Raw genomic sequence first — 72089 nt, forward strand, 5'->3', positions numbered from 1 at the left:
GCACCTCTCCAATTACAAGAAAAACCAATCTAGTTGGCCAAACCAAAACGATAATTCGAAGAGAAATAAAAATATAGCAAACCATGTGTCGGTGTCAAAACTGGCGGGTCTCGGGTAGGGGGTCCCGAACTGTGCGTTTACACAGCCCTTGGGAATAGGCGAGTTTTAGGGCGAGTGGGGAGGCGTTCGATATTCGCTGCCTTTATTAGGGGATAAGGATTCCCCCTTCTTCTCCCACGCCTTCTCTCTTCCTCTGCCCTTCCACTCTCGAGCTCCAGCGCCCAAGTTCTCATCTTCTTCCCACTCAAGATAGCACTCAACCATGTCCGGATCCGGAGGCCAAGGCAAGTGGATGGTCTCCTCTGTCAAGGAGAAGGACATTACCGAGCTTCGGGCGGCGGGGTACTTGGCGAAGGAAATCGCCCACCGTCTTCCAGCCCAAGGGCAAGTCATCCCCACGCTGAAGCCCAACGAGAGGGTGGTATTCATACCTCATTTCCTCCGCAGGCTAGGGTTTCCACTCCACCCTTTCGTCCGCGGGCTGATGTACTATTACGGGATAGACTTCCATGATCTATCCCCGAACTCCTTCCTCAACATCTTGGCGTTCATCGTCGTGTGTGAGGCCTTCCTTCGCACCCAACCCCACTTCGGGCTGTGGTTCAAGGTCTTCAATGTGAAGCCGAAGGTGGTGGATGGCCAGCACGCGGAGTGAGGAGGTGCCGAAAGGCACTTTCGTGGAGACTATCAAGGAATGGCAGAAAACAATGGTTCTACATCACAGAACCCCGCAGCGCAAACTGGGCCGCTGTTGCCGAATTCAACTCCGACGCTCCATTGCAGCTCACCTCCTGGGTTGAAAAGAGCCCAAAATGGTGTTCGCCAAATGAGCTAATAGCGTTGCAGATGCACGTTCAAAGTATGGTGGACAAGGATATCAAGCTTGTCGATATAATCCAGGTGATGCTAGTTCGCCGGATTCTCCCGTGCCAAAGCTGAAGCCGCCCTCTATGGGAGTTCAATCTGAAGAAGCACCATACCCTGAAGAGGCTCTTCAAAACATCTCATGAAGACGCCTGGAAGTTGCTCTTCAAGGGCAACGAGACACCACCGGCCATAGATTTGGACCGCGGGCATGACATCAATCACCTCGCCAACGAGGTAGGTTATTTTTAACGCATCCCTACTTGCTTGTTTCAAGGATGATATCTAAGCTATTATTATCATTGCTTCTTCGGGACTGGATGGAGAGGGCGAAGCAGATCCGGTGTCTGGCTCTGCTGCCTGAAGAGCCGGTCATTCCGTGCTTAGCGAAGATGCTGGTGTCGGCGCCCTATACGGCGCCAGCGAAGAAGGCCACGGGGAAGTCCAAGGGGGTCCGGAGTGGCCCCCACTACAAGGGCGCTTCGAATGCAACGTCCGAAGACAAGACCCGTTCCTCCGTCGCTGAAGATGACGACAATGAGGAGGAGGAGAGCGATTCTCCCTCTGATGGGGGGAGGAAGAAGAGGGCGGCCTCCACAATTCTGGAGGCAGAGGCGCCCAAGAAGGGGAAAGGCCTGCTCGCTGGCAGCTCCGCATGGGATGTTGAAAGCACTCCGGAGCGACGCCCCCGCACTAAGCTTCGGGCTGCATCGTAAGTGCTAAGACTCGCACATGCCCATAACCTCTCCTCTTTGTCGTATTGACATGATTAATTATGCTATTGCAGTCCGACCCATGACAGCTGCCAGCGATCCTCATCAAGAGGCTTGTTGGACTCAAAGGAGATGGCCAGCGAGACACCGCCGGCCGCTTACTCTCCCGAGGCCAAGGGAGACGTCGAGGTGCTGTCCGGAAGGACCTTCCCAGGCCAGGGAGAGGTTCAGGAGGCCATCAAGGTGGCGCCGGAGGGCGATACCTCGGCCGCCGGACACATGGGGGAACAAGCCCCCATGGAGACTGACGATGGGGGGCGTACTCGATTCGGCCTCCCTCTGAGCACGGATCCGGAGACCCATACGGCCCCGGAGTCCAGCAAGCAGCCTCCATCAAGAGAAGGAGGCGCGCCCGTCCCACCGGCGACCTCTATCCAACTAGAGGCGCCGGATAATCTGTTGGAAGCGCTACGAGGCACTTCCATTGTGGAAGAACACTGTATCCTTATGGGTACGGTGATTGAGAAGGTTCAGCCCGTCAAGAGCGACTGACCGAAGCCTGCAGCGGCTTGCTGACAGGTTTTGAGGTAAGCGGCGTTTCACCGAGAAAATCTCCACATAGACAGTAGCCGCTGAGACACTGTCTGGTGTTCGGAAAGACAAGCCGGACAGAGGATCAATTAAATTCTGCAGGAAACTAACCAAGTGTGTCTGATGTGAATAAGCAGGCGTCGCTACTGGCCGCGACTTCTCATACTGCCGAAGTCTCCGGACTAAAGCAGAAGCTGGAGCCGGCCGAAGAAGAGCTTGGCCAGGCGAGGAAGCAGCTGGAAGATCAGCAAGGTATGCAATGGCTCGGTATATATTCGGAAAGAACAAATGATGTATAATGACCGTAGTGTCATTATATGTGTAGGGGCGATGACCGCGGTCGAGGCCCTGAAAACGGCCCTGGCCGAAGCCAAGGAAAGAGCCGTCAAGGAGCAGGCCGCTTGCAAGAAGTTGAAGGCTCTAGGACGCGGTCTAGCAATAGCTCTAGGACGCGGTCTAGCAATAGTTCTAGGACGAGGTCTAGCAATAGCTCTAGGATGCGGTGAAGAAGTACGAGACCCTGGAGGGCGATGTTTTGGCTCAAGAGACCGAACTCTCCAAGGCTCGTCAAAGCGTGGAAGCGGCCCGGGTTAAAGCCCAGGGTGCCCTCCAGGAGATTCAAGAGGCCAGGAAGATCGCGGCGGGTAAGGCGTTTAGTATGCAAAGCAAATATATAAAGAAGAAGTATTTCTTACTAACCCGGACTCGGAGTTCTCCAGGAGATTTTGCAGATCTACCGCGCAGTGTGTCCGATGTCGGGGAGTTCTTCCGAGCCGAAGAAGGGAGCTCAATGGAGAAATTGTTCTGGTCGTAGTATCTTGCGCCAGAGCATCCCGTGCCCTTCACCGATCAGCTGAAACAGTTGCTGGAGCTGCATAAGTTGGACGAGCTAGCCATGAAGGATTTTATTATCTGGCTATGGCCAGCCGAAGCTATGCTCGGCAGCTACTTCGGGCTCGTGAAGCGGCTGGTGAACGCATGTCCTTGGCTGGATGTCGTCAAGCGATCGGCCTGCATTGAAGGTGCACGCATGACCTTCGCCCCCTACAAGATGTTGTGGGCGAAGATGGACGTCGTCGAGCTGACCAAGGGGCCGCCCGAGGGCAAGGAGCACCGCGCACCCGATCGCTATTTTGCAGATGTCCTAGAGGGGTCTCGCATTGTAGCAACACAGTGTGCGCAGGACACTATCTTTGAATGAATGTATTCAAGTTCCTTCTACCTTGTATGATAGAACAAAGCGGGTTTTCAATATAATGCTTGTTATGTTTTTAATTTTTTCCTTCTATGCGGTCGTGTTATGTGAAATCTAAGGGTTTTACAATCGTCGGCTTCTGCCCCCATGTAGGTAGTACGGAGGTGTTCGGGATGGAATCTAAACAATCTTGATCCAATTATATGGTCCTTGAAGGAGTTGTTTAGCACAATGAACTAGGCAATAATACTATGCGGCGTTAACACCCTCACTTAGTCATAGGAGTTAGACAATAAAAACATGGGCGCAGCCCCTAGTATCCAAGCTAGAGTGCTTCAAGCGTCTAATCGGGAAGTACCGGTCCTTCGTGTGATGCGGAAGAAATCTCCAATGATTTGCAACCTCCAAATAGCTGACCGGCTCTCGCCGCATCATGACAGTCAGTTTTCGGCTTTCTCTACTGAGGTGCTCCTTTGGGTAAACCAAGGCACAATCGTAGTAGTTCTCCCTTTACTACCTTAGCTGATATAGCGGAACGTAAGGTAGCAAGCACAGGAGCCGGGCAACCCAACTATTGACCAAAGAATGATTCAGAGCCAATGCATATAATGCTAAATTTGGGGTGTCGAACTATACTTGTAAAAAGTGTTCGGACTTTTGTTGCCATAGTGTGGGGTGCTATGAAGCCCCTAGCAAATTGAAACGCACCCGAGTGTACAGGTGTTACCTGATAGAATTACCAGAAAGGAAAAGACAAAAATAAAGAAAAAGAAGAACCAGTGGTAAGCTAGAGCCGTGAAAATTTGGGCCGCAAACTGTTTCTATTATAATTTCACTGGTGTGTTAAAGCGCATTTATACAAGTAGCGCAATAAGCAGAAATGCTATTTACTATGCCTTCACCAAGAGAGAGCTGCGTATGGGTCCTGAAGATAGGTAAAGGGATCGTTAAAGAGACCACCTAAGAGTTTTCTAGTACGTCCATGCTTCTTGTTGTCTTGGTGTTTTTATCCTTCGAAAAGGGTCGATGGTCAAGCCGCCAGAAAAGGCCTGTAAAAAAAGGAAAAATAAAAGAAAAAAGGGAAATAGTGAAAGTATGAGTGACCAGGACAGTCGAGCCGTTTTGCGGATCGCAAGCTGATTATGTGTCCATCCGGGTCCATGGTATTTTTAGTGCGTAATTATGTATGCGCAGCACGATGGCCGCCACTTGGTCAGGACGGGGACGGAGGCCAAATTGCTAGTCAGGCTCCTGACGAGCTAAGCTGCCTTCTGTGGAATGGTTCGGACTCTCTTGACAGTGTCCGAGGGATCGGCCGCCGAATTGAGGTTCTGCTTGATAAGGCCGCCATGTACCTCTACCGCTAAGGCAGCAGTGTGATCCTCGATGTGGAGGGAGCGTTCCGTATTTCCATTTACTGTTATGACGCCGCGCGGTCCAGGCATCTTAAGCTTGAGATAAGCGTGGTGTGGCACCGCATTGAACCGAGCAAATGTGGTTCACCCAAGCTGTGCATGGTAGCCGCTGCGAAAGGGGATGATATCGAAGATTAACTCCTCACTTCGGAAGTTGTCCGGAGATCCGAAGACAACCTCTAGTGTGATTGAGCCCATGCAGCGGGCCTCTACACCCGGTATGACTCCTTTAAAGGTAGTCTTTATGGGCTTGATCCGCGATGGGTTAATGCCCATTTTGCGCGTTATATCCTGATAGAGCAAGTCGAGGCTACTGCCACCGTCCATCAGGACTCGTGTCAAGTGGAACCCATCAATTATTGGGTCCAGGACCAGTGCGGCTGAACCACCATGACGGATACTGGTCGGATGATCCTGGCGATCAAAAGTGATCGGGCATGACGACCCTGGATTGAATTTTGGGCGACTGGCTCTATCGCGTAGATGTCCCTGAGCGCGCGCTTGCGCTCCCTCTTGGGGATATGGGCGGCGTATATCATGTTCACCGTTTTTACCTAAGGGGGAAACTTCTTCTGTCCCCCTGTGTTTGGCTGCAGGGGCTCCTCGTCATCGTCCTCGCTCTACGATCCCTTTTCCTTGTTCTTGGCATTTAACTTGCCGGCTTGCTTAAAAACCCAGCAATCTCTATTGGTATGTGCTACGTCTTGAGCTTGCGTTGGTTTTCCCTGAAGAGGAAGGGATGATGCAGCAGAGTAGCGTAAGTATTTCCCTCAGTTTTTGAGAACCAAGGTATCAATCCAGTAGGAGGCCACGCTCAAGTCCCTCGTACCTGCACAAAGCGATAGCTACTCGCAACCAACGCGATTAGGGGTTGTCAATCCCTTCACCGTCACTTACGAGAGTGAGATCTGATAGATATAATATTTTTGGTATAAAGATGCAAAGTAAAAAGTAAAAGCAAAGTAAAAAAGAAAAGCAAGATTAAAGTGATGGAGATTGATATGATGAGAATAGACCCGGGGGCCATAGGTTTCACTAGTGGCTTCTCTCAAGAGGATAAGTATTCTACGGTGGGTGAACAAATTACTGTTGAGCAATTGACAGAATTGAGCATAGTTATGAGAATATCTAGGCATGATCATGTATATAGGCATCACGTCCATGATAAGTAGATCGAAACGATTGTGCATCTACTACTATTACTCCACTCATCGACCGCTATCCAGCATGCATCTAGAGTATTAAGTTAAAAACGTGCCTTGCTGCCCCTTCTATCACTAGGTAAGGACACCGCAAGATCGAACCCAAAGCTAAGCACTTCTCCCATGGCAAGAACTACCAATCTAGTTGGCCAAACCAAACGGATAATTCGAAGAGACTTGCAAAGATAACCAATCATACATAAAAGAATTCAGAGAAGATTCAAATATTATTCATAGATAGACTTGATCATAAACCCACAATTCATCGGTCTCAACAAACACACCGCAAAAAGAAGATTACATCGAATAGATCTCCACAAGAGAGGGAGAGAACTTTGTATTGAGATTCAAAGAGAGAGAAGAAGCCGTCTAGCTACTAACTATGGACCCGAAGGTCTGAGGTAAACTACTCACACTTCATCGGAGAGGCTATGATGATGTAGAAGCCCTCCGTGATGACGGCCCTCTTCCGGCGGAGCTCCGGGACAGGCCCCAAGATGGGATCTCGTGGATACAGAAAGTTGCGGCAGTGGAATTAGGTTTTTGGCTCCTGTTCTGATCGTTTGGGGGTACGTGTGTATATATAGGAGGAAGAAGTACGTCGGAGGAGCAACGTGGGGCCCACGAGGCAGGGGGCGCGCCCTAGGGGGGGCGCCCCCCACCCTCGTGACCGCCTCTTTTGTTCCTTGGAGCAGGGTCCAAGTCTCCTGGATCACGTTCGGTGAGAAAATCACGTTCCCGAAGATTTTATGCCGTTTGGACTCCGTTTGATATTCCGTTTCTTCGAAATACTGAAATAGGCAAAAAACAGCAATTCTGGGCTGGGCCTCCGGTTAATAGGTTAGTCCCAAAAATAATATAGAAGTGGAAAATAAAGCCCAATATAGTCCAAAATAGTATATAATATAGCATGGAGCAATCAAAAATTATAGATACGTTGGAGACGTATCAGGCATCCCCAAGCTTAGTTCCTGCTCGTCCTCGAGTAGGTAAATGATAAAAAGAGAATTTTTGATGCGGAGTGCTACTTGGCATAATTTCAATGCAAATCTTCTTAATTGTGGTATGAATATTCCGATTTGAAAGATTCAAGAGAAAAGTTTATATTGACATAAAAAATAATAATACTTCAAGCATACTAACAAAGCAATTATGTCTTCTCAAAATAACATGGCCAAAGAAAGTTATCCCTACAAAATCATATAGTCTGGCTATGCTCCATCTTCACCACACAAAGTATTTAAATCATGCACAACCCCGATGACAAGCCAAGCAATTGTTTCATACTCTAACTTTCTCAAAACTTTTTCAATCTTCACGCAATACATGAGCGTGAGCCATGGATATAGCACTATAGGTGGAATAGAATGGTGGTTGTGGAGAAGACAAAAAGGAGAAGATAGTCTCACATCAACTAGGCGTATCAACGGGCTATGGAGATGCCCATCAATAGATATCAATGTGAGTGAGTAGGGATTGCCATGCAACGGATGCACTAGAGCTATAAGTATATGAAAGCTCAAAAAGAAACTAAGTGGGTGTGCATCCAACTTGCTTGCTCATGAAGACCTAGGGCAGTTTGAGGAAGCCCATCATTGGAATATACAAGCCAAGTTCTAAAATGTAAAATTCCCACTAGTATATGAAAGTGATAACATATGAGACTCTCTATATGAAGAACATGGTGCTACTTTGAAGCAAAAGTGTGGTAAGAGGATAGTAACATTGTCCCTTCTCTCTTTTTCTCTCATTTTTTTATTATTTATTTGGGCCTTTTCTCTTTTTTTATGGCCTCTTTTTATTTGGGCTTCTTTGGCCTCTTTTATTTATTTTCCGTCCGGAGTCTCATCCCGACTTATGGGGGAATCATAGTCTCCATCATTCTTTCCTCACTTGGGACATTGCTCTAATAATGATGATCATCACACTTTTATTTTTCTTGCAACTCAACAATTACAACTCGATACTTAGAAAAAAATATGACTCTATGTGAATGCATCTGGCGGTGTACCGGGATATGCAATATGACAATGATGGAGTGTCATGGTGAACTAGATGGTGGAAAGTTGCATGGCAATATATCTCGGAATAGCTATGGAAATGCCATAATAGGTAGGTATGGTAGGTGTTTTGAGGAAGGTATATGGTAGGTGTATGATACCGGCGAAAGGTGCACGGTATTAGAGAGGCTAGCAAAGGTGGAAGGGTGAGAGTGCGTATAATACATGGACTCAACATTAGCCATAAAGAACTCATATACTTATTGAAAAAATCTAGAAATTATCAAAGCAAAGTATTACATGCATGCTCCTAGGGGGATAGATTGGTAGGAAAAGACCATCGCTCGTCCCCGACCGCCACTCATAAGGAAGACAATCAATAAATAAATCATGCTCCGACTTCATCACATAACAGTTCACCATACATGCATGCTACGGGAATCACAAACTTTAACACAAGTATTCTTTAAATTCACAACTACTCAACTAGCATGACTTTAATATTATCACCTCCATATCTCAAAACAATTATCATGCTTCAATCTTTTCTTAGTATTCAACACACTCAAAAGAAAGTTTCACAAATCTTGAATACCAAGCATATTATTATTAAGAAAATTACCATGCTATTAAGAGACTCTCAAAATAATTTCAGTGAAGCATGAGAGATCAATAGTTTCTTTAAAACAAATCCACCACCGTGCTCTAAAAGATCTAAGTGAAGCACATAGAGCAAAATTACTTAGCTCAAAAGATATAAGTGAAGCACATAGAGCAAAACTAATTAGCTCAAAAGATATAAGTGAAGCACATAGAGTATTCTATCAAATTTTAATTCATGTATGGCTCTCTTTAAAGGTGTGTGCAGCAAGGATGATTGTGGAATACTAAGACACAAAGACACAAATAATACAAGACGCTCCAAGAAAAACACATATCATGTTGGTGAATAAAAATATAGCTCCAAGTAAATTACCGATGGAAGTGGACGAAAGAGGGGATGCGTTCCGGGGCATCCCCAAGCTTTGACTTTTTGGTTTCCTTGGATTATCTTGGGGGTGCCATGGGCATCCCCAATCTTATTCTCTTGCCACTCCTTGTTCCATGATCCATCAAAAGAATTCACCCAAAACTTGAAAACTTCACAACACAAAACTCAAAATAGAAAACTCGTGAGCTCCGTTAGCGAAAGAAAACAAAAGACCACTTCAAGGTACTGTAATGAACTCATTATTTATTTATATTTGTGTTAAACCTACTGTATTCCAACTTCTCTATGGATTATAAACTATTTTACTAGCCATAGATTCATCAAAATAAGCAAACAACACACGAAAAACAGAATCTGTCAAAAACAGAACAGTCTGTACTAATCTGTAACTAGCGCAAGATATGGAACCACAAAAATTCTAAAATAAATTTCTGGACGTGAGTAATTTATCTATTAATCATCTTCAAAAAGAATTAACTAAATAGCACTCTTCAAATAAAAATTACAGCAGTTCTCGTGAGCGCTAAAGTTTCTGTTTTTTACAGCAAGTTCAACAAGACTTTCCCCAAGTCTTCCCAACGGTTCTACTTGGCACAAACACTAATTAAACACAAAAAGCACAAAAAAAAACAGAGGCTAAATAATTTACTTATTAATAAGCAGGAGAAAAAAGTAAGGAATAAAAATAAAATTGGGTTGCCTCCCAACAAGCGCTATCGTTTAATGCCCCTAGCTAGGCATAAAAGCGAGGATAGATCTAGGTATTGCCATCTTTGGTAGGCAATCCATAAATGGCTCTCACGATAGTTTCATATGGTAATTTTATTTTATTTCTTGGAAATTTTTCCATGCCCTTTTTAATGGAAATTGAAATCTAATATTCCCTTCCTTCATATCAATAATCGCACCAACCGTTCTAAGGAAAGGTCTACCAAGAATAATAGGGCAAGAAGGATTGCAATCTATATCAAGAACAATGAAATCTACGGGCACATAATTCCTATTTGCAACAATAACAACATCATTAATCCTTCCCATAGGTTTCTTAATAGTGAATCCTCAAGATGCAAGTTTAGAGAGCAATCATCAAAATTACGGAAATCTAGCAAATCACACAAAGTCTTGGGAATAGTAAAGACACTAGCACCCAAATCACACAAAGCATAAAACTCATGATCTTTAATTTTAATTTTAATAGTTGGTTCCCACTCATCATAGATTTTTCTAGGGATATAAACTTTCAACTCAAGTTTTTCTTCATAAGATTGCATCAAGGCATCAACAATATGTTCGGTAAAGGCTTTATTTTGACTATATGCATGTGGAAAATTTAGCACGGATTGCAACAAGGAAATACAATCAATTAAAGAGCAACTTTAATAATTAAATTCCTTATAATCCAATATACTGGGTTTAGCAACATCTAGATTTTTATTTCTTTCAATCCCACTTTCATCAATTTCATCATTAAGATCTAAACACTCTGAATTTTTAGAACGCCTTCTAGGTAAAGGAAGATCATATTCAGTTTCATCAAGATTCATATTGCAAAATAAATATTTAATAGGGGACACATCAATAACTTTTATATCTTCATCTTGATTTTCATAGGAATTGGAGGAACACGCTTTAATAAAGGCATCTTTGGAAGCACGCATCCTAGCGGTTCTTTCCTTGCACTCATCAATGGAAATTCTCATGGCTTTGAGAGACTCATTGATATAATGCTTATGAGGAATAGATCTAAGCTTTAAAGAATCAACTTCAAGAGAAATTCTATCAACGTTTCTAGCCAAATCATCAACTTTAAGCAATTTCTCCTCAAGCAAGGCATTGAAATTCTTTTGTGAATTCATAAACTCTTTAACACTATTCTCAAATTCATAGGGCATATTATTATAATTTCCATAAGAGTTGTTGTAGGAATTCCCATAATTATTAGAAGGATTACTAGGATATGGCATAGGATTAAAATTCCCTCTATAAGCGTTGTTACCAAAATTATTCCTACCAACAAAATTCACATCCATAGATTCATTGTTATTCTCAATCAAAGTAGACAAAGGCATATCATTAGGATCAGAAGAAACACTCTTAGTAGCAAATAATTTCATAAGTTCATCCATCTTTCCACTCAAAACATTAATTTCTTCTATCGCATGCACTTTTTTATTAGAAGATCTTTCAGTATGCCATTGAGAATAATTAACCATAATATTATCTAGGAGTTTAGTAGCATCTCCTAAAGTGATTTCCATAAAAGTGTCTCCCGCGGCCGAATCTAAAAGATTTCTAGAAGCAAAATTCAATCCGGCGTAAGATTTTTGTATAATCATCCACAAATTCAAACCATGAGTAGGGCAATTACGTATCATTAATTTCATTCTCTCCCAATCTTGTGCAACATGTTCATGATCAAGTTGTTTAAAATTCATAATATCGTTTCTAAGAGAGATGATCTTAGCGGGAGGAAAATACTTAGAGATAAAAGCATCTTTGCACTTGTTCCATGAATCAATACTATTCTTAGGCAAAGACGAAAACCAAGCTTTAGCATGATCTCTAAGAGAAAAAGGAAATAGCTTCAATTTAATGACATCATTATTGACATCTTTTTTCTTTTGCATATCACATAAATCAACGAAGCTATTCAGATGAGTATCGGCATCTTCACTAGGAAGGTCGGCGAATTGATCTTTCATAACAAGATTCAACAAAGCAGTATTAATTTCACAAGATTCAGCATCGGTAAGAGGAGCAATCGGAGTGCTAAGGAAATCATTATTATTGGTATTGGTGAAGTCACACAAGTTAGTATTATCTTGAGCCATCGCGACAAACTAGCAATCTAACACACGAGCAAACAAAAGGCAAGCGGGCAAAAAGAGGCAAATAGGGAGGGAGGATAGAGAGAGAGAGGGCGAATAAAACGGCAAGGGTGAATTGGGGGGAGAGGAAAACGAGAGGCAAATGGCAAATAATGTAATGCGAGAGATAGGAATTGTGATGGGTACTTGGTATGTTGACTTTTTGCGTAGACTCCCTGGCAACGGCGCTAGAAATCCTTCTTGCTATGTCTTGAGCTTGCGTTGGTTTTCCCCGAAGAGGAAGGGATGATGCAGCAGAGTAGCATAAGTATTTCCCTCAGTTTTTGAGAACCAAGGTATCAATCCAGTAGGAGGCCACGCTCAAGTCCCGCGTACATGCACAAAGCGATAGCTACTCGCAACCAACGCAATTAGGGGTTGTTAATCCCTTCATAGTCACTTACGAGAGTGAGATCTGATAGATATAATATTTTTTGTATAAAGATGCAAAGTAAAAAGTAAAAGCAAAGTAAAAAAAGCAAAGCAAGATTAAAGTGATGGAGATTGATATGATGAGAATAGACCCGGGGGCCATAGGTTTCACTAGTGGCTTCTCTCAAGAGCATAAGTATTCTATGGTGGGTGAACAAATTACTGTTGAGCAATTGACAGAATTGAGCATAGTTATGAGAATATCTAGGCATGATCATGTATATAGGCATCACATCTGTGACAAGTAGACCGAAACGATTCTGCATCTACTACTATTACTCCACTCATCGACCGCTATCCAGCATGCATCTAGAGGATTAAGTTAAAAACAGAGTAACTCCTTAAGCAAGATGACATGATGTAGAGGGATAGTTTCATGCAATATGATAAAAAACCCATCTTGTTATCCTCGATGGCAACAATACAATACGTGCCTTGCTGCCCCTTTTGTCACTGGAAAAGGACACCGCAAGATCGAACCCAAAGCTAAGCACTTCTCCCATGGCAAGAACAACCAATCTAGTAGGCCAAACCAAACTGATAATTCGAAGAGACTTGCAAAGATAACCAATCATACATAAAAGAATTCAGAGAAGATTCAAATATTATTCATAGATAGACCTGATCATAAACCCACAATTCATCGATCTCAACAAACACACCGCAAAAAGAAGATTACATCGAATAGATCTCCACGAGAGAGGGGGAGAACTTTGTATTGAGATTCAAAGAGAGAGAAGAAGCCATCTAGCTACTAACTATGGACCCGAAGGTCTAAGGTAAACTACTCACACTTCATCGGAGGGGCTATGATGATGTAGAAGCCCTCCGTGATGACGGCCCTCTTCCGACGGAGCTCCGGAACAGGCCCCAAGATGGGATCTCATGGATACAGAAAGTTGCGGCGGTGGAATTAGGTTTTTGGCTCCTGTTCTGATCGTTTGGGGGTACGTGTGTATATATAGGAGGAAGAAGTACGTCAGAGGAGCAACGAGGGGCCCACGAGGCAGGGGGCGCGCCCCCCACCCTCGTGACCGCCTCTTTTGTTCCTTGGAGCAAGGTCCTAGTCTCCTGGATCACGTTCGGTGAGAAAATCACGTTCCCAAAGATTTTATTCCGTTTGGACTCCGTTTGATATTCCGTTTCTTCGAAACACTGAAATAGGAAAAAAAAACAGAAATTCTGGGCTGGGCCTCCGGTTAATAGGTTAGTCCCAAAAATAATATAAAAGTGGAAAATAAAGCCCAATATAGTCCAAAACAGTAGATAATATAGCATGGAGCAATCAAAAATTATAGATACATTGGAGACGTATGCGTATGGTTGGCTGGTTTGTCTAGGGTGCCATGGATTTGGCACGGACGGTCGAGTATGCAGTCCAGGCTGGATGGTCCCTGATTGTTTCTCTTGTACGGTTTCTTCCGCTGGCTGGACTTGGAGCCGCTGAATCCGGCGTTGACTGTAGTGTCGTCGGTATTATTACCATTGCTTCGGCGTTTGTGTCTGTTACGTCGGAGCTTGTCATTGCTATTTTTGGCCTCATAGCGGCCTGCGTCGCTGGCCGTATTTTTATTACGAGCCAACCAGCTATCCTCACCTGCACAAAAGCGGGTCATAAGTGCCGTGAGGGCTGCCATAGATTTCGGCTTTTCTTGGCCGAGGTGGCGGGCGAGCCATTCATCGCGGATGCTAGTTTAAGGGCCGCTAGAGCTTCGGCATCCGGACAGTCGACGATCTAGTTCTTTTCGGTTAGGAACCTAGTCCAAAATTTCCTGGCTGACTCTCCAGGTTGTTGGACTATGTGGCTTAAGTCATCGGCGTCTGGTGGACGGACATATGTACCTTGGAAGTTGTCGAGGAAGGCTTCTTTCAAGTCCTCCCAGCTGCCGATAGAGTTTTCAGGCAGGCCGTTTAACCAGTGCCGAGCTGGCCCTTTGAGCTTTAGTGGGAGGTATTTGATAGCGTGGAGGTCATCTCCACGGGCCATGTGGATATGGAGAATAAAATCCTCGATCCATACCGCGGGATCGGTTGTTCCGTCGTATGATTCAATGTTAACGGGTTTGAACCCTGCGCGGAATTCGTGATCCATTACTTCATCGGTGAAGCAAAGAGGGTGTGTGGCGCCTCTATATCGGTCCGCGTCGTGACGTAGCTCTGATGGAGTCTGTCTGCGGTTGTAGGCTCGGGTGTGACTAGGTTTGTCACGTCCGAATAGGTAGCCATCATCACGTGTCGAGGAACGTCCTTGCGTTTCGTAAATCGATTAGGTATATCCTGCTCTACTATCCAGGGTCTGCCGGAGGTCGTGTCTATGACCCCGAACTGTTTTGTCTCTGCTTTTTCGTGGCAGCGGGGCGGGCTGCTGTTCGGCTTGAGTTGCCACTCTATCCCGACCACGAGGTGGTCGGTCCACTGCACTGTCCCGACCGCGTAGTGTTCGATCGGCCGCATTACGTGAGGGAAGTATGGGCTCCGACGCTTCTTCATCGAACTGAGGTAGCAACCTTTGCTTTGGGTAACTCTTGGCTGGGCGTCTGAGGTCGTATTCTTCGGCTGCCAGAATGTCAGTCTACCTGTCGACGAGCAGATCTTGGTCAGCTTGAAGCTGCTGCTGCTTCCTTTTCAGGCTCCTTGCGGTGGCTATTAGCTGGCGCTTGAAGCGCTCCTTGCGGTGGCTATTAGCTGCTGCTATTCAAAGGATATGTTTGAATGGTTTTGTGCTTCCTTGTCTTCAACCACCATTGTGTAGAGTCTTGGTGATGTAGATATTGCTCAAGATGTGAGTGAGTCGCAATCTCATGGAATTAGATTCAACCAAGCACCTACATGGGTTAAACAACATGCAAGGTGCAAATATATCCAAGACATAAGATAGTTATCATAAGAGATACATCATGGATTAGTCATAAGCTCATGTCTTGCATGTATCCAATGGAGTTTCTACTCCAAATTCGAGGCATCAATGATGTTCAATTCTCCTCTCAACCTGCAAAACACTTTCTCATCAAGCGGTTTAGTGAATATATCCGCCAATTGCTTATCGGTGCGAAGATGCTTAAGATTGATGTCACCCTTAGCAACATGATCTCGAATGAAATGATGACGAACTTCAATATGCTTAGTTCGAGAATGTTGTACAGGATTATGACCAATTTTGATAGCACTTTCATTGTCACAAAGCAGTGGAACATGTTTCACATAAATCCCATAATCTTTAAGAGTTTGAGTCATCCAAAGTAATTGAGCGCAACATGAACCAGCGGCAATGTATTCAGCTTCGGCGGTGGATAAGGATACCGAGTTTTGTTTCTTGGAAGACCAAGACACAAGAGATCTACTAAGAAATTGACAAGTACCCGAAGTGGACTTTCTATCAACCTTGTCTCCGGCATAATCCGAGTCGGAATAGCCAACAAGATCAAAAGAAGACCTCTTAGGATACCAAATGCCAAAAATTGGTGTATGGATTAAATATCTCACTACCCTTTTCACAGCCTTAAGATGACAATCTTTAGGAGCAGCTTGATATCGTGCACACATGCATACACTTAGCATAATATCGGGACGTGAAGCACATAGGTATAACAATGAACCAATCATAGAGCGATAAACCTTTTGATCAACTGGTTCACCATCTTTGGTTAAATCATTATGTCCACTAGTAGGCATGGGTGTAGACATACCTTTGCATTCTTGCATATTGAACTTCTTGAATAAGTCCTTGGTGTACTTTGTTTGAGAGACAAATGTACCTTCCTTAGTTTGCTTGATTTGCAATCCAAGAAAGAATTTGAGTTCACTCATCATAGACATCTCAAACTTCTCTGACATTAGCTTTCCAAACTTTTCACTAAAGAGAGGGTTAGTTGAACCAAATATGATGTCATCAACATAAATTTGGCATACAAAAAGTTCTCCATTAACCCTTTTAGTAAAAAGAGTAGAGTCAATTTTACCAATTTCAAAACCACTTGTAGTAAGGAACTTGGTCAAGCATTTATACCATGCTCTAGGAGCTTGTTTAAGACCATAAAGAGCTTTGTGAAGTTTGTAAACATGATTTGGTTTCTTAGGATTGACAAAGCCGGGAGGTTGTTTGACATAAACCTCCTCCTCTATTTCTCCATTTAGAAAAGCACTCTTAATGTCCATTTGGTACAAGGTGATATTATGGTGATTAGCATAGGCAAGTAAGATGCGAATGGACTCAAGTCTAGCAACGGGAGCATACGTCTCACCATAGTCCATACCTTCGACTTGTGTGTATCCTTGGGCGACGAGACGTGCTTTGTTGCGGACCACTTGTCCATCTTCATCTTGCTTGTTGCGAAACACCCATTTGGTACCAATGATGTTGTGGTTGTTGTCGGGCTTCTCAACCAATGTCCAAACTTGGTTTCTCTCAAAATTATGTAGCTCTTCATGCATAGCGTTTATCCAATCCGGATCTTCCAATGCTTCTTCAACCTTCATTGGTTCAATGCTAGAGATGAATGAACAGTTTTCACAAAAGTTAGCTAAACGAGTTTTTGAGCGAGTGATTCTCCCGGTTTGTATATCATTGAGGATTTGCTCGACGGGATGATCTTTGGCAATTCTTGCTCAAACTCGTGAGAGCTTTTGCTTGGGTCTTCGTTGAACATCTTCTTCATCTTGTTCTTCTTCTTGGCCTTCTTCATTGTTGACGTCGTCGTTCTCTTGTCGTGGTGGAGAAGGAGGTTGTTGATGTTCGTCTTGATGTATTTCCTCGTTTTCTTCATCTTGATGTGTCCCACTTGTGGATGCTTCCGTGTCGATTCTTGGTTCACCTTGTCGTGAAGTAGAAGCTTCCACTTGGACGGATGAAGTACTCTCCTTCACCTCCGTTGGACGAATTTTGCCAATGGACAAGTCTCGAATTGCTTCTGAAGGGTCTTTGTCTCCTACATCAATTGGCAATTGCTCTACTTGCGAGCCATTAGATTCATCAAACTTCACATCTACCGTCTCTTCAACCTTTCGGGTGAAATTGTTGTAGACACGGTAAGTGTGAGAGTTTGATCCATAACCAAGTAGAAAACCTTCATGAGATTTAGGAGCAAACTTTGAACGACGATGCTTATCAAGAATGTAGCACTTTGAGCTGAATACTCGAAAGTATCCAACTTGGGGTTTGTTACCGGTGAGGAGCTCGTATGCCGTCTTGTTGAGTAGCTTGTGAAGATATAAGCGATTTGTTGCGTGACAAGCTGTCTCGACTGCTTCTGCCCAAAAGTGCTTTGGCGTCTTGTATTCATCAAGCATCGTTCTTGCCATTTCGATGAGCGTCCGGTTCTTCCTCTCAACAACTCCATTTTGTTGAGGTGTGTATGTGGCCGAGAACTCGTGTGAAATCCCTTCTTCGTCAAGAAAGGTGTCCACATTTGCGTTCTTGAACTCCGTTCCGTTGTCACTCCGAACCTTCTTGATCTTCACATCAAACTGATTTTGGGCTTTCCTAGCGAAGTTTCTGAAGATCTTCTGGACCTGCGACTTGTCATTAAGAAAGAACACCCACGTAAATCTTGAAAAATCATCAACTATAACTAGACCAAAGGAATTTCCACCGAGACTCTTGTAGGCATTGGGACCAAAAAGATCCATGTGAAGCAGCTCGAGTGGCCTCCTTGTGGTCATGATGTTCTTCACGGGATGTCTTCCTCCAACCTGTTTACCTGCTTGACAAGCACTGCAAAGTCTATCCTTATCAAATATGACATCGTTAACTCCAAGGATATGGTTTCCTTTAATAAGCTTGTCAAGGTTTCTCATGCCAACGTGACCTAGTCATCTATGCCACAACCAACCTTTTGAGGATTTAGCAACAAAGCAAGTTTTAGGTTGCGCCTTTTTAGAGAAATCGACAATGTAAAGATCACCTCTACGCATACCCGTAAAGACCATTTTATGATTGTCTCGACGAAATACTTGGCAATCTACCTCAGTAAATAGGACATTCAAACCGAAATCAGCAAGTCTAGATACTGAAAGTAAGTTGTAGCCAAGAGATTCAACGAGCATGACATTTTGAATGGAACTATCATGTGAGATGGCCACCTTACCAAGGCCAACCACTTTACCCTTTGAATTATCACCAAAGGTGACATATTTTCGAGGGCCGTTGTTTTCAGCAAGCTCACGAAACATCTCTTCATCTCCGGTCATATGATCAGTACATCCACTATCAAGAACCCATTCCTTTCCTCCTGATTCATATCCCCGAAGATTTGCCATAAGACCAAAATGTCTCATTGCATCATCGAGATCGAAGTCACTATCATCATCATCATAATATTCATGTTCATCATGATCTTGTGATTCATCATTTCCTAGAGAGGGTAATTCATCAGACAAATGATCATCAAAGTGGTCACTTTTATGAATTCTTATGGCTTTGAGTATGATATCATTAATGATTCCAACATCTCCTTTAGCATGCTTAAGATTGGCAAGTTCAAGAAGACATTTACCAAAACTAGGATCACTAGAGTTCATCTTACTCAAGGCAATAGATTTATGGAGAATTTCATCCAAAGTTTTCAAGGAATTATTGGGAAATCGTTCCTCAAGAAATTTCCATATAGTATAGGCACAATTTTGAGTAGGCAAACTAGCAATCAAATTTTTGGGCAATCCTCTAATGATGAGCTCAATAGTTCTAAGATTGCGAATCATGTCAATATCTTCATCTAGGGTAGGATGCAAGGGATCAATATGGGGTGCACAAGGGCTAGCAATATACTTGTTCAAATGATATTGATTGAAGATTACAAGCATCTCATTTTTCCACTCATGAAAATACTTTCCATCACTCTATGTCTAAGACTCCCTAGAGTAGACACATCCATCTTCCTCCAATGGTGATTAAACCAAGGCAATGGAGACCAAAGCTCTGATAACACTTGTAGGATCTAGAAGTAGATGTGTCTAGAGGGGGGTGATTAGACACATAGTGATAAAGTTGCAATTTTTAAGCTTTTTCGGTTTAAGTGGAGTTTAGGCACAATTTCAACACACACAATACATATCAAGCAAGCATGCAAAGAGTATATGAGCAGCGGAATGTAAAGCATGCAACTTGCAAGAATGTAAAGGGAAAGGTTTGGAGAGATCAAACGCAATTGGAGACACGGATGTTTTTCCCGTGGTTCGGATAGGTGGTGCTATCCTACATCCATGTTGATGGAGACTTCAACCCTTGAAGGGTAACGGTTGCGCGAGTCCACACAGGGCTCCACCCAAGGGTAACGGTTGCGCGAGTCCACACAGGGCTCCACCCACTAAGGGTCCATGAAGAAGCAACCACCCACAAAGGGTCCACGAAGAAGCAACCTTGTCTATCCCACCATGGCCATCGCCCACGAAGGACTTGCCTCACTAGCAGTAGATCTTCACGAAGTAGGCGATCTCCTTGCCCTTACAAACTCCTTGGTTCAACTCCACAATCTTGTCGGAGGCTTCCAAGTGACACCTAGCCAATCTAGGAGACACCACTCTCCAAGAAGTAACAAATGGTGTGTAGGTAATGAACTCCTTGCTCTTGTGCTTCAAATGATAGTCTCCCCAACACTCAACTCTCTCTCATAGGATTTGGATTTGGTGGAAAGAAGATTTGAGTGGAAAGCAACTTGGGAAGGCTAGAGATCAAGATTCATATGGTAGGAATGGAATGTCTTGGTCTCAACACATGAGTAGGTGGTTCTCTCTCAGAACATATGAGTTGGAATGGTGTGTGTGTTCTGATGGCTCTCTCATCGAATGAGAAGGAGGTGGAGGGGTATATATAGCCTCCACACAAAATCCAACCGTTACACGGTTTTCCAATCTCGGTGGGACCGAATCAGAAAACTCGGTCTGACCGAAATAGTAAACCTAGTGACCGTTAGGAATTTCGGTGGGACTGACATGCAACTCGGTAGGACCGATTCGATTAGGGTTTGGGCATAACGTAATCTCGGTGAGACCGATTACACAAACTTGGTGAGACCGAATTTGGTAATTAGCTAACCAGAGAGTTGGTCAGGCAAACTCGGTGGGACCGATTTGCTCTTTCGGTGAGACCGAGTGGAACTCGGTGAGACCGAAAAGTTACAAAGAGGAAACACTGAGTTTACATTGCAATCTCGGTGGGACCGATTCGCTCTTTCGGTGAGACCGAAAAGTTACGAAAGGGAAACAGAGAGTTTGCAACCCCATCTCGGTGAGACCGAGATCCTTATCGGTAGGACCGAATTGCTAGGGTTTGGCAGTGGCTAATGACAAGTGAAACTCGGTGGCGCCGGATAGGAAGAATCGGTAGGACCGAGTTTGGCTTAGGATTTAGGTCATATGTGGATATGGGAAAGTAGTTGAGGATTTTGGAGCATATCATTAAGCACATGAAGCAAGAGGCTCATTAAGCAACACCTCATCCCTCCTTGATAGTATTGGCTTTTCCTATGGACTCAATGTGATCTTGGATCACTAAAATGTAAAATGAAGAGTCTTGAGCTTGAAGCTTTAGCCAATCCTTTGTCCTTAGCATCTAAGGAGTTCCCACAACCTTTAGTCCATGCCACTCCATTGTTGAACTTATCTGAAACATGCTAGATAGAAATGTTAGTGCAACAAGAGATATGTTGTCATCAATTATCAAAACCACCTAGGGAGCACTTGTGCTTTCACTTCCACGCCAAGGAGAGTCCCATACGGACACTGGTGCAGTCTTCGGTCTTCGTATCTTCACAGCCCATCAGTCCGGCTCATGGCTAACAGACCGGACGCCCGAGGACCCCTTAGTCCAGGACTCCCTCACCATGCATATAAGAATTCAGAGAAGATTCAAATAATATTCATAGATAATCTGATCATAAATCCACAATTCATAGGATCTCGACAAACACACCGCAAAAGAAGATTACGTCGGATAGATCTCCAAGAACATCAAGGAGAACATGGTATTGAGGATCAAAGAGAGAGAAGAAGCCATCTAGCTACTTGTTATGAACCAGTAGGTCTGTGGTAAACTACTCACGCTTCATCAGAAGGGCAATAGAGTTGATGTAGAAGCCCTCCGTGATCAAATCCCCCTCCGGCAGGGTGCCGAAAAAGGTCCCAAGAAGGGATCTCACGAATACAGAAGGTTACGATGGTGGAAAAGTATTTTTGTGGACACTTCTGTCGATATTGTGAATTTATAAAGCTAAGAGGGAGGTCGGTGGACTCCCGAGGGGCCCACAAGCTAGGGCACACCCCCTAGGGTGCGCCCTAAGGGCTTGTGGTGCCCTCGGGACTCTCCTGACTTCATCTCCAAGTTCTGTGGGTGTCTTATGGTCCAAGAATAATCATTGCGAAAGGTTTATTTCGTTTGGACTCTGTTTGATATTCCTTTTCTATAAAACTCACAAACAAGGAAAAAACAGAAACTGGCATTGGGCTCTGGGTTAATAAGTTAGTCCCAAAAATAATATAAAATAGCATGTTAGTGCATATAAAACAGCCAAAACAGATGATATAATAGAATGGAACAATCAAAAATTATAGATACGTTGGAGACGTATCAAGCATCCCCAAGCTTAATTCCTGCTCGTCCTCGAGTAGGTAAATGATAAAAACAGAATTTTTGATGTGGAATGCTACCTAACATATTTATCCATGTAATTTTATTTATTGTGGCATGCATATTCAGATTCATAAGATTCAAAACAAAAGTTTAATATTGACATAAAAACAATAATACTTCAAGCATACTAATAAAATAATTGTGTCTTCTCAAAATAACATGGAGAAATAAAGTTATCCCTACAAAATCATATAGTCTAGCTATGCTACATCTTCATCACACAAAGTATTAAATTATGCACAACCCCAATGACAAGCCAAGCAATTGGTTCATACTTTTGATGTTCTCAAACCTTTTCAACTTTCACGCAATACATGAGCATGAGCCATGGATATAGCACTATGGGTGGAATAGAATATGGTGGTTGTGGAGAAGATAAAAAGAACGAGATAGTCTCACATCAACTACGCGTATTAACGAGCTATGGAGATTCCCATCAATAGATATCAATGTGAGTGAGTAGGGATTGTCATGCAACGGATGCACTAGAGATATAAGTTTATGAAAGCTCAAAAGGAAACTAAGTGGGTGTGCATCCAACTCGCTTGCTCGCGAAGACCTAGGGCAATTTGAGGAAGCCTATCTTTGGAATATACAAGCCAAGTTCTATAATGAAAAATTCCCACTAGTATATGAAAGTGACAACATAGGAGACTCTCTATCATTTAGATCATGGTGCTACTTTGAAGCGCACAAGTATGGAAAAAGGATAGTAGCATTGACCCTTCTCTCTTTTCTCTCATTTTTTTCTCTTTTTGGTGGGCTTATTTGGCCTCTTTTATCTTGTGAAGTCCGGAAACTCATCCCAACTTGTGAGGGAATCATAGCTTCCTTCATCCTTTACTCACATGGGACAATACTCTAATAATGATGGTCATCACACTTTTTTTACTTACAACTCAAGAATTACAACTCGATACTTAGAACAAAATATGACTCTATATAAATGCCTCTAGTGGTGTGCCGGGATGTGCAATGATCCAGCGTAGTAAATGACATCAAAAACGGACAAGCCAGGAAAACACCATGCTAGCTATGTTACGATCATGCAAAGCAATATGACAATGATGGTGCGTGTCATAATAAACAGAACGGTGGAAGTTACATGGAAATATATCTCAGAATGGGTATGGAAATTCCATAATAGGTAGGTATGGTGGCTGTTTTGAGGAAGGGTAAATGATGGGTTTAATGCGTCGGCGAAAATTGTGCGGTACTGGAGAGGCTAGCAATGATGGAAGGGTGAGAGTGCGTATAATCCATGGGCTCAACATTAGTCATAAAGAACTCACATACTTATTACCAAAAATTATTAGTTTTGAAACAAAGTAATAGATGCATGCTCCTAGGGGGATAGATTGGTAGGAAAAGACCATCGCTCATCCCCGACCGCCACTCATAAGGAAGAGAATCAATAAATAAATCATGCTCCGACTTCATCACATAACGGTTTACCATACGTGCATGCTACGGGAATCACAAACTTTAACACAAGTATTTCTACCAATCCACAATTACTCACTAGCATGACTCTAATATCGCCATCTTTATATCTCAAAACAATCATAAGGAATCAAACTTCTCATAGTATTCAATGCACTTTATATGGAAGCTTTTATTATGTCCCTCTTGGATGCTCATCATATTAGGACTAAATTCCTAACCAAAGAAAATTACCGTGATGTTTAGAGAGGCTCTCAAAATAATATGAGTGAAGCATGAGAGTTCAACAATTTCTATAAAATAAAACTACCTCTGTGCTCTAAAAAGATATAAGTGAGGCACTACAGGAAAATTGCCTAGCTCAAAAGATATAAGTGAAGCACATAGAGTATTCTAATAAATCACGATTCATGCGTGTCCCTCTCAAAAAGTTGTGTACAGAAAGGATGATTGTGGCAAACTAAAAAGCTAAGACTCATATCAAACAAGACGCTCCATATCATGTGGTGAATAAAAATATAGCCTCAAGTAAATTTACCGATAGACGAAGACGAAAGAGGGGATGCCTTCCGGGGCATACCCAAGCTTAGATGCCTGGTTGTCCTTGAATATTATCTTGGAGTGCCTTGGGCATCCCCAAGCTTAGTCTCTTGCCACTCCTTATTCCATTATCCATAAAATCTTTACCCAAAGCTTGAAAACTTCACAACACAAAACTCAACAGAAAACTCATGAGATTCGTTAGTATAAGAAAATAAATCACCACTTTTGGTACTGTTGTGAACTCATTCTTTATTTATATTGGTGTAATATCTAATGTATTCCAACTTCTCCATGGTTCATACCCCCGATATGAAGGAAATATGCCCTAGAGGCAATAGTGAAGTTGTTATTTATATTTCCTTATATCATGATAAATGTTCATTATTCATGCTAGAATTGTATTAACCAGAAACTTAGTACATGTGTGAATACATAGACAAACAGAGTGTCCCTAGTATACCTCTACTTGACTAGCTCGTTAATCAAAGATGGTTAAGTTTCCTGACCATAGACATGTGTTGTCATTTGATGAACAAGATCACATCATTGGAGAATGATGTGATGGACAAGACCCATCTGTTAGCTTAGCATAATGATCGTTTAGTTTTATTGCTATTGCTTTCTTCATGACTTATACATGTTCCTCTGACTATGAGATTATTTAACTCCCGAATACCGGAGGAACACATTGTGTGCTATCAAATGTCACAATGTAATTGGGTGATTATAAAGATGCTCTACAGGTGTCTCCAATGGTGTTTATTGAGTTGACATAGATTAAGATTAGGATTTGTCACTTCGTGTATCGGAGAGGTATCTCTGGGCCCTCTCAATTATGCACATTGATGTCGCTTGAAGCTATGTTGGTTTTTCCCCAAAGAGGAAGGGATGATGCAGCACATCGGCGGTAGGTATTTCCCTCAGATATTAAACAAAGGTTATCGAACCAGTAGGAAAACCAAGCAACACAATGTAAACAGCTCCTGCACACAGATAACAAATCCTCACAACCCGATGTGTTAAAGGGGTTGTCAATCCCTTCTGGGGTACGACGCCTCAAGATAGGCAAAGGACGTGAGGTAAATTTATAGTAGATTGATAGATCGAACGCCAGATAAAATAAATAAGGATAAATTGCAGCAAGGTACTTTTAGGTTTTTTGGATTAATAGATCTGAAAATAAATGCAAGGAAAAAGAGATCGCAAAGGCAAATATATGAGAAAGAGACCCGGGGGCCATAGGTTTCACTAGTGGCTTCTCTCGAGAAAAATAGCAAACAGTGGGTGAACAAATTACTGTTGGGCAATTGATAGAACTTCAAATACTCATGACGATATACAGGCAATGATCATTATATAGGCATCACATCCAAGATTAGCAGACTGGCTCCTGCCTGCATCTACTACTATTACTCCACACATCGACCGCTATCTAGCATGCATCTAGTGTATTAAGTTCATGGAGAAACAGAGTAATGCAATAAGAACGATGACATGATGTAGACAAGATCTATCTATGTAGAGATAGACCCCATCGTTTTATCCTTAGTAGCAACGATACATACGTGTCGGTTCCCTTTCTGTCACTGGGATCAAGCACCGTAAGATCGAACCCACTACAAAGCACCTCTTCCCATTGCAAGATAAATATATCAAGTTGGACAAACAAAACCCAAATATTAGAGAATAAATACGAGGCCATACAAGATCATGCATAAAAGAGATCAAAGAAACACAAATACTATCATGGATATAAAAAAGATAGATCTGATCATAAACACAAAGTTCATTGACAAACACACCGCAAAAGAGTTACATCATATGGATCTCCAAGAACCATTGTATTGAGGATCAAGAGAGAGAGATGAAGCCATCTGGCTACTAACTATGGACCCGAAGATCTACAAAGAACTACTCACGCATCATCGAAGAGGCACTAATGGAGGTGGTGAACCCCATCCGAGATGGTGTCTAGATTGGATCTGCTGGATCTGGACTCTGCGGCAGCTGGAAGAATATTTCTTCAACTTCCCTAGGATTCTGGAATTTTTGGGGTATTTATAGAGAAAAGAGGCGGCCCGAGGGACACCCGAGGTGGGCACAACCCACCAAGGCGTGCCTGGGCCTCCTGGCGCGCCCTGGTGGGTTGTGCCCCCCCGGGGCACCCCCCAGGTGTAGCCAGGGCCCGTTCTGTAACTTCTGGCCCATAAAAATTCTCCGTGAAGTTTTGTGGCATTTGGACTCTGTTTGATATTGATTTTCTGTGATGTAAAAAACACGGAAAAAACAGGGACTGGCACTTTGCACTATGTCAATAGGTTAGTACCAAAAAATTATATAAAATTATTATAAAACATCCAAGATTGATAATATAACAGCATGGAACAATCCAAAATTATAGATACGTTGGAGACGTATAACACATCACTATAAGCCTTGCAAGCAATGTGACTAATGAGTTAGTCACGGGATGATGCATTACGGAACGAGTAAAGAGACTTGCCGGTAACGAGATTGAACTAGGTATGATGATACCGACGATCAAATCTCAAGAAAGTAACATACCGATAACAAAGGGAATGACGTATGTTGTTATGCGGTTTGACCGATAAAGATCTTCGTAGAATATGTAGGAGAAAATATGAGTATCCAGGATCCGCTATTGGTTATTGACCGGAGATGTGTCTCGGTCATGTCTACATAGTTCTCGAACCTGTAGGGTCCGCACGCTTAACGTTCGATGAAGATTTGTATTATGAGTTAGGTGTTTTGGTGACCGAAGTTTGTTTGGAGTCCCAAATGAGATCACAGACATGACGAGGAGTCTTGAAATGGTTGAGAGGTAAAGATTGATATATTGGAAGGTTATATACGGACACCGGAATGGTTCCGAAGAAGATCGGGGATTTTTTGGAGTACCAGGAGGTTACCGGAACCCCCCGAGAAAGTTATTGGGCCTAATGGGCCCTAGTGGAGGAGAGGAGGCAGGCCACTGGAGGTGGGGTGCGCCCCCCTTGCCCCAATCCGAATTGTACAAGGGGAGGGGGTGCAGCCCCCTCTTTCCTTCTCCCTCTCCCTCCTTTCCCCTTTCCCCCTCTCCGTTGGAAGGAAAGGGGGCCGAATCCTAGTAGCTTTGGAGTCCTAGTAGGACTCCCCCCACCATTGGCGCGCCTCTCCCTTGGCCGGCCTCCTCCTCCCCCCTCATTTATATACATGGGAAGAAGGCACCCCGAAGACACAACATCAATTGTCTTAGCCGTGTGCGGTGCCCCCTCCACAGTTTACCACCTCGATCATATTGTCGTAGTGCTTAGGCGAAGCCCTGCGCGGATCACATCACCAACACCATCACCATGCCATCGTGCTAACGGAACTCTCCCTCAACCCTCTACTGGCTCAAGAGCTCGAGATACGTCATCGTGTTGAACGTGTGCTGAACACGGAGGTGCCGTACGTTCAGTACTTGGATCGGTTGGATCGTGAAGACGTTCGACTACATCAACCATGTTACTAAACGCTTCCGCTTTCGATCTAGGAGGGTACGTGGAAACACTCTCCCCTCCCGATACTACCCATAGATTCATTAAAATAAGCAAACAACACATAGAAAACAGAATCTATGAAAAACAGAACAATCTGTAGCAATCTGTAAACTTAGAATACTTTTGTAACTCCAAAAAATCTGAAAAATTAGGAAAACAGAGGAAATTTGTACACAAATCGTGTTCAAGAAGAATCGGTATTTTATCATGATTATGTAAAAAACAATTTTTTTACTGGGCACAGAAGTTTCTATTTTTTAGCAAAATCTAATCAACTATCACCATAAGCCATCCCAAAGGTCTTACTTGGCACAAACACTAATTAAAACACCAAAATACATCTAACCAGATGCAAGATAATAAATTTATTGCAAAATAGGAACAAAAAAGATAGAAACAAAAATAAAATTGGGTTGCCTCCCAACAAGCGCTATTGTTTAACGCCCCTAGCTAGGCAAAAAACCATAGATCTAGGTATTGTCATCTTTGGTATTAATTCCATAAGTATCCCTCATAATTGATTCATAAGGCAAATTAATTTTATTTCTAGGCAAGTGTTCCATGCGCTTCCTTAACGGAAATTGAAATCTAATGTTTCCTTCTTTCATATCAATAATTGCACCAATCGTTCTAAGGAAAGGTCTATCAAGAATAATAGGACATGTAGGATTGCAATCTATATCAAACACAATAAAATCTACGGGCACATAATTCCTATTTGAAACAATAAGAACATCATCTATCCTTTCCATAGGTTTTTAATAGTGGAATCCGCAAGATGCAAATTTAAAGAACAATCATCAAATTCACGGAAACCTAGCACATCACATAAAGTTTTCGGAGTCATGGAAACGCTAGCACCCAAATCACACAAAGCATGGCACTCATAATCCTTAATTTTAATCTTAATAGTAGGTTCCCACTCATCATAAAGCGTTCTAGGGATAGAAACTTCCAACTAAAGTTTTTCTTCAAAATATTTCACCATAGCATCAACGATATGTTTAGTAAAAGCTTTATTTTGATTATAAGCATGAGGAGAATTCAACATGGATTGCAACAAGGAAATACAATCTATTAAAGAACAATTATCATAATTAAAATCCTTGAAATCCAAAAGAGTGGGTTCATTGCTACTTAAAGTTTTGACCTCTCGAATCCCAGTTTTATCAATTTTTGCATCAAGATCTATAAACTCCGAATCATTGGGATGCCTTCTAGCTAAAGTTGACTCATCTCCAGTCCCATCTTTATCAAGATTTATATGAGAAAACAAATATTCAAGAAATTGAAGAACACGCTTTTACAAACCAATCTCGCTTAGCACGCATCCTAGCGGTTCTTTCTTTACATTCATCAATAGAGATTCTCATAGCCTTAGAGACTCATTAATATCATGCTTGGTTGGAATAGATCTAATTTTCAAAGAATCAATCTCAAGAGAAATTCTATCCATGTTCCTAGCCAAATCATCAATCTTAAGCAATTTTTCTTCAACCATAGCATTGAAATTCTTTTGAGAATTCTTTAATATTGTTCTCAAAATCAGAGGGAATATTATTATAATTTCCATAAGAATTGTTGTAGGAATTACCATATTTATTAGAGGAATTACTAGGAAAAGGCCTAAGGTTGAAATTACCTCTATACGTGTTATTATCAAAATTGTTCCCACCAACAAAATTCACATCCATAGATTCACTGTTATTCTCAATTAAAGTAGACAAAGGCATATCATTAGGATCAATAGGAGCAATCTTACTAGAAAACAATTTCATAAGTTCATCCATCTTTCCACTCAAAACATTAATCTCTTCAATTGCATGCACTTTTTTACTAGTCGGGGATCTTTCGGTATGCCATTGAGAGTAAGTAACCATGATATTATCTAGGAGTTTAGTGGCTTCTCCTAATTTGATTTCCATAAAAGTACCGCCCGCGGCCAAATCTAAAAGATTGCCACAAGCAAATTTCAATTCAGCATAAAAAATTTGTATGATCATCCATAATCATAAACCATGAGTAGGGCAATTTCTTATCATCAATTTCATCCTTTACCAAGATTGTGCAGCATGTTCATGATCAAGTTGCTTGAAATTCATTATATTGTTCCTAAGGGAGATGATCTTAGGGGGCGGAAGATACTTGGAAATAAAAGCATCTTTACACTTATTCCTTGAATCAGTACTATTTTTAGGCAAAGATGAAAACCAAGTTTTAGCATGATCTCGTAGTGAGAACGGAAATAGCTTCAATTTAACAATATCATTACCCACATCTTCCTTCTTTTGCATATAACACTGTTGGCGAATGTAGTATGCAATTTCAAAAAAATCATACGCTCACGCAAGATCTATCTAAGAGATTCATAGCAACGAGAGGGGGAGAGTGTGTCCACGTACCCTCGTAGACCGAAAGCGGAAGCGTTTGTTAACGTGGTTGATGTCGTCGAACTTCTTCTCGTTCCGACTGATCAAGCACCGAATGTACGGAACCTCCGAGTTCTGCACATGTTCAGCTCGATGACCTCCCTCGAACTCTTGATCCAGCAAAGTGTCGAGTGAGAGTTCCATCAGCACGATGGCGTGGTGATGGTCATGGTGAAGTGATCCGCGCAGAGCTTCGCCTAAGCACTACATGAATATGACTGTCGGTGTACTAAAGTAGGGGTACCCTTAGTACCCCGAACTTGTGCACGGGCAGTCGCAGCGTCCCGCGGCAAGGCCTGCCAGGTCACCGCTAGGATCCTCCGTGAAGACCATTCAAGAACAAAGTACTCAAGACAAGACCCCGGCAAGAGGAGCTTGCCGGGAAGGCCATCAGAAGCATCCCAAGGCCCCGGCAGGAGGCGCTTGCCGGGAAGGCCATCCAAGGCATTCCAAGGAACTTGCCGCGGCGCGCTACGCGCCCCGACAAGGCCCGGTGAGCGACAAGCTCCCGGAAGCGACAAGTCGACGGCCGCGGCAAGGCGCTTGCCGCGGCAAGCCCCCACTCCATGCCCGCGCTCCAGCACATCCACCCACGTGTCGCTCCGGGGCCCCTCCCAAGCGCACGTGGCAGGAGGATGTGCAGCTAGGGGCGTGCGGTGGCACGCAAGCGCTGACAAGACAACCATCGTGGCAAGATGGTGGCGTCCCTAGCGGTCCCTTTCGGTGCTGTCTAGGCGACACAGACGGGCATTTAATGCCCTTGTCCCCTGCCGTCAGGGTTAGGTATGATAACACTGTAGCAGCTAGTTGTGCCTACCCACGGCACCCTTTTCCACTTTTGCCCTCCGTTGCCCTATGTCGGTAACCCCTTGAGCATATAAAAGGAGGCCCGGGGCAACGTAGAGAGGGGTTCAGCAATTCCACACACTCACGCTCGATCTCGCTCCCGAGCTAGAAATCAATACCAATCCACAAAGCAGGAGTAGGGTTTTATGCATCCGTGCGGCCCGAACCTAGGTAAATCGCTCGCGTGCTTCGCCTCGATTTACTCCTCGCACGACCAAACCGCCCGCGCGCTTCGCCTCGATCTGCTCTTTGCACGACCTCCGCCCCCCGCCGAACCAAAAGGGACCCGGTCCACCGGTCCCATAGGTGCCCGTGGATCAGCAGGCTCGGCATCTCTGGCGCGCCAGGTAGGGGGCGTCGAAGTTGTGTGAATCAGATCCGGCATTCTCGCGAGCTAGATCTTCGCCATCTTCATCAACATGCCGCCGAAGAAGAAGGTTTCGGAGGCAGCTGCTCCGTCCGCGCCGAGCCAGCCACCGCCAGAGCAAACGGCCGATGGGGCAGGCGCCGGCGGAGGAACACGCGTCGACGAGGGAACTCGCGGTGCTGCCAGGTCCCAGGGCAAGGCTGCGCTGCCCATCGGCGGCGTGGCTGGCTCCCACAACGACCGGGCGCACTCCAAGACCTCGGCGTCCGTGCATGCACCGCGCCCATCTCAGGAGGCGCGGGACCGGCAGCGTCATGGTACTCACGGTACCATGCGCTCGCTGGATCAAGATCGAGCTGGTGGATCCCGGAGCGCCCAGGACCACCATGCGCGTCAACAAGCCGGCGCGAGCGAGACGCGGTCGCCTGGATGGGATAATGCTCCTTCTAACGTGGTTAGGAGTCCGAGCGTATCCCGCTCCTCACACCGTTCGCTACCGCCGCCCGCCACCGCAGCGGAAGCTCTGGCGCGAGCTCAGCTGCTCCTAGACTATCCTCCAGCGGCGGACAAGATCGACGACTGGAGGGCCGCTATCCAGAGTCTCATCGGCTTCGCCAACGGCGACACTCCTCGGCAGCCGAGCACGTTGCAGCCGCAGCGAGTCAGCCAGGCGCGAACCGGTGGAGACAAGACTGGTGGGGGTGCAACTACTGTGCACTCCCCACCCCGAAGGCCAAGATCACCGACTCGCCGGATCCACCTCGACAGCGACTCCACCGCGTCGTCTGATCCCCGAGCTCGTCGCGATCAGCGCCAAATTCTTCAAGAACGGCAGCGGGAAGACGCTCGTACACGCATCGAGCGCCGGAGAGAAGCGCGACGTCAGTCAGACCAGCGCGCTGGGCCCTCTGTTGACATGCATGCGCCAGGGGAACCAGGCGACTTGCCGTACCCGGTAGGTTGCCCTGCGTTCACTCGTGAGCTGCGGCAAGTCCAGTGGCCCAGTACGAAGAACTTCAAGCCAGATGTACCAGAGAAGTACGACGGCAAGTTGCATCCGTCGGAGTTCCTCAGCATCTACACCATCGCGGTGCAGGCTGCTGGGGGACGAGACGACAAGATCCTTGCCAACTACTTCCCGCTGGTGCTTAAGCCCAACGTCAGGTCCTGGCTCATGCACTTGCCGGACAACTCCATATCCTCCTGGGCCGAGCTGTGCCATCAGTTTGTTGGCGCCTTCACAGGCAGCCACAAACCCCATGGCCAAGAGAGCGATCTTCATCTGCTCGTCCAGAAGGAAGGAGAGCCCCTGTGCCAGTACATCCAGATGTTCAGCCGTGTTCACCACAACATCCCAAATATCCACCCTGCCGCGGTAATCAGCGCGTTCCATCAGAACGTGCGTAACCGCAGGATGCGGGAGGAGTTGGCGATGTGCAAGATTCGGGACGTCAGCGAGCTTTATGCCCTGGCCGACAGGTGTGCACGCGCTGAGGAGGGGAGGAAATTCCCCGGAGAAAGCACTGGAGCAGCAGGATCTGACAGTGAGGATGCCGCCCCGGCAAAGAGAAGCCGGCGGCGCAACAACAGGAAGAAGCAGAACAACAAGGTGCTGGTCGTTGAGCAGTCCGGCAATGAAGGTGACGCCATGAAGGCTACAGTTGGTAGATCCGGCAAGGAAGTTGCCGCGTGCACCAACTGTCAGGCTGTGGCAGTCGCCGACAAGCGGGACGGCTCCGGCAAGCAATATTGTAAGATTCACCGCACCAAGGGCCATGACCTCCAGAGCTGCAAGAAGGTCGAGCAGCTCGTCCAGCAACAGAGGGCTGAGTACGAGCGGCGCGACAAGGAGAGAGACCAAGGGGGTGCCGAGAAACCTGGCCAGAAGCGCACCGGCCAGGAAGGACGCCGCGGCAAGGCCAAGCAGCGGCAAGGAGACAGACCTCCCCGCGGTCGCGACAACGACGAAGACGACGGTGAGGATGAAGACATGGATGACGTTGAGACCAGTGAGCAGGAGTTTCAGAAAGCCACAGAGGTCTTGTGCATTGACGGGGGTGCTTCCCTGCATACCTCGCACCGCCAACTCAAATAGTGGGTGCGGGAAGTCAATGCAGCGGAACCACCCATCGAATCGCGCAAGCTTCTGAAGTGGTCCAGCACGCCTATCATCTTTGACATTGAGGACCACCCTGATCGCACAACCGCGGTCGGGTGTCTGCCGATGTTGGTTTCACCAACCATCCGCAACCTCAAGGTCACCAAGATGCTAGTCGACGGCGGGGCCGGCTTAAACCTGATCTCCTCCGCTGTGCTCCGAAAACTCCAGATCCCTGACGGCGAGCTCAAAGAGACCGGCACATTCCAAGGAATCAATCCGGGAAGGAGCAAGCCGAAGGGGAAGGTCACGCTGCCGGTAACATTCGGCAGCGAGTTAAACTTCAGGACTGAGAAGGTCACGTTCGACGTTGCCGATATCTCGTTGCCTTACAATGGGATACTTGGCCGTCCAGCACTCGCCAAGTTCATGGCGGCCTCTCACTACGCATATAACGTGCTGAAGATGCCAGGCCCGATAAGCGTCATTTCTGTCCCTGGCGACAAGAAGGACGCTCTTATCTGTGCCGACAAGATCTACCGGGAAGCGGCAGCCACGGCAGACCGCGATCCACTTGCCGCTGAAGCTCTCGGGACCAAGAAGACCAAGTCCGGCAAGAGCTCTGGTGCCCACTCCGGCAAGCGCATCTCTTCGGAGTGCTGCGTTGCCGTCGAGGACGCACCATCGAGCTCCACCGGCAAGAAGACCAAGTCCGGCAAGAGCTCTGGTGCCCACTCCGGCAAGCGCACCTCTTTGGAGTGCTGCGCTGCCGTCGAGGACGCACCATCGAGCTCCACCGGCAAGAAGACCCAGTCTGTCAGAAGCTCTGATGCCCACTCCGGCAAGCGCGCCTCTTCGGAGTGCTGCGCTACCGTCGAGGACGCACCATCGAGCTCCACCGGCAAGCACAAGAAGACAATGGCAGCTCCGCCAGAGACGAAGAAGGTGTCCGCCAAGGAGGATGGCACTGGTGGTACCTTCACCATCAGTGCCGCGCTTGATCCTAAATAGGAAGGCGTGCTCGTTGCTTTCCTGCGGGCGAATGTCGACGTGTTTGCATGGCAACCGTCTGACATCCCCGGTGTTCCCAGGTAAGTGATTGAGCACCACCTTGCCGTTTGTCCTCATGCGCGGCCCGTCAAGAAGAAAGTCCGGAAGCAGGCGGTGGAGCGCCGAGAATTCATTGCGGAGGAAATCAAGAAACTGGAAGCAGCAGGCCTCGACAAAGGAGTGCTCCATCCCACGTGGTTGGCCAATCCTGTAGTCGTGCGCAAGGCAAACGGGAAATGGAGGCTTTGCATCAATTTCACCGATGTTAACAAAGCTTGTCCCAAAGACCCATTTCCTTTGCCGCGCATTGACTAGATTGTTGACTCCACACCTGGATGTGATTTGCTTTCATTTCTTGATGCATACTCCGGGTATCATCAGATCTTCATGGCAGAGGAGGATGAAGAGAAGACCGCATTTATTACTCCATGTGGCACGTACTGTTTCGTACGGATGCCTTTCGGATTAAAGAATGCTGGTTCGACATTTGCAAGAGTGGTCCATATTGCTTTTGAGCCACAAATACACAGAAATGTGGAAGCCTACATGGATGATATAGTGGTCAAGAGCAAGGACAGAGCAACCCTGATCCAAGACTTGGACGAGACTTTTGCAAATCTGCGCAAGATCAACCTCAAGCTCAACCCAGAGAAGTGCGTGTTTGGAGTTCCCTCCGGCAAGCTTCTCGGGTTCTTCGTGTCTCAGCGGGGGATTGAAGCCAATCCCGACAAGATCAAGGCCATTGAGCAGATTGAAGCACCGAAGCGCGTCAAGGATGTACAGAAACTTGCCGGTTGCGTGGCTGCTCTCAGCAGGTTCATCTCTCGGTCTGCTGAGCGCGCCCTGCCATTTTTCAAATTATTGAAAAAGGCAGGTCCGATGAAATGGACTCCGGAAGCGGAGGCTGTGCTGCAAGACCTGAAGAGATACCTGTCCTCCTCTCCAATACTTGTCGCGCCTAAGCCACAAGAGAAGTTGCTGCTGTACATAGCGGCGACCAATCAAGTGGTTAGTGCTGCGTTAGTGGCAGAGAGGGAGGCGGATGATGAGCCAGCAACCACGGCAAGCGCATCCAGCGACAAGCAGGGGGCTTCCCCGACAAGCTCTGGTCCCGACAAAGATGAACTCGCGCTGATACACGAGGAGATACGGAAGAAAACGGTGCAGCGCCCAGTTTACTTTGTCAGTTCCCTCTTGCAGGGGGCTAGGTCAAGGTACTCTGGTGTGCAGAAACTGCTTTTCGGCCTTCTCATGGCCTCGAGAAAGCTGCGCCATTACTTCCAAGCACATGAGATCACAGTGGTCACTCGCTTTCCGCTGAAGAGGATACTGCAGAATCCTGAAGCGACAGGCAGGATTGTTGAGTGGGCACTGGAACTGTCAAGCTTTGGTCTCAAGTTTGAAAGCACTTCAACTATCCAGAGCAGAGCATTGGCAGAATTCATAGCGGAATGGACGCCAACTCCGGACGAAGAAATTCCGGAGACGAGCATCCCCGACAAAGAAGCGAGCAAAGAGTGGCTAATGTACTTTGATGGTGCCTTCTCGCTGCAAGGCGCCAGCGCTGGTGTGCTGCTTATCGCGCCCACCAGAGAGCACCTCAAGTACATAGTCCAGATGCACTTTCCCAAGGAGCAAGCAACAAACAATACTACAGAGTATGAGGGATTGCTTGCCGGTCTCAGGATCGCGGCAGACCTTGGGATTAAGAAGCTCATTGTCAGGGGTGACTCACAGCTTATCGTCCGCCAAGTAAACAAGAATTATCAGAGTCCATTGATGGAAGCTTACGTCGACGAAGTGAGAAAGCTAGAAGAGCGCTTTGACGGCCTACAAATGGAGCACGTTCCGAGAACTCAGAACGCCATTGCAGATGGCCTGTCCAAGTGCGCCGCACTTAAGTTACCTGTGGAACCAGGGACCTTTGTGCTCAAGCTGACTCAACCGTCCGTGACACCATCAACTGGACAAAGCAAGAAGAGGAAGTTGATTCCTGGTGACTACCTGCCGACAGAGCTTCCCGAAGCCGCCGCCAAGAAGGTCCCCAAGATCAACACCGAAGGCGCTGAGGAGCAGTCTGCTCCGGCAAGCCCTAGGGCTTGTTCCGTCGAAGCAAAAGCTCCCGGCAAGCTTGTCGCGGAATGTCACGCTCTGGCAGAGACACAGCTTCTCGCCGTAGAAGCGGATATTCCCGCAGCAACCTCCAAGATCAACGCCAAGAGCGCCGGGGAACCAGATGCTCCGGCAAGCCCTAGGGTTTGTTCCGTTGAAGCTGAAGCTCCCGGCAAGCTTGTCGCGGAACGTCAAGCTCCGGCAGAGACACAGCTTCTCGCCGTAGAAGCGGATGTTCCCGCGGCAGCAGAGTCGCCTTTAGTCCTTGTTGTCGAGCCACAGGCTCCAACATGGGCGCAGCAGATTGTCCGTTTCCTTCAGACAGGAGAACTTCCCGAAGAGCAAGAAGAAGCCGAAAGAGTAGCCCGGCAGTCAAGTATGTACCAGTTCGTCGACAAGACGCTGTACAGAAGAAGACTCAACGGTGTGAAATTGAGGTGCATTCCCCGGGAAGACGGACAGAAGCTGTTGGCAGAGATACACGGAGGCATATGTGGTCACCACATTGGCGCAAGAGCACTCGTCGGCAAAGCATTCCGGCAAGGTTTCTTCTGGCCAACAGCCCTCCAGGATGCAACTGCACAAGTAACCAAGTGTGAAGCGTGCCAGTTCCATTCCAAGCAGATACACCAGCCAGCTCAAGCTCTCCAGACGATCCCTTTATCCTGGCCCTTTTCGGTCTGGGGGCTCGACATCCTCGGCCCCTTCCCCCGAGCTGTCGGGGGCTTTGAGTACTTGTACGTCGCAATCGACAAGTTCACAAAGTGGCCGGAAGTGGAACCAGTGAGGAAGGTGACCGCACAGTCAGCCGTCAAGTTCTTCAGGTCGATTGTCTGCCGCTTCGGGATCCCTAACCGGATAATCACCGACAACGGCACACAGTTCACGAGCCACGCCTTCATCCAGTACATCCAAGATCTCGGCGCCAAAGTCTGCTTCGCTTCTGTTGCTCACCCAAAAAGCAACGGTCAAGCGGAGAGGGCGAACGCCGAGGTGCTGCGCGGGCTCAAGACCAGAACTTTTGACAGGCTGCACAAGTGTGGAAGAAACTGGATCGAGGAGCTACCGGTGGTTCTTTGGTCGATCAGAACGACGCCAAATCGAGCCACTGGACAGACACCCTTTGCTCTAGTCTATGGAGCAGAGGCAGTTACCCCCACGGAACTCGTATATGGGTCACCTCGAGTGCTCGCTTACGATGAGCTTGAGCAAGAGCAGCTGCGGCAAGATGACGCGCTGCTCCTTGAGGAAGATCGTCTCCAGGCTGCTGTGCGAGCTGCTCGCTACCAGCAAGCTCTGCGCCGCTACCATAGCCGCAGAGTCAGTGCCAGGAGTCTCGAGGAAGGCGACCTTGTTCTTCGGCGCGTTCAGTCGGCCAAGAATTCCAACAAGTTGACGCCGAAGTGGGAAGGCCCTTACCGGGTGAAATGAGTTACAAGGCCTGGCGCTGTCCGCCTTGAGACCGAAGATGGCATTCCGGTGAGCAACTCCTGGAACATCGAGCATCTTCGTAAGTTTTACCCATAAGGCGCGGTTGTCGGACCCCGTCCGGCAACCACCTTTCTGTACGAGTCTTGCCGCTGTTGCATGTAATCCTCTGTACAGAGCCAGGCGCAGACCCTGAGCACCAGTAAATGAAGCGCTGCATACCCCGGGGGCTATAGCATGCATGCTAGGTTGAGTCTGAGTCTCGTCCTTGGTTAGGGTCGATAGTCCCTAACAGCGGCTAACCCCTAGCTTAGAGGTCGAGTGTCCGTCCCTTTGCTTTTCCTTCGTTCGCAGGGCTCGCACGTCCTGGCCATACCACCTGGAGACGAAAAGGAGAAGAAGGGCGCGCCGGCACCTGGGCCCCGGCAAGAACGCCGGGGGCTGCGAATGCCAAGATGTCACCCCCGGCAAGCCAGAGTTGCCGGGGGCTGCGATATCAGATAAGTTTTCCATCCCTCTTCATGCATCCTCTTATGGACTGGGGAATGTGAAACCGCGTTTCTTCCCGTAAACTGCCGTGCTCCCCCGACTCTAGGCCCTGGAGCGCGTTCCCGGGGCCAAGTTTGGTCGTAGCCGCGACAGCAAAGGGATGAAACGAGGAGGCCGCACCCACCTCGTTCCCGCCTCCGTCAAAGGCGTGAGAGCGGTCGAAGCGACGTGGGAAGGCGGCAGGGCCTGTTGCCGGGAATGTCTGTCCGAGGGATACTAAGGAGTTGTTCCTTGGCGTGGGTTCAACCCGCGAGGCAAATAACCCGGCAAACATCCCCTTTTCATTAAAAAACATCCCATACAGGTACAGTCCATAGAGGATGAAAAACATGAAAGAGAGGATTACAAGTTTTAGATACAGCTAAGGCCCGAAGGCTTACAATTAAAAAGATAAGGTACCCGTAATCCTTTTCCTGTCCCTCTCTTCAGGAGGTAGGTCAAGGAGGTGAAAAGGGGAAAGGGGCGCCAAGGCGAGCTACAGGTGCCAGAAGACACCAAGAGAACATCCCGGGGGCCGGACGGTGATGGCGACGCCGGGAGAAGGGTGCGAAGGAGGGGCGGCAGGACGTCAGCACGCTGTCGAAGGCACCACGCCCTCGTACTCCGACCTGACGGCCTTGTCGCCAGCCCTCTTCCCCTTCCGCGGCCTCCCTACGCTAGCCGCCCAAGGAGACGCCCCCGGGGAGTTCAAGAAGCCGGCGCCGCGGATGATAGGGTCGCCGGTGCCGCACGAGACGGCGCCCGACACCTAGTCGGAGCCGCCGTCCTGCCGCCCGCCACCCTCACCATCACTGCCGCTCTCCTCCTCGTCACTCTCGCTCGAGGAGGAGCCTTCGCTATCGGAGGAGCTGTCCACGCAGCACTTCGCCCGGGTGCCGAAGCACCCGAAGACCTTGACGGAGAGGAGATCGCCCTCCATCAGCTTAAAATGGAGGGTGAACCCCTCCATCAGGCTGTGGATGCGGGCGAACGTCTTCCAACCTCGATCGAGATACATCACACTAGGGGCTGGGAACACCACGCGGACTCGCGTGCCGCTGATCCCACAGCCCCTCATGTGTAATCTCAGAGTTTCGGGCGGGTCTGACTCCATCGCGCTCGCAAACGGAGCCGGAAGCCGGAGGCGACGACGAGGCACCCAGCGCAGCTTGACGAAGAACTCGCAAGGGTTGTCCCCTATATGGACCGCCGCGGGGGGAGGAGCCGCCGGCGGGGGCGAAGCTGGCGCGTCGCCCCGTCCGCCTCTTCCCCGAGCGCCTCGACCTCGTCCTCGACCTCGTCCACGACCTCGCCCCCTCCCTCTTCCCCTTATGGCTGGCTCTGCCACCACGAGCGAGGAAAAGGGGAGGGTGCGCTGTCTGGCGGCGACCCTCGCCGCCACCGATGAAGGCCCAGGATTCCCTTTCTCCATGGCGAATGAGAGAAAGGGGAGCAGAAGCTGAAGAAAGGAGGAGACGGGAGAGTGCAGGCTTCGGTGCTCCCTTCCCGCTCCTTATAAAGGAGCAAAGTGGGAGCCCAGCCGCCCCGCTCAGCGAATCAAGGCACGGGAAGAGCAGGGAGGCGGGCCGACCCGCCCCCTCTGCTCGCAACGGCCCAGGTTCCTGCTCCCGCCGTCCGCGATCCCAAGTGCATGGGAGCCGCGTGGCGGAGATGCAGAACTGAGGCGACGGATGGGGCGGCCTCGCCCTACCCCGTGATCTCGGGGAGTGGGCGCTTCGGAAACCGCGCACCGGCCCCGTCCAGTAAATGTGCCACGCCCCCACGCCTACCTCCGTTTGGAGAAGAGGGCGTGGGCCGTTCCCCTTCATCATGGCTTGACACATGCTCGCGGGGCTTAGCCCCGCGCGCGCGCGCCGCCCGCGTCACCCACGACGCCGCGTTTGACGCGCGCCGTTCCGGGCGTGCGCGATGGAAGCGGAGAGATATGCGGCGTGACCTAGGCCGCGCGTGCCCGTGCACTGTTTTGGGCCTGGCCCAACAGCGCTCGGCACCGTGTCTGGCCCAGGCCCGGGGGCTCCTGTCGGTGTACTAAAGTAGGGGTACCCTTAGTACCCCGAACTTGTGCACGGGCAGTCGCAGCGTCCCGCGGCAAGGCCTGCCAGGTCACCGCCAGGATCCTCCGTGAAGACCATTCAAGAACAAAGTACTCAAGACAAGACCCCGGCAAGAGGAGCTTGCCGGGAAGAAGGCAAGACCCCGGCAAGAGGAGCTTGCTGGGAAGGCCATCAGAAGCATCCCAAGGCCCCGGCAGGAGGCGCTTGCCGGGAAGGCCATCCAAGGCATTCCAAGGAACTTGCCGCGGCGCGCTACGCGCCCCGACAAGGCCCGGTGAGCGACAAGCTCCCGGAAGCGACAAGTCGACGGCCGCGGCAAGGCGCTTGCCGCGGCAAGCCCCCACTCCACGCCCGCGCTCCAGCACATCCACCCACGTGTCGCTCCGGGGCCCCTCCCAAGCGCACGTGGCAGGAGGCTGTGCAGCTAGGGGCGTGCGGTGGCACGCAGGCGCTGACAAGACAACCATCGTGGCAAGACGGTGGCGTCCCTAGCGGTCCCTTTCGGTGCTGTCTAGGCGACACAGACGGGCATTTAATGCCCTTGTCCCCTGCCGTCAGGGTTAGGTATGATAACACTATAGCAGCTAGCTGTGCCTACTACAGCACCTAGCTGTGCCTACCCAGGGCACCCTTTTCCACTTTTGCCCTCCGTTGCCCTATGTCGGTAACCCCTTGAGCATATAAAAGGAGGCCCGGGGCAACGTAGAGAGGGGTTCAGCAATTCCACACACTCACGCTCGATCTCGCTCCCGAGCTAGAAATCAATACCAATCCACAAAGCAGGAGTAGGGTTTTACGCATCCGTGCGGCCCGAACCTGGGTAAATCGCTCGCGTGCTTCGCCTCGATTTACTCCTCGCACGACCAAACCGCCCGCGCGCTTCGCCTCGATCTGCTCTTTGCGCGACCTCCGCCCCCCGCCGAACCAAAAGGGACCCGGTCCGCCGGTCCCATAGGTGCCCGTGGATCAGCAATGACCGGAGGCGAAACTGTGGAGGGGGGCGCCGCACACGGCTTGGAACAATTGATGTATGTTGTAGGCTCCCCCCCACGTATATAAAGGAGGGAGGGGGAGGAGGCTGGCCCTAGGCGCGCCCAAGTAGGGGGAATCCAACTTGGGCTCCTAGTTGGATTCGGCTCCGCCCTTTCCTTCTACCAGAGGGGGAAAGAGAGAGGGGGAGAGGGAAAGGGGGGCGCCGCCCCCTCTCCTAGTCCTTTTCGGCCTCCTTCCCTGTGGGGGTCGTGCTACCCCTTTGTGGGCTGGTGTGCCTCCCTCCTATGGCCCGTATCTTCCCCCGGGGGATTCCGGTAACCCCCCCCCCCCCACCGCGGTACTCCGATATGTACCTGATACATCCCGAAACACTTCCGGTCTCCGAATACTATCATCCAATATATCAATCTTTACCTCTCGACCATTTCGAGACTCCTCGCCATGTCCGTGATGTCATCCGGAACTACGAACAACATTCGGTCACCAAATCACATAACTCATATAATACAAATCGTCATCAAACGTTAAGCGTGCGGACCCTACGGGTTCGAGAACTACGTAGACATGACCGAGACACCTCTCTGGTCAATAACCCACATCGGAACTCGGATGGTCATATTGGTTTCCACATATTCTACGAAGATCTTTTATCGATCGTACCATAATGACAACATACTTTATTCCCTTTGTCATCAGTACGTTACTTGCCCGAGACTCGATCGTCGGTATCTTCATACCTAGTTCAATCTCGTTACCGGCAAGTCTCTTTACTCGTTCCGTAATGCACCATCATGTACCTAACTCATTAGTCACATTGCTTGCAAGGCTTATCATGAAGTGCATTACCGAGAGGGCCCAGAGATACCTCTCTGATACTCGGAGTGACAAATCCTAATCTCGAGCCAACCCAACAAACACCTTCGAAGATACTGATACGTCTCCGTCGTATCTATAGTTTTTGATTGTTCCATGCCAATATTATTCAACTTTCATATACTTTTGGCAACTTTTTATACTATTTTTGGGACTAACATATTGATCCAGTGCCCAGTGCCAGTTCCTGTTTGTTGCATGTTTTTTGTTTCGTAGAATATCCATATCAAACGAAGTCCAAACGGGATAAAAACTGACGGAGATTTTTTGGAATATATATGATTTTTGGGAAGAAAAATCCATGCAAGACGATGCCCGAGGGGGCCACGAGGCAGGGGGCGCGCCCCTGACCCTCGTGGCCACCCTGTAAAGCGGTTTATGCCCTTCTTTCGCCGCAAGAAAGCTCATATCCGGATAGAGATCGTGTTAAAATTTTAGCCCAATCGGAGTTACGGATCTCTGGGAATATAAGAAACGGTGAAAGGGTAGAATCTGAGAATGCAGAAATAGAGAGAGACAGAGAGAGAGATCCAATCTCGGAGGGGCTCTCGCCCCTCCCACACCATGGAGGCCAAGGAGTAGAGGGTAAACCCTTCTCCCATCTAGGGAGGAGGTCAAGGAAGAAGAAGAAGGAGGGGGGCTATCTCCCCCTCGCTTCCGGTGGCGCCGGAGTGCCACCGGGGGCCATCATCATCACTGCAATCTTCACCAACAACTTCACCGCCAACATCACCAACTCTTCCCCCTCTATGCAGCGGTGTAACCTCTCTTTTACCCGTTGTAATCTCTACTTAAACATGGTGCTCAACGTTATATATTATTTCCCAATGATGTATGGCTATCCTATGATGTTTGAGTAGATCCGTTTTGTCCTATGGGTTATTTGATGATCGTGATTGGTTTGAGTTGCATGTTTTATTATTGGTGTTGTCCTATGGTGCTCTCCGTGTCGCGCAAGCGTGAGGGATCCCCGCTGTAGGGTTTGCAATATGTTCATGATTTGCTTATGGTGGGTGGCGTGAGTGACAGAAGCACAAACCCGAGTAAGTAGGTTGTTTGCGTATGGGATAAAGAGGACTTGATACTTTAATGCTATGGTTGGGTTTTACCTTAATGATCTTTAGTAGTTGTGGATGCTTGCTAGAGTTCCAATCATAAGTGCATATGATCCAAGTAGAGAAAGTATGTTAGCTTATGCCTCTCCCTCAAATAAAATTTCAATAATGATTACCGGTCTAGTTATTGATTGCCTAGGGACAAATAACTTCCTCGTAACAAAATGCTCTTTACTAAAACTAACTTAGTTGTGTATTTACCTAAACATCCCCTACTTTTTATTTATGTACTCTTTGTTATCTTGCAAACCTATCCAACAACACCTGCAAAGTACTTCTAGTTTCATACTTGTTCTAGGTAAAGCGAACGTCAAGCGTGCGTAGAGTTGTATCGGTGGTCGATAGAACTTGAGGGAATATTTGTTCTACCTTTAGCTCCTCGTTGGGTTCGACACTCTTACTTATCGAAAACTATTGTGATCCCCTATAATTGTGGGTTATCAAGACCTTTTTCTGGCGCCGTTGCCGGGGAGTCATGGCGTGGGGTGAATATTCTCGTGTGTGCTTGTTTGCTTTATCACTAAGTAATTTTTATTTGCTGTTCTTAGTTGTTCTCTATCTTTAGTTATGGACATGGAACACAAAATACCCAAAAAAATTAGGTGTACTTGCTCCTCATGGAGATGAGGAACCTCCTAAAATCCTCGATGCTCATTATGTGACAGAAATTATGTACTACTATGATAATCCTGAGAAAACCCCATTCAATCCGGTAATGGGAGTAACGTTGGACCAACGTGAATATTTTAGGGATTATCGCTTGACACAAAAAGGGAAACTATTATGGGATCAAATTTATATATTGAAGTGGTATGCTTGGCAAGTATGCTTGAGTTATGATTATACCTGTTGCTCTAGGATGAAGGCTCCACACCTTCCCTTTTCATGCAAATTTAATGATAATGAAACCTTAGCTTCTTATGCTAATGGTATATATGATTACTATTATGTGGAACAAATAGAAGAATTTGTTGCTTTTAAGGGTGCTTATGAAATTGAATCTTTGTTTGAAAAGTATGAAGCTTTTGATGATGATGTTTATAGGCCTGAAAATTTAGCTATAGCAACCCGACCTCAGATGGTCAAGTCTCTGTGCTTCAGTGTCATCCCTGGATCGGTAATGCTGACACACATAGTACTCGAAGGATTTATAACAGAGTAGCAATCACACACTCATTACATCGAAAAGTCTCAAGAGAGAACTTATTACAATAATATGGCTTAAGGCCATCTAATGCGATAACAGCGGAAGGCTTGAAAGATAAAGTGAGTCCATCAAATCCAACGGCATAGCTGAGTTGCACGACAACGACCTAACGAACCTTACTCCTCGTCTGAAAAGTCTGCAACATAATATGTTGCAGCCCGAAAACGGGTCAGCACATGGAATATGCTGGCAAAGTAACACAGTAGAGCAAGAACAGAATAATGCTATCACTACATGCATATTTGGCTGGTGGAAAGCTCTATGGTTATAGTTTTGCGTAAAGCCAATTTTTCCCTACAACAAAGGAATAGATTTTAATTTAACTATCATGGTGGTTGAACAATATTGAGAAGGTAACCCCAACTCAATCCCAAATTAAAGTAGTTAACAACCCAACAATATTAATTAAGAGTGATGAGATACATGTGATAACCCAAGTACTAGATACTCAAGATTGTCCATAACCGGGGACACGGCTAACCATGATTAGATTGTACACTCTGCAGAGGTTTGCGCACTTTTCCCCACAAGACCCGATCGCCTCCTTTCGATTTCTCGCACTACATGGTGTTTGAGAAACGGATGACCGAGACATAGTATTTCAGAAACATTAACTCTTTACTCCGGGTAGACCATACCAACCCTACAAAACCCACTACCTGCTGATCTACCTCTTTAAGAGCTTCACGTAACTTACTTAACTATGCTAGAGCCCATAATAGCTTGTGGCTGCACACGGAAGTTTCTAGCATGAATCATCCTAGTTCCCTTTGAGCCTGGGTGGCGGTCCATAGGAAGACACACGGGTACCCCGGGATTTCCAAAAAAACAGACAACACTGGGTTCCTCGGGTGCCTCAATCCACCCAGATGTTAATTTAAGTTGCCACCTTAAGTTGAACCATTAATTAACAATCTCACATCTATCATGGATTTCACTCAAACCCAAACCACGTCTACGAGCATAGCATAGCATAGCATAGCAATATAAACAACGCGTAGAAGTAACTCCCAAGGGTTTGATAGTAACAGGGCAATAGGTTCTACCTCAACAACTACTTCCCAACCCACAAGTTAATGACATCCTAATCATGCAATGTTTGAGGGTTGGAACTAATGCATAAAAACTGGGTACGAAAAGAGCATGATCAATGTGTTACTTGCCTTGCTGACGATCCGCGAAACCTGGAGACTCGTAGTAACACACTTCGCACTCCGGGTGTTCAATCACAAACAAAGAATAAACTACATAAGCAACAAGCAAAGATGCACAAGCAAAACTCAAATAATAGAGGTTGACCAGAAAGTTCAACTTAAGAACTCCGGTTAGCAAAAAGAATCAAATCAAACGGAGCAACGAAACTCAAACGGCGAAAGAAACAAGATCCGTTTACTAATCTGGACTTATGTCAAATTTTATAGTAGCAAAAACTTGTGCAAGTTGGTTAAACAGAAAGAGGGTCTCAAGACGAAGATCTAGGCGCTTGAATCGCCTGATTCCGACTAACGAGCGAAAAGATAAACAGAAACTAAGATCGGATCAGAAATCGCGATCGAAAATAATCGCAGATTAATCCGATAAAAAGAAAACTGACGAACAAACTAACGAATGAGCGTTCATTAACTGTAACTAACGGGCGAAAACCATTCGTTAAAACAAACGTACGTACAAACTTCCGCTAAATAGAAGAGCCGAGAAAACCGGCGAACCGATCTAAAAAATGAACTAGGGTTTCTAAAAAAACCGAACGGTTTTAAAAAAACGGTGGCTCGGGTCCGGGGCGGTACCTCCGGCGAGGGGCTCTGGCGAGGCGGGGTTTGGGCGGCGGGGCTGCGGGCGGCGCGGCGGCGGCAGGCGGCGCGGGTGGCGGCAGCAGCGGTGGTGATGGTGTGGTGGTGGGGGCCGGGTGGCGCGTATATAAGGAGGGGGCGGCGACTTGGGGGAGGGGGCAAGGCGCGGCGGCAGGAGGAGTCCAGCTCGGACTCTGTCCGAGTCGGCAGCGGCGGCGGCGCTCGCGCGCGGAAGGCGGCGGTGGCGACTTGGGCCGGCGGCCTGGCTGGGTTTCAGCCCAGTCGGCGCGGGGAGATTTTTTTAAACAATTTCGCCGACAGAAATAAAATCCTAGAAAATAAAATAAAAAACTAAAAATGCCAAAACAAATTTTCATCGTCTAAATAAAATATTTAGAATAAGATGAACATTTTCTTGGCCCTAAAATGCAATTTTGGAAAACATGCAATTTTTCTAATTGCAAATAAAATCCAAATAAAATCAAATAAATGATTTTAATATTTTTCCTCCAATATTTCAATTATTTTGGAGAAGTCATATCATCTCCTCTCATTTATTTTAAAATGAAATATTTTTCGAAGAGAAAAATTATTAAAATCAAAAATCCTCGTTTCATTATTTGAGAAAAACCAAATATGAAAACCGGGAAATGCCCAACTCTCTCCGAGGGTCCTTGAGTTGCTTAGGATTTCAAGGATTGCGGAACGAAGATGCAATAAAATATGATGTGCATGAATGACCTATATACAACATTCCAAATTGAAAATTTGGGATGTTACAAACCTACCCCCCTTAAGATGAATCTCGCCCTCGAGATTCGGGTTGGCTAGAAAATAGGTGTGGGTGGTCTTTGCGGAGATCATCCTCTCATTCCCAGGTGGCTTCATCCTCGGTATGGTGGCTCCAATGAACTTTGCAAAACTTGATAACCTTGCTGCGGGTGACTCGGCTGGCAAACTCAAGAATCTTAACTGGCTTCTCCTCATAAGTCAAATCACTGTCCAACTGAATCGCCTCCAAGGGTACTGTATCTCTTAACGGTATATCGGCCATCTCAGCATGACACTTCTTCAACTGTGAAACGTGAAACACATCGTGAACTCCTGACAATCCCTCAGGTAACTCCAACTTGTAGGCAACTTCTCCCATCTGTTCCAAAACATGATACGGTCCTACAAATCTCAGGGCTAACTTTCCTTTAACTCCAAAATGTTTCACTCCTTGTAAAGGTGATACTCGCAAATATGCTCTATCTCCAATTTCATATGTTACCTCCTTGCGTTTCGAATCTGCGTAACTCTTCTGCCTGGACCGAGCAATCGTCACTCTATCACGAATCAGTTTAACCTTCTCCTCAGATTCCTTGATCAAGTCTGGTCCAAACAACTGCCGGTCTCCTACCTCATCCCACATCAACGGTGTTCTGCACCTGCGTCCATACAGGGCTTCAAACGGTGCCATCTTCAAACTGTCTTGGTAGCTATTGTTGTACGAGAACTCTGCGTAAGGCAAATTGTCATCCCACCTAGATCCATAATCTAGCGCACAGGCTCTCAACATGTCTTCTAGTATCTGGTTGACTCTCTCAGTCTGTCCATCCATCTGCGGGTGAAACGCTGTACTGAACTCCAATCTTGTTCCCAAAGTCTGATGTAACTGATGCCAAAACTTTGAGGTAAACTGTGTTCCTCTATCTGATACAATGGTCCTCGGAACTCCATGTAGACATATGATCCTGGACATATATATCTTGGCCAACTTCGCACTTGTATAGGTGGTTTTCACTGGGATAAAGTGAGCCACTTTGGTCAAGCGATCAACTACTACCCATATCGAATCATATCCTGCTTTGGTTCTGGGCAATCCGGTGATAAAGTCCATGCCAAGTTTATCCCAGTTCCATTCGGGTATCGGCATAGGCTGTAACAGTCATGCTGGTTTCTAATGCTCTGCCTTCACTCTTTGACAAACATCACATACGGCTACATACTCGGTGATATCCTTCTTCATACCAATCCACCAGAAACGTTCCTTCAAATCCAAATACATCTTGGTGTTTCCGGGGTGTATCGAGTATGGTGAGTCATGAGCCTCCTGAAGTATTAACTTCCTGATCTGTGGGTTATTGGGCACATAAACTCGGTCCTCAAACCATAAGGTATCGTGCTCATCCTCACGAAAACCTTTGGCCTTTCCTTTGCTCATCTTCTCCTTTATCTCGGCAATCTCTTTGTCATCCTTCTGAGCTTCTCGAATCTTTCCCAACAATGTAGACTGAACCTCCATTGTTGCAACGAAACCTCTTGGAACAATCTCCAATCGAAGTTCCATGATATCCTCTGCTAACTCCTTCGGCAATCCCTTACTTTCGAGGATATTAGCATAACTCTTCCGGCTCAAAGCGTCTGCTACGACATCGGCTTTTCCTGGATGATAGCGTAGCTTCATGTCGTAATCCTTTATAAGTTCCAACCATCTCCTCTGCCTAAGGTTCAGCTCCTTTTGGGTGAAAATGTACTTCAAACTCTTATGATCTGTGTACACATCACAACGGTTTCCAATAAGGTAATGTCTCCAAGTCTTCAACACATGCACTACGGCTACTAGCTCCAAATCATGCGTGGCATAGTTCAACTCATGAGGTTTTAGTTGTCGTGAGGCATACGAAACAACTCTTCCGTCCTGCATAAGCACACATCCAAGTCCTAAGCGAGAGGCATCGCAATACACTTGGAACTCCTTATTTATATCTGGTAGTGTTAGCACTGGGGCTATAGTCAAACGTTTCTTCAACTCTTGGAAACTTGCCTCGCAATCTTCTATCCATTTAAACTTAGTATCCTTCTTCAATATTTCAGTCATTGGCTTCGCAATCTTGGAAAAATTCTCAATGAATCTCCGGCAGTATCCTGCGAGTCCAAGGAAACTGCGGATCTCGCTAACTGAAGTGGGTGCCAACCATTCAGTGACTGACTGAACCTTGCTAGGGTCTACTGCTATTCCTTCCCCTAATATAACATGTCCAAGGAACCCGACTTCCTTCAACCAAAATTCGCATTTGCTGAACTTAGCATACAACTGGTGTTCCCTGAGTTTCTCGAGAACTAATCGCAAATGCTCCTTGTGCTCCTCTTCATTCTTCGAGTATACCATAATATCATCAATAAACACCACAACAAACTTGTCCAAATACTCCATGAACACCTTGTTCATCATGCTCATGAAATAGGCAGGGGCGTTAGTCAGTCCAAACGACATGACCGTATACTCGTATAATCCATACCGCGTGGTGAACGCTGTCTTTGGTATATCCTTCTCTCGAATCTTCAACTGATGGTATCCCGATTGCAAATCGATCTTCGAAAACACTTTGGCTCCTTGCAACTGATCAAACAGATCATTGATCATCGGCAGTGGGTACTTGTTCTTAAATGTCACTTCATTCAAAGCTCGATAATCAACAACCATCCTTTGGGATTTATCCTTCTTCTCAACCAAAAGTACTGGGGCTCCCCAAGGTGACGAGCTTCTTCGAATGTAACATTTCTCCAATAGCTCCTTGATCTTTTCTTAATTTCCTCCAGATCATTTGCGGGCATCCGATAGGGTCTCTTGGATATTGGCCCTGTACCTGGCAATAGCTCTATCAAAAACTCAATGTCTCTATCCGATGGCATGCCTGGTAACTCTAATGGAAAAACATCCAGGTAGTCCTTTACTACAGGCACTTCCTCTTGAACAACTCCCGTGAGGGCATTCACTTGGCTCCTCCTGGGCACATGCCTAGATACATACTTAATCCTTTTTCTCTCTGGGGTGGTGAGACAAATCGACTTACTAGCACAATCAATACTTCCTCCATACCTTGACATCCAGTCCATACCTAATATCACATCCAATCCTTGTGACTCCAAGATAATTAGGTCGGACGGAAAAACATGTGTGCCAATGGTTAGGGGTATCTGGTCACACCATCAGCTAGCCATGTACTCTGCTCCGGGTGAACTCACTAGGAGAGGGGTACTAAGGGTTTGGGTTGGTAGTTTAAACTTATCCACGAATCCCCTTGATATGTATGAATGTGATGCACCAGTATCGAAAAAAACAAGAGCGGTAAATGACTTAACCAAAACTTACCTATTACTGCGTCCGGCTGCTCTTCAACCTCCTCCATGTTAACGTGGTTAACTTGTCCTTTGTTGAATGGATTAGGCTTCTTCCCAGCGCTCCCATTTCCGTTTCCATTCCTTCCTTCGGGACAATCATTGGCATAGTGCCCTGTCTTCCCGCACTTAAAGCAAGTAACTTGACTTAGGTCTCTTTTGGCGGGTGTGGTTGGGTTGGAGTGGTTCTGATTGTTGTTGGCTCCATTCCCATTTCCATTCTTAGTACCATTGTGGTTATGCGATCCTCCTCCAGTGTGGTTGTGACCTCCATGGTTATGAACAAGTCCTCCTAAGTTCGGGGTTAGGCGAGGCTTCTGCTGAGCTCCTGAATTATACTTCCCTTGTCCGTACTTCCTCTTATGGCTCTCAATCTGCTGCTGCTTCCCTTCAATCATAAGAGCCTTATCTACCAACTCCTGGTAGTTGTTGAAGGTTGCTACCATCAACTGCATGCTCATCTCATCATTTAGCCCTTCCATAAACTTCACCTGCTTCGCGGCATCTGTGGCCACATCATCAGGGGCATAGCAAGATAACTTGCTAAACTCATCCACGTACTGAGCCACAGTACGGTTCCCCTGGCATAAGTTGCGGAACTCCCGCTTCTTCATCTGCATGGCTCCAGTTGAGACATGGGATGTGCGGAAAGCTTGCTGAAACTGGTCCCAAGTGACATTGGCTAAAGGAAAAGTGGCCGTGTGATTCTCCCACCATGAGGCTGCTGGTCCATCCAACTGGTGTGCGGCAAAGCGCACCTTCTCAGCATCTGTGCAACCTGCGGTGGTCAACTCCCTTCCAATATGGCGTAGCCAATCATCAGCAACTATATGCTCGGTGCTAATGGAAAACACCGACGGTTGTAACCTCAGAAAACGGGCTAGGTTGTCAACCGGTGGGGGTGGGGGTGGATTGTTGTTGTTGTTGCCTTGGTTCTGAACTAACAATTGCATCAGGGTATTCTGCTGCTGGATCAACTGAGTGAGCTCCGGCGGGAAAGCAAAACCGGTGTCATGTCTCGAAGGCATCTGATGGGTTTAGAGGGGAGAGATCAGAATAGAATGAGGTCTAATGAGAAAGCACTATCCATATGCACATGAGACAAACACAATCATTTCACTCAATCAAGCAAGCAAGCGCATACAAGCGGTCTAGAACTATCGCAAAAGTGCTCAACTACTACTGATTACATGGGGGAATACTAATAATATATGGTGGTCATCTAGAAATTTTGATCGGTGGAAGTGAAGGAAATATGCCCTAGAGGCAATAATAAAGTTATTATTTATTTCCTTATAATCATGATAAATGTTTATTATTCATGCTAGAATTGTATTAACCGGAAACATAATACATGTGTGAATACATAGACAAACAAAGTGTCACTAGTATGCCTCTACTTGACTAGCTCGTTAATCAAAGATGGTTATGTTTCCTAACCATAAACAATGAGTTGTTATTTGATTAACGAGGTCACATCATTAGTTGAATGATCTGATTGACATGACCCATTCCATTAGCTTAGCACCCGATCGTTTAGTATGTTGCTATTGCTTTATTCATGACTTATACATGTTCCTATAACTATGAGATTATGCAACTCCCGTTTGCCGGAGGAACACTTTGGGTGCTACCAAACAACACAACGTAACTGGGTGATCATAAAGGAGCATTACAGGTGTCTCCAAATGTAGATGTTGGGTTAGCGTATTTCGAGATTAGGTTTTGTCACTCCGATTGTCGGAGAGGTATCTCTGGGCCCTCTCGGTAATGCACATCACTTAAGCCTTGCAAGCATTGCAACTAAATGAGTTAGTTGCGGGATGATGTATTACAGAACGAGTAAAGAGACTTGCCGGTAACGAGATTGAACTAGGTATTGGATACCGACGATCGAATCTCGGGCAAGTAACATACCGATGACAAAGGGAACAACGTATGTTGTTATGCGGTCTGACCGATAAAGATCTTCGTAGAATATGTAGGAGCCAATATGGGCATCCAGGTCCCGCTATTGGTTATTGACCGGAGACGTGTCTCGGTCATGTCTACATTGTTCTCGAACCCGTAGGGTCCGCACGCTTAAGGTTACGATGATAGTTATATTATGAGTTTATGCATTTTGATGTACCGAAGGTTGTTCGGAGTCCCGGATGTGATCACGGACATGACGAGGAGTCTCGAAATGGTCGAGACATAAATTGATATATTGGAAGCCTATGTTTGGATATCGGAAGTGTTCCGGGTGAAATCGGGATTTTACCGGAGTACCGGGAGGTTACCGGAACCCCCCGGGAACCATATGGGCCTTAGTGGGCTTTAGTGGAAAGGAGAAAGGGGCAGCCCAAGGGTGGCTGCGCACCTCCCCCTCCCCTAGTCCTATTAGGACTAGGAGAGGTGGCCGGCCCCCTCTCTCTCTTCCCCCCCGAGGAATCCTATTCCAAACTAGGATTGGGGGGGAATCCTACTCCCGGAGGGAGTAGGACTCTCCTGGCGCGCCCCTTGTGGCCGGCCAGCCTCCCCCCCCTTTGGTCCTTTATATACTGAGGTAGAGGCACCCTAGAACACACAAGTTGATCCACGTGATCTATTCCTTAGCCGTGTGCGGTGCCCCCTGCCACCATATTCCTCGATAATACTGTAGCGGAGTTTAGGCGAACCCCTGCTGTTGTAGTACATCAAGATCGTCACCACGCCGTCGTGCTGACGGAACTCTTCCCCGACACTTTGCTGGATCAGAGTCCGGGGATCGTCATCGAGCTGAACGTGTGCTCGAACTCGGAGGTGCCGTAGTTTCGGTGCTTGATCGGTTGGATCGTGAAGACGTACGACTACTTCCTCTACGTCGTGTCAACGCTTCCGCAGTCGGTCTGCGTGGGTACGTAGACAACACTCTCCCCTCTCGTTGCTATGCATCACATGATCTTGCGTGTGCGTAGGAAATTTTTTGAAATTACTATGAAACCCAACAGTGGCATCCGAGCCTAGGTTATTTATGTTGATGTTATATGCACGAGTAGAACACAAGTGAGTTGTGGGCGATATAAGTCATACTGCCTACCAACATGTCATACTTTGGTTCGGCGGCATTGTTGGACGAGACGACCCGGACCAACCTTACGCGTACGCTTACGCGAGACCGGTTCCCCCGACGTGCTTTGCACATAGGTGGCTTGCGGGCGACTGTCTCTCCAACTTTAGTTGAACCGAGTATGGCTACGCCCGGTCCTTGCGAAGGTTAAAACGGAGTCTATTTGACAAACTATCGTTGTGGTTTTGATGCGTAGGTGAGATTGGTTCTTACTTAAGCCCGTAGCAGCCACGTAAAACTTGCAACAACAAAGTAGAGGACGTCTAACTTGTTTTTGCAGGGCATGTTGTGATGTGATATGGTCAAGACATGATGCTGAATTTTATTGTATGAGATGATCATGTTTTGTAACTGAGTTATCGGCAACTGGCAGGAGCCATATGGTTGTCGCTTTATTGTATGCAATGCAATCGCGATGTAATGCTTTACTTTATCACTAAGCGGTAGCGATAGTCGTGGAAGCATAAGATTGGCGAGACGACAACGATGCTACGATGGAGATCAAGGTGTCGCGCCGGTGACGATGGTGATCATGACGGTGCTTCGAAGATGGAGATCACAAGCACAAGATGATGATGGCCATATCATATCACTTATATTGATTGCATGTGATGTTTATCCTTTTATGCATCTTATCTTGCTTTGATTGACGGTAGCATTATAAGATGATCTCTCACTAAATTATCAAGAAGTGTTCTCCCTAAGTATGCACCGTTGCCAAAGTTCGTCATGCCCAGACACCACGTGATGATCGGGTGTGATAAGCTCTATGTCCATCTACAACGGGTGCAAGCCAGTTTTGCACACGCAGAATACTCAGGTTAAACTTGATGAGCCTAGCATATGCAGATATGGCCTCGGAACACGGAGACCGAAAGGTCGAACGTGAATCATATAGTAGATATGATCAACATAACGATGTTCACCATTGAAAACTACTCCATCTCACGTGATGATCGGTTATGGTTTAGTTGGTTTGGATCACGTGATCACTTAGAGGATTAGAGGGATGTCTATCTAAGTGGGAGTTCTTTAGTAATTTGATTAATTGAACTTAAACTTATCATGAACTTAGTACCTGATAGTATCTTGCTTGTTGATTGTAGATAGATGGCTCGTGCTGTTGTTCCGTTAAATTTTAATGCGTTCCTTGAGAAAGCAAAGTTGAAAGATGATGGTAGCAATTACACGGACTGGGTCCGTAACTTGAGGATTATCCTCATTGCTGCACAGAAGAATTACGTCCTGGAAGCACCGCTGGGTGCCAGGCCTGCTGCAGGAGCAACGCCAGATGTTATGAACGTCTGGCAAAGCAAAGCTGATGACTACTCGATAGTTCAGTGTGCCATGCTTTACGGCTTAGAATCAGGACTTCAACGACGTTTTGAACGTCATGGAGCATATGAGATGTTCCAGGAGTTGAAGTTAATATTTCAAGCAAATGCCCGGATTGAGAGATATGAAGTCTCCAATAAGTTCTATAGCTGCAAGATGGAGGAGAACAGTTCTGTCAGTGAGCATATACTCAAAATGTCTGGGTATAATAATCACTTGATTCAATTGGGAGTTAATCTTCCAGATGATTGCGTCATTGACAGAATTCTCCAATCACTGCCACCAAGCTACAAGAGCTTCATGATGAACTATAATATGCAAGGGATGAACAAGACTATTCCCGAGCTCTTCGCAATGCTGAAAGCTGCGGAGGTAGAAATCAAGAAGGAGCATCAAGTGTTGATGGTTAACAAGACCACTAGTTTCAAGAAAAAGGGCAAAGGGAAGAAGAAGGGAAACTTCAAGAAGAACGGCAAGCAAGTTGCCTGCTCAGGAGAAGAAACCCAAGTCTGGACCTAAGCCTGAAACTGAGTGCTTCTACTGCAAGCAGACTGGTCACTGGAAGCGGAACTGCCCCAAGTATTTGGCGGATGAGAAGGATGGCAAGGTGAACAAAGGTATATGTGATATACATGTTATTGATGTGTACCTTACTAGAGCTCGCAGTAGCACCTGGGTATTTGATACTGGTTCTGTTGCTAATATTTGCAACTCGAAACAGGGACTACGGAATAAGCGGACACTAGAAAAGGACGAGGTGACGATGCGCGTGGGAAACGGTTCCAAAGTCGATGTGATCGCAGTCGGCACGCTACCTCTACATCTACCTTCGGGATTAGTATTAGACCTAAATAATTGTTCTTTGGTGCCAGCGTTGAGCATGAACATTATATCTGGATCTTGTTTGATGCGAGACGGTTATTCATTTAAATTAGAGAATAATGGTTGTTCTATTTATATGAGTAATATCTTTTATGGTCATGCACCTTTGAAGAGTGGTCTATTTTTGATGAATCTCGACAGTAGTGATACACATATTCATAATGTTGAAGCCAAAAGATGCAGAGTTGATAATGAAAGTGCAACTTATTTATGGCACTGTCATTTAGGTCATATCGGTGTAAAGCGCATGAAGAAACTCCATATTGATGGACTTTTGGAACCACTTGATTATGAATCACTTGGTACTTGCGAACGGTACCTCATGGGCAAGATGACTAAAACACCGTTCTCCGGTACTATAGAGAGAGCAACAGATTTGTTGGAAATCATACATACCGATGTATGTGGTCCGATGAATATTGAGGCTTGTGGCGGATATCGTTATTTTCTCACCTTCACAGATGACTTAAGCAGATATGGATATATCTACTTAATGAAACATAAGTCTGAGACATTTGAAAAGTTCAAAGAATTTCAGAGTGAAGTGGAAAATCATCGTAACAAGAAAATAAAGTTTCTACGATCTGATCATGGAGGAGAATATTTGAGTTACGAGTTTGGTGTACATTTGAAAAATTGTGGAATAGTTTCGCAACTCACGCCACCCGGAACACCACAGCGTAATGGTGTGTCCGAACGTCGTAATCGTACTTTACTAGATATGGTGCGATCTATGATGTCTCTTACTGATTTACCGCTATCGTTTTGGGGTTATGCTTTAGAGACGGCCGCATTCACGTTAAATAGGGCACCATTAAAATCCGTTGAGACGACGCCTTATGAACTATGGTTTGGCAAGAAACCAAAGTTGTCGTTTCTTAAAGTTTGGGGCTGCGATGCTTATGTGAAGAAGCTTCAACCTGATAAGCTCGAACCCAAATCGGAGAAATGTGTCTTCATAGGATACCCAAAGGAGACTGTTGGGTACACCTTCTATCACAGATCCGAAGGCAAGACATTCGTTGCTAAGAATGGATCCTTTCTAGAGAAGGAGTTTCTCTCGAAAGAAGTGAGTGGGAGGAAAGTAGAACTTGACGAGGTAACTGTACCTGCTCCCTTATTGGAAAATAGTACATCACAGAAAATTGTTTCTGCGACATCTATACCAATTAGTGAGGAAGCTAATGATGTTGATCATGAAACTTCAAGTCAAGATACTACTGAACCTCGTAGATCGACCAGAGCGAGATCCGCACCAGAGTGGTACGGTAATCCTGTTCTGGAAGTCATGCTACTAGATCATGATGAACCTACGAACTATGAAGAAGCGATGATGAGCCCAGATTCCGCAAAGTGGCTTGAAGCCATGAAATCTGAGATGGGATCCATGTATGAGAACAAAGTATGGACTTTGGTTGACTTGCCCGATGATCGGCAAGCAATTGAGAATAAATGGATCTTCAAGAAGAAGACTGACGCTGACGGTAATGTTACTGTCTACAAAGCTCGACTTGTCGCAAAAGGTTTTCGGCAAGTTCAAGGGATTGACTACGATGAGACCTTCTCACCCGTAGCGATGCTTAAGTATGTCCGAATCATGTTAGCAATTGCCGCATTTTATGATTATGAAATTTGGCAGATGGATGTCAAAACTGCATTCCTGAATGGATTTCTGGAAGAAGAGTTGTATATGATGCAACCAGAAGGTTTTGTCGATCCAAAGGGAGCTAACAAAGTGTGCAAGCTCCAGCGATCCATTTATGGACTGGTGCAAGCCTCTCGGAGTTGGAATAAACGTTTTGATAGTGTGATCAAAGCATTTGGTTTTATACAGACTTTTGGAGAAGCCTGTATTTACAAGAAAGTGAGTGGGAGCTCTGTAGCATTTCTGATATTATATGTGGATGACATATTGTTAATTGGAAATGATATAGAATTTCTGGATAGCATAAAGGGATACTTGAATAAGAGTTTTTCAATGAAAGACCTCGGTGAAGCTGCTTACATATTAGGCATTAAGATCTATAGAGATAGATCAAGACACTTAATTGGACTTTCACAAACCACATACCTTGACAAAGTTTTGAAGAAGTTCAAAATGGATCAAGCAAAGAAAGGGTTCTTGCCTGTGTTACAAGGTGTGAAGTTGAGTAAGACTCAATGCCCGACCACTGCAGAAGATAGAGAGAATATGAAAGATGTTCCCTATGCATCAGCCATAGGATCTATCATGTATGCAATGCTGTGTACCAGACCTGATGTGTGCCTTGCTATAAGTCTAGCAGGGAGGTACCAAAGTAATCCAGGAGTGGATCACTGGACAGCGGTCAAGAACATCCTGAAATACCTGAAAAGGACTAAGGATATGTTTCTCATATATGGAGGTGACAAAGAGCTCATCGTAAATGGTTACGTTGATGCAAGCTTTGACACTGATCCGGACGATTCTAAATCACAAACCGGATACGTGTTTACATTAAACGGTGGAGCTGTCAGTTGGTGCAGTTCTAAACAAAGCGTTGTGGCGGGATCTACATGTGAAGCAGAGTACATAGCTGCTTCGGAAGCAGCAAACGAAGGAGTCTGGATGAAGGAGTTCATATCCGATCTAGGTGTCATACCTAGTGCATCGGGTCCAATGAAAATCTTTTGTGACAATACTGGTGCAATTGCCTTGGCAAAGGAATCCAGATTTCACAAGAGAACCAAGCACATCAAGAGACGCTTCAATTCCATCCGGGATCTAGTCCAGGTGGGAGACATAGAGATTTGCAAGATACATACGGATCTGAATGTTGCAGACCCATTGACTAAGCCTCTTCCACGAGCAAAACATGATCAGCACCAAGGCTCCATGGGTGTTAGAATCATTAAGGTGTAATCTAGATTATTGACTCTAGTGCAAGTGGGAGACTAAAGGACATATGCCCTAGAGGCAATAATAAAGTTATTATATATTTCCTTATAATCATGATAAATGTTTATTATTCATGCTAGAATTGTATTAACCGGAAACATAATACATGTGTGAATACATAGACAAACAAAGTGTCACTAGTATGCCTCTACTTGACTAGCTCGTTAATCAAAGATGGTTATGTTTCCTAACCATGAACAATGAGTTGTTATTTGATTAACGAGGTCACATCATTAGTTGAATGATCTAATTGACATGACCCATTCCATTAGCTTAGCACCCGATCATTTAGTATGTTGCTATTGCTTTCTTCATGACTTATACATGTTCCTATAACTATGAGATTATGCAACTCCCGTTTGCCGGAGGAACACTTTGGGTGCTACCAAACGTCACAACGTAACTGGGTGATCATAAAGGAGCATTACAGGTGTCTCCAAAGGTAGATGTTGGGTTGGCGTATTTCGAGATTAGGTTTTGTCACTCCGATTGTCGGAGAGGTATCTCTGGGCCCTCTCGGTAATGCACATCACTTAAGCCTTGCAAGCATTGCAACTAAATGAGTTAGTTGCGGGATGATGTATTACAGAACGAGTAAAGAGACTTGCCGGTAACGAGATTGAACTAGGTATTGGATACCGACGATCGAATCTCGGGCAAGTAACATACCGATGACAAAGGGAACAACGTATGTTGTTATGCGGTCTGACCGATAAAGATCTTCGTAGAATATGTAGGAGCCAATATGGGCATCCAGGTCCCGCTATTGGTTATTGACCGGAGACGTGTCTCGGTCATGTCTACATTGTTCTCGAACCCGTAGGGTCCGCACGCTTAAGGTTACGATGACAGTTATATTATGAGTTTATGCATTTTGATGTACCGAAGGTTGTTCGGAGTCCCGGATGTGATCACGGACATGACGAGGAGTCTCGAAATGGTCGAGGCATAAAGATTGATATATTGGAAGCCTATGTTTGGATATCGGAAGTATTCTGGGTGAAATCGGGATTTTACCGGAGTACCGGGAGGTTACCGGAACCCCCCGGGAACCATATGGGCCTTAGTAGGCTTTAGTGGAAAGGAGAAAGGGGCAGCCCAAGGTGAGTTGCGCGCCTCCCCCCCTCCCCTAGTCCTATTAGGACTAGGAGAGGTGGCCGGCCCCCTCTCTCTCTCCCCCCCCCCCGAGGAATCCTATTCCAACTAGGATTGGGGGGGAATCCTACTCCCGGAGGGAGTAGGACTCTCCTGGCGCGCCCCTTGTGGCCGGCTAGCCTCCCCCCTTTGGTCCTTTATATACTGAGGTAGAGGCACCCTAGAACACACAAGTTGATCCACGTGATCTATTCCTTAGCCGTGTGCGGTGCCCCCTGCCACCATATTCCTCGATAATACTGTAGCGGAGTTTAGGCGAAGCCCTACTGTTGTAGTACATCAAGATCGTCACCACGCCGTCGTGCTGACGGAACTCTTCCCCGACACTTTGCTGGATCGGAGTCCGGGGATCGTCATCGAGCTGAACGTGTGCTCGAACTCGGAGGTGCCGTAGTTTCGGTGCTTGATCGGTTGGATCGTGAAGACGTACGACTACTTCCTCTACGTCATGTCAACGCTTCCGCAGTCGGTCTGCGTGGGTACGTAGACAACACTCTCCCCTCTCGTTGCTATGCATCACATGATCTTGCGTGTGCGTAGGAATTTTTTTGAAATTACTACGAAACCCAACAGGAAGACCCCATGATGTCTGCTCCAGCTTCGTCTTCAAAGTCATCCTCACTAGGATCTGAATCGGTGTCGTCGATGATGATGTAGTCCTCGGGGCAAATCTCCTTGGGTTCTTTGTCTTCTTCTACTATTGTGGGGTCTCCCATGAATACTCCGATCTTCTTAACTAGGTCGTCATTCTTCTCCAGTAGTGTCTTGATTTCCTCCTCATATCCATCGCGTGTAAACTTGAGTTCTTCCTCCAGCTCGATGATCCTAGTCTTCGCCTTCTTCAAGTCCATCATGTTCGCGCACATCTGGTTCTCCTGACGTCGAATGTGCTGGTTTAACTCCTGGATGAAAGCTGCAATGGATCTATCCTTCCTGGTGCTGATTACTTCCCATTGCTCGTCTCGGCGCCCACATATTTGGTAGTTAGTGTCCTTGAGTTCCCTATTGTAGACTTCTCCAATGCGTCCCATGGTAATGTGGGCTGCCATGCTCTTTCCTAAACTCTAGGTTGGTGCATCGAAGGAAAATTCTATGGGTTTAGAAGTTTGCGAGAACGTCCTTCCTGGAACTTGTACTTGAATCATCCAGCGCTCCTCTTCAGGTAAGGTGGCGTTGTAGGTCCCGGTGAAGCTTGGTATTCCAATGTTCAAGTACCTAGTGACTTCCTTCAAGTGGCGTCCAAAAGGTGTTTCTGCATCCGGTTGTGCAAACTTCTTCTTCATCTCTGCCATCCTAAGGAGTAGAAAATGGAGAGGAGTCAGAAATGAGAAGAGAATAATGACGTAGGGTTTTTATCTTAGTGGTCGTGTCCTACACTCAGCGTGTGCTCTGATACCATCTTGTAGCGACCCGACCTCAGATGGTCAAGTCTCTGTGCTTCAGTGTCATCCCTGGATCGGTAATGCTGACACACACAGTACTCGAAGGATTTATAACAGAGTAGCAATCACACACTCATTACATCAAAAAGTCTCAAGAGATAACTTATTACAATAATATGGCTTAAGGCCATCTAATGCGATAACAGTGGAAGGCTTGGAAGATAAAGTGAGTCCAACAACTCCAATGGCATAGCTGAGCTGCACGGCAACGACCTAACGAACCTTACTCCTCGTCTGAAAAGTCTGCAACATAATACGTTGCAGCCCGAAAACGGGTCAGCACATGGAATATGCTGGCAAAGTAACACAGTAGAGCAAGAACAGAATAATGCTATCACTACATGCATATTTGGCTGGTGGAAAGCTCTATGGTTATAGTTTTGCGTAAAGCCAATTTTTCCCTACAACAAAGGAATATATTTTAGTTTGACTATCATGGTGGTTGAACAATATTGAGAAGGTAACCCCAACTCAATCCCAAATTAAAGTAGTTAACAACCCAACAATATTAATTAAGAGTTATGAGATACATGTGATAACCCAAGTACTAGATACTCAAGATTGTCCATAACCGGGGACACGGCTAACCATGATTAGATTGTACACTCTGCAGAGGTTTGCGCACTTTTCCCCAAAAGACCCGATCGCCTCCGTTGGATTTCTCGCACTACATGGTGTTTGAGAAACGGATGACCGAGACACAGTCTTTCAGAAACATTAACTCTTTACTCCGGGTAGACCATACCAACCCTACAAAACCCACTACCTGCTGATCTACCTCTTCAAGAGCTTCACGTAACTTACTTAACTATGCTAGAGCCCATAATAGCTTGTGGCTGCACATGGAAGTTTCTAGCATGAATCATGCTAGTTCCCTTTGAGCCTGGGTGGCGGTCCATAGGAAGATCACACGGGTACCCCGGGATTTCCAAAAAAACAGACAACACTGGGTTCCCCGGGTGCCTCAATCCACCCAGATGTTAATTTAAGTTGCCACCTTAAGTTGAACCATTAATTAACAATCTCACATCTATCATGGATTTCACTCAAACCCAAACCACGTCTACGAGCATAGCATAGCATAGCAATATAAACAACGCGTAGAAGTAACTCCCATGGGTTTGATAGTAACAGGGCAATAGGTTCTACCTCAACAACTACTTCCCAACCCACAAGTTAATGACATCCTAATCATGCAATGTTTGAGGATTGGAACTAATGCATAAAAACTGGGTATGAAAAGAGCATGATCAATGTGTTACTTGCCTTGCTGACGATCCGCGAAACCTAGAGACTCGTAGTAACACACTTCGCACTCCGGGTGTTCTATCGCAAACAAAGAATAAAATACATAAGCAACAAGCAAAGATGCACAAGCAAAACTCAAATAAGAGAGGTTGAACAGAAAGTTCAACTTAAGAACTCCGGTTAGCAAAAAGAATCAAATCAAACGGAGCAACGAAACTCAAACGGCGAAAGAAACAAGATCCGTTTACTAATCTGGACTTAGGTCAAATTTTACAGTAGCAAAAACTTGTGCAAGTTGGTTAAACAGAAAGAGGGTCTCGAGATGAAGATCTAGGCACTTGAGTCGCCTGATTCCGACTAACGAGCGAAAAGATAAATAGAAACTAAGATCGGATCAGAAATCGCGATCGAAAATAATCGCAGATTAATCCGATAAAAAGAAAACCAACGAATAGACTAACGAACGAGCGTTCGTTAACTATAACTAACGGGCGAAAACCGTTCGTTAAAATGAACGTACGGATGAACGTCCGCTAAGTAGAAGAACCGAGAAAACCGGCGAACCGATCTAAAAAAACAAACTAGGGTTTCTAAAAAAACCGAACGGTTTTAAAAAAACGGCAGCTTGGATCCGGCGCGGTACCTCCGGCGAGGCGGGATTTGGGCAGCGGGGCGGTGGCTCGCGTGGCTGCGGGTAGCGCGGCGGCGGTAGGCGGCGCAGCGGCGGCAGCGGCGGCAGTGGTGGTGTGGTGGTGGGGGGCCGGGTGGCGCGTATATAAGGAGGGGGCGGCGACTTGGGGGAGGGGCAAGGCACGGCGGCAGGAGGAGTCCGGCTCGAACTCTGTCCGAGTCAGCGGCGGCGGCGGCGCTCGCGCGTGGAAGGCAGCGGCGACGACTTGGGCCGGCGGCCCGGCTGGGGTTCGGCCCAGTCGGCGCGGGGAGCTTTTGTTTTTAAAACAATTTCGCCGACAGAAATAAAATCCTAGAAAATAAAATAAAAATCTAAAAATGCCAAAACAAATTTTCACCATCTAAATAAAATATTTAGAACAAGATGAACATTTTCTTGGCCCTAAAATGCAATTTTGAAAAACGTGCAATTTTTCTAATTGCAAATAAAATCAAATAAAATCAAATAAATGATTTTAATATTTTCCTCCAGTATTTCAATTATTTTGGAGAAGTCATATCATCTCCTCTCATTTATTTTAAAATGAAATATTTTTTGGAGAGAAAAATTATTAAAATCAAAAATCCGCGTTTCATTATTTGATAAAAATCAAATATAAAAACCGGGAAATCCCCAACTCTCTCCGAGGGTCCTTGAGTTGCTTAGGATTTCAAGGATTGCGGAACGAAGATGCAATAAAATATGATATGCATGAATGACCTATATATACATTCCAAATTGAAAATTTGGGATGTTACATTAGCTATCCTAAAATATTGCTATGATAATTGTGAATATAATTCCTATATTAATGTGCTTATTGAGAAAGTCTCCATTGTCCAAGAAGAGACTAATATTTTGCAGGAATCTATGGAAGAAGAAGTTGATGAAACTGTGAGCTCATTGGATGAAAAAGATGAGGAGGAGAGCGAAGAACAAAAGGAGGAAGAGCGGATTGATCACCCGTGCCCACCTTCTAATGAGAGTAACTCTTCAACTCATACATTGTTTAATTCCCCTTCATGCTTACCGAAGGATGAATGCTACTTTGATAATCCATAGAAAACCCCATTCAATTTGGTAATGGGAGACACGTTGGATCAACGTGAATACTTTAGGGAATATTGCTTGACTCAAAAAGGGAAACTATTATGGGATCAAATTTATATGTTGAAATGGTATGCTAGGCAACTATGCTTGAGATATGATTATACTTGTTGCTCTAGGATGAAGGCTCCACACCTTCCCTTTTTATGCGAATTTAATGACAATGAAACTTTGGCTTCTTATGCTAGAGGTATATATGACTACTATGATGTGGAACAAATAGAAGAATTTGTTGCTTTTAAGGGTGCTTATGAAATTGAATCTTTGTTTGAAAAGTATGAAGCTTTTGATGATGATGTTTATAGGCCTAAAACTTTTGCTATATTGAAATATTGCTATGAGAATTATGAATACAATTCCTATATTGATGCACTTATTGAGAAAGTCTCCACTGTCCAAGAAGAGACTAATATTTTGCAGGAGTCTATGGAAGAAGAAATTGATGAAACTGTGAGCTCATTGGATGAAAAAGATGAGGAGGAGAGCGAAGAACAAAAGGAGGAAGAGCAGATTGATCACCCATGCCCACCTTCTAATGATAGTAACTCTTCAACTCATACATTGTTTAATTTCCCTTCATGCTTACCGAAGGATGAATGCTATGATCCCGTTGATTCTTTTGAAATATCCCTTTTTGATGATGCTTGCTATGCTTGTGGCCAGTTGCCAATATGAATTATGCTTATGGATATGAACTTGCTATAGTTCCTTATGTTAAACATGAAATTGTTGCTATTGCACCCACACATGATAGTCCTATTATCTTTTTGAATTCTCCAAACTACAATATATCGAAGAAGTTTGTGCTTATTAAGGATTATATGGATGGGTTGCCTTTTACTACTACACATGATGATTTTGATAGATATAATATGCATGTGCTTGCTGCTCCTACTTGCAATTATTATGAGAGAGGAACTATATCTCCACCTCTCTATGTTTCCAATACGATAAAATTGCAAGAAACTGTTTATACTATGCATTGACCTTTACTATGTGTGCAGGAATTGTTCTTTTATGACATGCCGATGCATAGGAAGAGAGTTAGACTTCGTTGTTACATGATATACGTTGCTTTGTGCTCACTACTAAATTACAAATCATTGCTAATTAAAATTGGCTTTGATATACCTTGGGATCCGGGTGGATTCACTACTTGAGCACTATATGCCTAGCTTAATGGCTTTAAAGAAAGCGCTGCCACAGAGACAACCCGGAAGTTTTAGAGAGTCATTTATTTCTGTCAAGTGCTTTCATATAGTTTAAAAACAACAAGAATAAAGAGGGGAACCCAAAACTTTTTCAAAAAGGAAAGTGAAAGTGAGAGAGACAAGCATTGTTGAAGTGGGAGCTAGCCTTGAACTTTGTTCATGCTCACAGAAACTTTGTGAATCTTGATTACAGAAACTTTTCAACAAAAATAATTATCCCCTTGTACAATTCCATTGTATTATAAAAATAATGTGCCAAGGTTTGCCTTTAGGATGTTTACAATGCTTGTTGGTTTGTATGGTGCAGGACAGAAACTTTGGCTGTAGTGCGTGATTTTTCATTTTTTTTTACTAGAACGTCAAATGGTTCTGATTATTTTTGCACTGTCTTTCTATACAAATTGTTTATTTTTACTAATTTTGGCAGAATTTTTCAAGTATCAGAAGTATGGTGAATGTTCTGATTATTACAGACTGTTCTGTTTTAGACAGATTCTGTTTTTGATGCATAGTTTGCTTGTTTTGATGAAACTATCGATTTATATCAGAGGATTAAGCCATGAAAAAGTTATATTACAGTAGCTACAATGCTAAAACAAAATATGAATTGGTTTGCAACAGTACTTAGAGTAGTGATTTGCTTTATTATACTAACGGATCTTACCGAGTTTTCTATTGAAGTTTTGTGTGGATGAAGTGTTCGATGATCGAGAAGGTCTCGATGTGAGAAGAAGGAAGAGAGGCAAGAGCTCAAGCTTTGGGATGCCCGAGGCAACCCAAGTAAATATTCAAGGAGACTCAAGCGTCTAAGCTTGGGGATGCCCCGGAAGGCATCCCCTCTTTCTTCAACAAGTATCGGTATGTTTTCGGATTCGTTTCGTTCATGCGATATGTGCAATCTTGGAGCATCTTTTGCTTTTAGTTTTCATTTTTATTTTATGCACCATGCTGGTATGAGATAGTCCTTGGTTGATTTATAGAATGCTCATTGCACTTCACTTATATCTTTTGAGTATGGCTTTATAGAATGCTTCATGTGCTTCGGTTATATCATTTGAAGTTTGGATTGCCTGTTTCTCCTTACATAGAAAACCACCATTTGTAGAATGCTCTTTTGCTTCACCTATATTTGTTAGAGCATGGGCATATCTTTTGTAGAAAGAATTAAACTCTCTTGCTTCACTTATATCTATTTAGAGAGATGACAGGAACTGGTCATTCACATGGTTAGTCATAAAATCCTACATAAAACTTGTAGATCACTAAATATGATATGTTTGATTCCTTGCAATAGTTTTGCGATATAAAGATGGTGATATTAGAGTCATTCTAGTGGGTAGTTGTGGACTAGTAGAAATACTTGTGTTGAGGTTTGTGATTCCCGTAGCATGCACGTATGGTGAACCGTTATGTAACGAAGTCGGAGCATGATTTATTTATTGATTGTCTTCCTTATGAGTGGCGGTCGGGGACGAGCGATGGTCTTTTCCTACCAATCTATCCCCCTAGGAGCATGCGCGTAGTAATTTGTTTCGACAGCTAATAGACTTCTGCAATAAATATGTGAGTTCTTTATGACTAATGTTGAGTCCATGGATTATACGCACTCTCACCCTTCCATCATTGCTAGCCTCTCTAGTACCACGCAACTTTCGCCGGTACCTTAAACCCACCATATACCTTCCTCAAAACAGCCACCATACCTACCTATCATGGCATTCCCATAGCCATTCCGAGATATATTGCCATGCAGCTTCCATCATCATCATATACATGACTTGAGCATTCATTGTCATATTCCTTTGCATGATCGTAAGATAGCTAGCATGATGTTTTCATGGCTTGTCCGTTTTTTGATGTCATTGCTACGCTAGATCATTGCACATCCCGGTACACCGCCGGAGGCATTCATATAGAGTCATATCTTTGTTCTAGTATCAAGTTGTAATATTGAGTTGTAAGTAAATAAAAGTGTGATGGAAAGGATGATGAAGACTATGATTCCCCCACAAGTCGGGATGAGACTCCGGACTTTAAAATAAATAAAAGAGGCCAAAGAAGCCCACAAAAAAATAAAAGAGGCCAAAGAAGCCCACCAAAAAAAGAAAAAAATATAAAACAAAAAAATGAGAGAAAAAGAGGGAAGGGGCAATGTTACTATCATTTTACCACACTTGTGCTTCAAAGTAGCACCATGTTCTTCATATAGAGAGTCTCTTGAGTTATCACTTTCATATACTAGTGGGAATTTTCATTATAGAACCTGGCTTGTATATTCCAACGATGGGCTTCCTCAAATGCCCTAGATCTTCATGAGCAAGCAAGTTGGATGCACACCCACTTAGTTTCAGTTTGAGCTTTCATATACCTATAGCTCTAGTGCATCCGTTGCATGGCAATCCCTACTCACTCACATTGATATCTATTGATGGGCATCTCCATAGCCCGTTGATACGCCTAGTTGATGTGAGACTATCTTCTCCTTTTTGTCTTCTCCACAACCGCCATTCTATTCCACCTATAGTGCTATATCCATGGCTCACGCTCATGTATTGTGTGAGGGTTGAAAATGCTGAAGCGCGTTAAAAAGTATGAACCAATTGCTCGGCTTGTCATCGGGGTTGTGCATGATGTGAATATTTTGTGTGGTGAAGATGGAGCATAGCCAGACTATATGATTTTGTAGGGATAACTTTCTTTGGCCTTGTTATTTTGAAAAGACATGATTGCTTTATTAGTGGGCTTGAAGTATTATTGTTTTATGTGAAATGATAGACTATTGCTTTGAATTACTCGTGTCTTAATATTCATGCCAGGATTAGATACATGATCAAGATTATGCTAGGTAGCATTCCACATAAAAATTTATCTTTTTTATCATTTACCTACTCGAGGACGAGCAGGAATTAAGCTTGGGGATGCTGATACGTATCTGTCGTATCTATAATTTTTGATTGTTCCATGCCAATATTATTCAACTTTCATATACTTTTGGCAACTTTTTATACTATTTTTGGGACTAACATATTGATCCAGTGCCCAGTGCCAGTTCCTGTTTGTTGCATGTTTTTTGTTTCGCAGAATATCCATATCAAACAGAGTCCAAACGGGATAAAAACTAGCGGAGAATATTTTTTTGGAATATATATGATTTTTGGGAAGAAAAATCCACGCGAGACAATGCTCGAGGGGGCCACGAGGCAGGGGGGCGCCCCCCTGACCCTCATGGCCACCTCGTAAGGCGGTTGATGCCCTTCTTTCGCCGCAAGAAATCTAATATCAGGATAGAGATCATGTTAAAATTTCAGCCCAATCGGAGTTACGGATCTCCGGGAATATAAGAAACGGTGAAAGGGTAGAATCTGATAACGCAGAAACAGAGAGAGACAAAGAGACAGATCCAATCTCGGAGGACCTCTCGCCCCTCCCATGCCATGGAGGCCAAGGACCGGAGGGGAAACCCTTCTCCCATCTAGGGAGGAGGTCAAGGAAGAATAATAAGGAGGGGGCTCTCTCCCCCTCGCTTCCGGTGGCGCCGGAGTGCCACTGGGGGCCATCATCATCACTGCAATCTTCACCAATAACTTCACCGCCATCATCACCAACTCTTTCCCCCTCTATGCAGCGGTGTAACCTCTCTCTTACCCGTTGTAATCTCTACTTAAACATGGTGCTCAATGTTATATATTATTTCCCAATGATGTATGGCTATCCTATGATGTTTGAGTAGATTCGTTTTGTCCTATGGGTTATTTGATGATCGTGATTGGTTTGAGTTGCATGTTTTATTATTGGTGCTGTCCTATGGTGCCCTCCGTGTCGTGCAAGCGTGAGGGATCCCCGCTTTAGGGTTTGCAATATGTTTATGATTTGCTTATGATGGGTGGCGTGAGTGACAGAAGCACAGACCCGAGTAAGTAGGTTGTTTGCGTATGGGATAAAGAGGACTTGATACTTTAATGCTATGGTTGGGTTTTACCTTAATGATCTTTAGTACTTGTTCTAGGTAAAGCGAACATCAAGCGTCCGTAGAGTTGTGTCGGTGGTCGATAGAACTTGAGGGAATATTTGTTCTGCCTTTAGCTCCTCGTTGGGTTCGACACTCTTACTTATCGAAAACTGTTGCGATCCCCTATACTTGTGGGTTATCAGATACCTGTAGAGCATATTTATAATCACCCAGTTATGTTGTGACGTTTGATAGCACACATGGTATTCCTACGGTATCCAGGAGTTGCGTAATCTCAAAGTCGAAGGAATATGTATTTGACATGAAGAAAGCAATAGCAATAAAACTGAACGACCAACATGCTAAGCTAACGGATGGGTCTTGTCCATCACATCATTCTCCTAATGATGTGATCTCGTTCATCAAATGACAACACATGTCTATAGTTAGGAAACTTAACCATCTTTGATTAGCGAGCTAGTCTAGTAGAGGCTTGATACGTCTCCGTCGTATCTACTTTTCCAAACACTTTTGCCCTTGTTTTGGACTCTAACTTCCATGATTTGAATGGAACTAACCCGGACTGACTTTGTTTTCAGCAAAATTGCTAGGGTGTTATTTATGTGCAGAAACAAAAGTTCTCGGAATGACCTGATACTTCACGGAGATTATTTTTGGAAATAATAAAAAAATACTGGCAAAAGATGGGTGCGCCCCCTACCTCGTGGGACCCCTGGAGCTCCTCCGGCCTCAACTCCAACTCTATATATTCGTGTTCAGAGAGAGAAAAATTAGGGAGAAGGATTCATCATGTTTTACGATACAGAGCCACCGCCAAGCCCTAAACTCTCTCGGAAGGGCTGATCTGGAGTCCGTTCGGGGCTCCAGAGAGGGGAATCCGTCGCCATCGTCATCATCAACCATCCTCCATCACCAATTTCATGATGCTCACCGCCGTGCGTGAGTAATTCCATCGTAGGCTTGCTGGACGGTGATGGGTTGGATGAGATTTATCATGTAATCGAGTTAGTTTTGTTAGGGTTTGATCCCTAGTATCCACTACGTTCTGAGATTGATGTTGATATGACTTTGCTATGCTTAATGCTTGTCACTAGGGCCCGAGTGCCATGATTTCAGATCTAAACCTATTATGTTTTCATGAATATATGTGAGTTCTTGATCCTATCCTGCAAGTCTATAGTCAACTACTATGTGTTATGATCCGGCAACCCCGAAGTGACAATAATCGGGACCACTCCCGATGATGACCGTAGTTTGAGGAGTTCATGTATTCACTATGTGTTAATGCTTTGGTCAGGTACTCCATTAAAAGGAGGCCTTAATATCCCTTAGTTTCCGCTAGGACCCCACTGCCACGGGAGGGTAGGACAAAAGATGTCATGCAAGTTCTTTTCCATAAGCATGTATGACTATATTCGGAATACATGCCTACATTACATTGATGAATTGGAGCTAGTTCTGTGTCACCCTATGTTATGACTATTGCATGATGAACCGCATCCGGCATAATTCTCTATCACCGATCCATTGCCTACGAGATTTCCATATATTGTTCTTCGCTTATTTACTTTTCCGTTGCTATTGTTACAATCACTACAAAATACCAAAAATATCACTTTTGCTATTGTTACCTTTTGCTACCATTACCACTACTATCATATTACTTTGCTACTAAATACCTTGCTGCAAATGTTAAGTTTCCAGGTGTGGTTGAATTGACAACTCAGCTGCTAATACTTGAGAATATTCTTTGGATCCCCTTGTGTCGAATCAATAAATTTGGGTTGAATACTCTACCCTCGAAAACTATTGCGATCCCCTATACTTGTGGGTTATCAAGACTATTTTCTGGCGCCGTTGCCGGGGAGCATAGCTCTATTCTTTGAGTCACTTGGGATTTATATCTTCTTATCATTATGAAGAACATGAAAGATCCAAGAACCAAGATTTATCCCTCAACTACGAGGGGAGGTAAGGAACTACCATCTAGCTCTACACTTGATTCACCGTCTATTTTGAGTAAGCTTGCGACACCTAAACCTGCTTCTGCTATTAAATCTGATATGTCGCATATTATTGATGATGTCACTTCTGCTATGCATGATACTTATGATGAAACTACTTCTATGCTTGATACCACTGTGCCACTTGGTGAATTTCTTGATGAACAACTTGCTAGGGCTAGAGAGAATGAAATTATTGAAACTCCTAATAAATATGAATTGCTTGTTGTGCCTGAGGGCTATGTTATGGATGAAGAAACTAAAAGAGACTTTCTTGCTTGCAATGATATAAGTGATCTTAAGAAATTATTAGCTAAGCTTAAACAAAAAACTCTGAACGCTAGAATGAAATATGATCCTGCTTATGCTACTTCACCTATCTTTGTTACGGATAAGGATTATGAATTCTCTATTGATCTTGATATAATTACTTTGGTTGAATCTGATCCTTTTTATGGCTATGAATCTGAAATTGTTGTGGCACATCTTACTAAATTAAATGA

The sequence above is a fragment of the Triticum urartu genome, chromosome 7 (assembly GCF_003073215.2).
Source record: "Triticum urartu cultivar G1812 chromosome 7, Tu2.1, whole genome shotgun sequence".
In the NCBI taxonomy this organism is placed as follows: Eukaryota; Viridiplantae; Streptophyta; class Magnoliopsida; order Poales; family Poaceae; genus Triticum; species Triticum urartu.